The sequence below is a fragment of the Sipha flava genome, unplaced genomic scaffold (genome assembly GCF_003268045.1).
Source record: "Sipha flava isolate LNK unplaced genomic scaffold, YSA_version1 169_pilon_pilon, whole genome shotgun sequence".
Lineage (NCBI taxonomy): Eukaryota > Metazoa > Arthropoda > Insecta > Hemiptera > Aphididae > Sipha > Sipha flava.
The window spans coordinates 161,556-233,644 of NW_020271881.1; the positions used below are offsets into that span (position 1 = coordinate 161,556).

At 28.6% G+C, this 72,089-nt stretch overlaps 3 protein-coding genes and 1 pseudogene across 4 annotated transcripts; all 4 read left to right on the top strand.

Annotated features, from left to right (window-relative positions):
• The first annotated feature begins 2,024 nt into the window (after window positions 1-2,024).
• Window positions 2,025-38,186, top strand: LOC112679828. The gene is made up of 8 exons (XM_025549749.1): window positions 2,025-2,587; window positions 13,703-13,766; window positions 30,033-31,219; window positions 31,284-31,609; window positions 31,672-31,971; window positions 32,916-33,354; window positions 36,216-36,380; window positions 37,589-38,186. The coding sequence occupies exons 2-8, from the start codon at window positions 13,741-13,743 to the stop codon at window positions 37,867-37,869; spliced, it is 2,724 nt and encodes a 907-aa protein (XP_025405534.1). The 5' UTR covers window positions 2,025-2,587; window positions 13,703-13,740; the 3' UTR covers window positions 37,870-38,186.
• Window positions 38,187-41,946: 3,760 nt separating this feature from the next.
• On the top strand, window positions 41,947-42,351 carry LOC112679853 (annotated as a pseudogene).
• An 8,384-nt stretch (window positions 42,352-50,735) lies between these two features.
• Window positions 50,736-56,583, top strand: LOC112679842 (dual specificity protein phosphatase CDC14A). Of its 2 annotated transcripts, XM_025549769.1 has the most exons (12): window positions 50,736-50,995; window positions 51,109-51,412; window positions 51,481-51,689; window positions 52,439-52,522; window positions 52,583-52,662; window positions 52,743-52,875; window positions 52,936-53,023; window positions 53,101-53,439; window positions 53,497-53,635; window positions 55,428-55,662; window positions 55,729-56,087; window positions 56,187-56,583. In XM_025549769.1, the coding sequence occupies exons 2-12, from the start codon at window positions 51,331-51,333 to the stop codon at window positions 56,278-56,280; spliced, it is 1,842 nt and encodes a 613-aa protein (XP_025405554.1). In that variant the 5' UTR covers window positions 50,736-50,995; window positions 51,109-51,330; the 3' UTR covers window positions 56,281-56,583. The 2 variants fall into 2 exon arrangements, with proteins under 2 accessions (XP_025405554.1, XP_025405553.1); XM_025549768.1 differs by having other exon boundaries at window positions 50,736-51,412.
• Window positions 56,584-68,359: 11,776 nt separating this feature from the next.
• LOC112679855 (tigger transposable element-derived protein 6-like) lies at window positions 68,360-69,130 on the top strand (the record flags this gene model as incomplete). The annotated part of the gene is made up of 1 exon (XM_025549786.1): window positions 68,360-69,130. A coding segment is annotated over one exon (771 nt), but the record flags the coding sequence as incomplete, so codon positions are not given.
• Between the last annotated feature and the right edge of the window lie 2,959 nt (window positions 69,131-72,089).

The window sequence follows — 72,089 nt, forward strand, 5'->3', positions numbered from 1 at the left end:
TCGGCAAATAGAATATTACATTAATATTGCAATTTAATTAACAAGATCATCGTAGTAAAATAATAATAAAAATAATTATTTTTTTAAATTCTACAAAAAACTTTAATTATTAAATATTAAATTATATAAAACTAATCATCTATGTTTTACTGTTCTGTACATTTTACATCCACTAAGACTAAACAATAAATAACAATAATTTAATAAGATTTACACATTACATATATTTTTATGTACAATGCTTATTAAATTATGTGCCTAATTATAATTTATGCTATTCAAAATATTACAGAGTTATCACACATAATTATTTTTTTGCACGTTTAAATTATAATTCATCTTGACCTACATTAGAAACAAGAACGAAATGTTTGAATATTTTATGTAAACTCAAAAGTATACACAACATAAGGATTCTTTGGCTATGCTCGTTAGAAATATATAATATTATAAGTTCATATATAATATATGTAAGAGATATATCACGCTTATGATTTTTAATGCCAACCGTATAATATTATTTGCTACTTCATGTACATTATTATAATATAAATAAAACATGGCTATCGATTATAATTTTGCATTCGTATTTGATTTGATAGGTGCCAAATATGGAACGACTGGACGGTATACAAAATGTTATTTGAAGAATATTATAGGTTACTCGGTACTCGTTAATCATTTGATATTATGGTGTTTAGGTTTCGGCATGTATTGAACCTGCTAAAATATAATACATAAAATATATGTATAATATGACGGCTAAAAAGGCAAAAACATTGTGTGGGTATCGATGATCACGGAAGAAAAATTTTCTAGCTGTCATTAAATTTGAAAAGCGAGATTATTCAAAAAAAAAAATAAGTAAAAAAAAAAACTTCTAACACCCTCTTCTCTTGATCTTGCCATGAAATGTTAAATAATATGCTTCATTCTAGTCACGTCCGTTCTTCCGTCGTATACCGTTCGGGTCGCTAAATATTTACGTTCAACTCCGTGAACACATTATGAATACATAAATACTACCGTAGTACCCACCTGTCTATAGATGTTTTATGGAGTAGGTGCAGTATTACAGTACAATGATAAACAAACGGTAGCTCTTGGCTCTTATGAATACAATTTGCCATCATCATCCAAGCAATAATTATGTTCTATACTACGATGTAACATTAACACGACAACACAATATTATTCACAATTCAAATGTACGCGGAAAAAATTAAACGCTACCAACAGTTGTTTACATTAAATTGAGCGATTTTACGAAAAAGATATATGCATATATGACAGTTAACACACCATTTGATAAGTGTATTTTTAAAACTTTTAGTGACGAATTATATAATTGTTAAGATACTTTAAAACACTTGCAGAGGAATCACGTTAAACAATACATACATAACGAGTAGGTAATATAATGGGGCCGGGCTACAGAATTTTCAACAGAATAGAACCGACCCTTTTTTACCCCAGCTGGTACATGTATATAATATATAGAATATATCTATACATTTTATTCTTAAATCGAACAATGGAAAATTAATAACGAGAATATATTATTTTTGATGTTCAGCAACCCCTACAATTTAATAAATCCTGGTCACAGCACTACCATAAAATATTATGGTAAAAAAATTATTTTCTTCAGTCCTCGGTTCAAAAAACATCACGTAACGTCGAAAAAGAAAATATATTAGTTGATTTGTGCGTGACACATAGCGTGTGTGTATTATATACAAAATACTTGCGGCGGCAGGTATGTGTAATTATTTTACACACACACTGACATATATATAATATATATATATATATATATATGTGTGTATGTGTATTTTATCGGGTTGAACTCGCGGGACAAAATCCAAAGTGCATTGACCACCATTATTGTGTGTATGTATGTGTGTTGACTCTATACAACGTTCAGCGACTTCATTCTACAGGGCATACAGATACCTGTCTCCCCGCCAAGAACGAGAATAATACACAATGTAATAATGATACCGGCAGAAGTAGCCGGCAGTTATCGCGGCAGCAGGACGGCGTCAGTAACCGTCTTACCACCAGACCGGCGGCGTCGTTCACCGTACGTTTTGTTCAACGTACCGCGGTTGTAGTTGTCACTGCAAACACATTTCCGTATTGTTTTCTTTTTCTTTTTTTTTTTGTTGCATTTTTTTCTTTCTTTTTTCGCATTTGTTTTTCCGTCGTCGTCGTCATAATCCATTAACCAGTTTTAATTGCCGTCAAACGAAAACACTCGATCGTAGGAGATCGGGAAGAACAAAAAAAAAAAAAACCGAATTGATACATCATTTGTGAAACCGAGGACAGCGTATTTTTTTTTCAACGACAGACCATAATATACAATATGACGCATTGTAGTAGTGAACTGTGATAAGATTTTTTTTCTCATCTTTCGCGATCGACTACATCCACAAGAGAGCCGATATCTGTACACCAATTGTGCATCACACGCGAACTACTTGATACCTACACATACTGAAGTAGTGGCAGTTGGGCGCTGAATTTTGCGGCATTTACCCATGTATTCAAAATGAACAAACCGACGTCTGTCACGTACAACGTAAGTGTTTTACGCGATAGAATGTTTTTTAGGTGTAAGACGCGCGTTTTCGTACATTTTTAACTCGAACAATAGCTAATAACTTTTACAACACCCATTGACAAACATCTACAAGGTATATATTCTATAAGTTATTGATTCGTTGACAATGCTCATCTAATGCACTCCAATATTCTCTACGGATGACAATATAATTTATAACACTGAGTAAACGTGTAATTAATTAACAATATAATAAAGATCATAATAATAATAATAATAATAGCCGGAGGGGCACTTTTTCGCCTCTACAAATGACATTCATGATAAATACTTTATACAATATATATTATAGTATTATTTACACACATAGGTAGGAATTATCTATGTAAGTATATTGTATAATGTTGTATACCGACACAGACAATATGCATTGGGCAGCTGCAGAGTTTCATAATATATAGTGTCAAAGTATCAGTTACGTTTAATCTTACACACACGATCGACATGCCGAATATCTTAACGTTGTATAGATGTATAAATAACAATAATGGTTTCTTGCGAAACGTTCATATTACTTAACAATTTTAATCGGTTTTATTCAGATAAATACACAAACGCTATACGCAGACAGGTACTTATACCTAGGAATTTATTTGGTCCGTTGTCACACTCTTATGCTCTTGCGTTTGTTATAACACTTAAACTCGAAACTCGGGATGACGATGACGATTTTCGGTATATTATACTGGAACTACAAGCATGTAATGTTCTCTATTATTATTATTATATATGAATAAACGAGTCGACAAAAAGCGCATTTAGTATATAGATTATAGATTTATCATATATAATTACACTCTAAGCATACCTATTAAAGTAGGTAACCTAATTTTTTTAGTTTTCAGTTTTTTTTATTAGAAAACTGTTCAATGCAGATATTTTTCTCACATTATAATATCAACCTATTTTTTCGTTTCCCAGATGACAAATAATTTTTATTCTTATATATATATATATATATACTTATGTATGTGTTTTTGTTAGTATTATGAACCTGTGATTTGCGTTAAGAATTATTTTCAATATACAATTATACTGTGGTAATATGAAAAATACTTAATTATTAAAGTTCAATTACTACTCGTATCATCACTATTTATTTTCTTTGTGTATAAATGTTAAAAAAACCAAATTAAAATCATGATTTGTGTATAATAATTATGAAATAAAAAAAAAAAATACAAGGTTATTTTTGGTTAAAATCCTTACAGAAAGGTCAAAATAAACTTAACTCGTAACAATAATAATTAGCCTAGGCCAATAACTCCTGGGAAATTGCACTTCTCATGGTTTCTCCACAACTTATATTTATACTATGTATATTTATTTGAAAATTAAGTTAGATTTGAATAGTTTTTTTTTTTTAATACCACATTTATAATAAACAGAGATTTTTAATCAGCTTAACATCGTTTTCATTGTGGTAATACCAATTAACAATTGTCAATATCATAAATGACAATATTTACTCAATTGAATCGAACGGTTAATAAATTGTTTTTTAAAATAAATATATTCGTACTACATACTCTATATACGGATCTTTATATACCTATGGATTATATTACCCTATGGATAATTTAAATTTAGTTATTACTTCATTTTTAGAAACAAGATAAACGAAATGTTATTACATTGATTTTGGATGTGTATCAAACTTATATAAAATGATAATAAGGTTATTCGCTATACAGAGTGTACGTTTTACATGTTCATTATTATCATCCTATAAGCTATTAACCATCCGACAGAAAAATGTTATGTATATTAAATGATAGTTATCATTTACTATTACGTAATACTATTCTGTCTTCAGGAACAGTAGTTGGATTAACTAGTTTATAAATATACTTGCAAATACTATTTATTAATAAGTATTTATTATCCATTTATTTAATCAGCACATTTGTCATCAGAATATTTAAAAATTATTAATTACCTAAGAGGAAGACTACTATGAAATACGTATATAGGTAATATATGTGTATATACTATTACTGTGCAGTTATAGTTTGTAGGTTTTCAATGTTTAGATGTCGATTTTAATGATTTAAATAATCGTACGTTTAGTAACGAGGCAAACAATGAGTTCGTTTGAATATATTTTGTAGTTGGTTAAATATGATTCAAGCAAAGATATAGGTATATTGATATACTTGTTAATTTATAAAATTAAAAATAAATCTCATATAAAGAACACCCCAATGAGTTGTATAATCACTTACTTAAATATTATTTATAAATGTACATCGAAAACACCACACAGATAAAATACCGATATTTTTTATATATTAGTATTTCTTATGAAGATTATGTATTAAAATACGCAGTGTTAAAAACAGTTTTTATTTTAAAATCCAACTGAACTCATTTTGCGTATATAATGAAAATTGTTTTACGCTTAGTTTAAATTTACGCATTACATTGTGCCACAACTCATGGGCAATGCCATCGTACGGATTTTAGTCTAGTTTATGGCATAAATTAAATATTTTAATCGGAAAAAATTATACGCAAATACATCGTTGAAAAAAATCAATAATTTTATGGGTTAACACGTTTTTATACATTTCTTGGTTAACAGTTATTGTACTCGTACATTTCCAAGTCAATTGATAATTTGAAAATTGTTAATAAAAATAAAAAAAAGGGCGAAATTCCTGGGTGAATTGAGTTGTTGGGTGAGATAAAGGGATTGAATTTTAAATTAATGTACCATTGCTCTCAAAAAAAAAAAAAATTATTCTTAGTGAAAGAGGTCGGGTGGAACAATTATCCAAATTTCTTATAAAGTAAATTGAACTTTTAACGTTTGAATGACATTTTTAACTTTCTAAAAATTGCTCAAAATATGCTATTGAAAATGATATTGTGTACAGCAAATGGTGATATAAGCATTCAGTGAAAATTTTAAATGTCTTCCTATATTACTTTTTGGGTTAATGAAAACAAAAATAATGATTATTACCGGTCGAAAACCGGTATGTCGTAAATCTTGTCACTTTTTTAATATTTTTATCAGTTTTACTAAGAAAAATGTTGAGAAATTCGTAAAACGATTCCGATAAAAACAATTCCTATAAAAGTACCAACTATACAACATTTCCTATCACAAATATTTTATGTTCGTGATGATCGGTGATGATCGTAGTAACCCTTCTATTTCGACTATAGTCGAAATCGTGCACACAGATACACAAAAAAAGTACACATCATGGTAAAACCAATACATTCCTTGTTTTATTCAGAATGTTTACGTCGCTCGTTTCTGTGATGAATATTTTTGTCGCTTATGTCTATGATGAATATTTTATCTGATGAAAGAATTAAACGAACCCCGAGTTTAGAAAACTATACAAGACTCCAAAATGACGATGTATCGTTCTATTGTTCGGGTCAATATACGTTGACGAGATGTATGATCATCTCAGATGATAAAACAAGCGGAGATTTTCCGTATTAATTCCGCGCCGATGAGTACCAAATTAGAAGAAAACAATCGTATTATAATTGTTTTTACCTGAGATTGTTTGTAGCTTGCCAGGAAGTAGGGCGTCGTACCGTCTTAAGGTGTGTTCGTTTCGGCGCCAATGGCAGTATATAATTGATACGGAGCACTGACCAAAATTCTATACATATATATATATATATATATATATATTAACTCATATTGTACATTCATGTACCTAACGCGGCAACAATACATGCTTGAAAAAGTGTAAAAATATCTTAGATAAACAACACGATTAAATATATTGTATGAAAAAAAAAGAATAAAAATAAAAATATAAAAGAACACATACCTTCGAAAATGTTATTTCTAAATGGTTGTAGCCGTGTACCTTATGTTTACTTTCTATAACCAAATTTATCGTAATAATAATCATGACAATATCCATTATAGTTCGATGATAGCTATGTTGGTAGTCATTACGATGTATTCTAATACTTGTCCACATTAAAGAATTATCTCTGTATAAAACGACGTATAGCATAGGTGCATATAATGCACGTTTGTATGAACATTGCGAAAATAAAGAAACTGTACATTTTAAGCATTGGCGAGACACGAAAAACGAGAAAAGCAGAAACTCGCACTAATGCAAATAATATTTTATAGTGTCAACGGATGTAGTTGTTTTTGAGTTATTTAATCAATTAGTTTACTATTCAATCATGTGTATTTTGATAAAACAGTCTTCAAAATATTTAATAAGGTTCAATTTACAATATTTTGCACATTAAAATAAAACATGCAATTTAATCATTTTTTTTTTTTTTTGTTTGTATTACGTAAATTAAACAATTGCTGCTAACCCCGAAAAGAAAATTCTGACAACGCCTTTGAATAAAAATGAATCCTTATTGTAAAGGCTAGTTATTTTCATAAAATGAATCAAATATTGCTTTACACATAAAAATAAAATTTATAAGAAATAGTTTTCTCTTTTCAATTTTACATACATAGGATATTTGCGAATTTCACGTAAAAAAACAAAGTTAACCAATTTAACCATTACATTAGAATTTCTTTTTTTTATCTTACTATATTTTTCAAAGACTTATTTACACAAAATAATTTATTTTGAAAAAATGTTAACCTTTTATAACATAAATTAAATACATTAAACTTATTTTTTTAAGTAAATAGATGATGGCCGATTTTTAAGCATTTGTAATTACTATGTATTTGACTAGAGAATATATTCCTTAGTATTGTTATAGGTTAGACAGTTTGATCCTTCAATGGTTAATTTTTTGTTAAATCACATTGCACAGTCACATAACATCATTGCATTAAAATCATAAATCGCATAGCAAAAATATTTTACGAACATAAAGTATTTATTGTTCCTTGTAATTGCAAAGAATTATAAATTAATCGATTATTGCAGAAACATCATGAGTCAATTCTTGAAAAACTTTTAGATAATTGATAAAAAGTATATAATATAAATAATTTAAAAAAAAAATGAATACTTTATTAAAATATGTCATATACTAAATACAAATTTACAAATTTTACATTTGACGCATAGAAACACATAACTAGTATACTTTTTTTCTAATATCTCAATTTCATAAAATATGTAACTCGTGATGTTTCTGCAATTATCGATTCAAATTTTAAATTGAATTTCACGATATCCACATTTATGATTAGTAACGTTTCTGCAGCGCACCCATTCATAATATGTACGAATCACAATTACAGGTCATTTATTTATTTGAACGTTTTATTTGATGTTAATTAATTTATATAATAGCGTAAATGGCGTATATTCTTCCAATCGACTATAGGAACCCATACTTAATCAATAATCTTCACTGTTAAACTGTTTACATAAATTATTATTACGTTCATTCGAAAATGTAATGTTTATACACGAAGTTCAAGGTATTTTATGTTACAAAATCTGTTTCACTGAATATCAACTATCGTTAATAACATAACGGGTTAAATTATAATACTACGTACCCGGGCTAAACAGTGAAGGGCATTCAAGGTCGACGACTTGGTTCGTTTATGATAGCTTTACTCGTATCGGAGTCAATTTTTCACCAATCATTCACATGCAATACGTTTCTGTTCATCTATATACATAATTATGTTCCATGTTCCTATTATTATTCGCATTTTTATTTGATTAAAAATTTAAACAATAGATTGATTTTTCTACTTATGTTTAAGATACATTTCATATGAATTATATCACTGTTGGAAAATTATAATATTTTCAAGAAAATTTGTATTTATAATGTGATCAAGACATATCATATTCAAATCTATAACAACATTTTATAACCATTTTATTTTCTCGTCCAACTACTATTATTACGTATACGATAACGAACCGAAAAATCAAAAAGTAATTACTTCTCCGTGAACTATTAAAATATTATATCATAAAACTGTTAATAATCATAGCTATCACATCCTATTATCTTATGTAATCTATTAATAGTACGAATATTTTTGATGTTATGTCAATAGATAATACTTAGGACTTCGAAGGAGAAATTCATAACAATCTTTTACCTACCAACGGCAAAGTTAAAAAGCCATATGAGAGGTGTATTTGTTTAAATATAGTTGTAGTAGATTTTTCGATGGTTATAAACGAGCTAGATATTAAAGCTATAATAAAGTAGGTCACTGAGACAATTTAATATTTATAGACGGTCAGAGATGTTTTCATTCCTGCATTTTCGTTTAATATTTTGTGCACGTGTTAAAATGTATGTTTTATTATCTTACACAAATGTCAACAATATTAAAAATATGAATTTTCATCGCTACGTTACATTTGAAGCTCCGTAAAATGTTTTCTATAGATTTAAAGTAATACGGGATTTTTATTTACTGGTAGATAAGAAATTATTATAAGATTAAAATGTAGTAAACAAAAATTTATTCTCTTCCCTAAAACCAACTAAAATTTATAAAATCGATATAATTTTGACCCATCACCCTGAGTATGTATTATGTATAATTTAATAATATATTAAGTTTTAAATTTGGTTAGTCCTCAGAAATTAATATAAGATCCAACTCTAATAACGTTTTACCATAGTGTTTCACAAGTCTTTGTAGGCCACCTTTTTAAAATCTTCCATATTGTGGAGATTGACATAGAATAACTTTAGTATTTAATGATGATTCAACTGATCCGATTTAATAAATGTATAACTCCTTTTCTAATTGCGTTTTCTCATGAAGTATTTATAGATTTACTTCTTAAAGTGTTTATTTTTGGAAACGCCTATTATTTGGTTCTAACGTAATAAACAATAATTATTGTTTATAATTATTATACATGTATATTATATATATTTTCTATTATTAACAATAATTATTTCTATAATTTTATAAAATTTTATATTTTCAAATTAAATGTGTTTGTATTAACATCATTTAACAATATGTTAAACAATATTTAATCAATTAACATTTTCATAATTTTTCTAGACAAATAATTGTTGTGTACATATAAAGTAGAACAAATATGTTAAAACACTTGCAACATGTGTGAAGTATAAAATATAGTGTTGATGGCGTTGCTCGTTAATTGTATTTATAACACTAAACCATGTTTGCAATCACTGTAATTCATTATTTTAGAATGCTACATGTAAACGGAATTCTACTGTGTGTAACTGTTAATTTACACAGCGCGGGTGCAGCAGTTGAACGATGTGGGTCGTTTGCTTGCACGATGATAAAAATAATAGTAATAAGAGTAGGTATATCGCGAGGATCGACTTAAATTACGATTAATATTATAATAATAATTAGTCGTTAAGGTGTACAATCATATATTATATTACTAAGCACCAAACGCCGCTCGAACTAAACGCAGTCCAAGTGATACCGTAAATATCGTAATTAAATATTGTACTGCAATGCGTGAATCGTTGCGGGTTGAGTAATTTTTACATTTTTCTAGTTATATACATATAGTGTGAGATAGATTAACGTATGATTGCTGTCGATTCTATCTTCTCAATGTCTTTGTAAGCCATATCAAAGTGCGTATGTGTGGTTTAGACAAAATAATTATTCAAGTTTAATAAAGAGCTATGCTATCAGGCCTGGATTAAGACCTTCGGGGGTCCGGGGGAACCAAATGCATGGTTGTGAGTCGCCCAACGAACATTAGTTCAAACAAGAAAAAAATATTTATGTAGTTACTAAAAAGAGTACAAATTATCATTAAATGAAATTTGAAGCCAATAAGGCTATGAGCTCTTTACTTACATGGGTTCCGTGGACGTGCTCCCCCCTAGACCCCTTATTCCGGGCTTATACATGATACTTATAATACACACGAGCCGAAAAGACGGAGTCATGCACAAGAAGGAATAGTGTTTAGAAAAACATTATGAAAAACGAGTTCATTTGATGCCATATAATATCACAGCTGGTTGATATTTTATACGCATCGCACAATAATTCTTTATACGCTTATTATTGTTAGAGTATGATTAAATTGGTATGTTCAACGGAATACGTGATCATGATCGATGAATATATTACCAATTGAGTACAATATGTGCTATATGAAGTGATTCGGTGATTCTCGTATGGAAATAATACGATTTTTTGTCTATGCGCGTGCTTAATACCCGTGTTGCATGATGTATATATTACAGATTACGTACAACAAAACTAAAGTAAAAAATAAATAAATAGTAATCAACCAACCGATTTTCATTCTGATTATTTCGTGCACGACCGAGTTCAGTCTGAGATATTATCGAACATTTAAGTAGTGATGATATCATTATACTTTTACATTTTATAATGCGCAAAGTGAATTCGTAATATTTTGAATTTACGAAGAAAATTCGTTTTTAATCTAAATAAATAATAACCTTATTTTAATACCCAGTGGTTTTTCCATTTATTTAAACTATAGAACTAAAAATCCGAGAAGAACTTAGCAAAAATTATAAGACAAAAATAGATGTTACAGTTAAGAAGAAAAATGTATAATACTAATCTAAATATTTAATTTCAGTATTTAAATTTTTATTTTTTATAAAATATCAATATTAAACACATAATAATAATTATTAATATAATTAATTATATCTAATTAATCATGTATCAACACGTATATGTATTGAAAAATTACTATCCAAAACAGTGGCGTATATAGGTTTTCATTTCGGAGGAGGCCGATTATGTATTTGATTTTTGGGTAGAAGGGAAGGAGGAAGCACACTATTACGAAAAAAATTACTTTAACGCTATAAGACTTCTCGACTGTCTTTACATCATCAGAGAAATAAGAAACTCAATTTTTTTAATGATTTATTATTTTTTAAAAGTATAAAAACTACATTTTAATAATCAAATTTTTTATTAGAGTTACTCAAATTCACCACATATTTTCTTAAAAGAATAAACATATTTTATAAGTATAAAATTTTAAATTATCGCATAAGCAACATTCTCAGTGTCGCAACAAATTTTCGGAAACCTTCAGTATTAAGACAAATCCATGTTAAAAATAACAATCTTTAACAATAGTGTTTTTTATTTCGGAGGGGGCTTGCCCCCCCAATAAATACGTACTTGATCCAAAATAATGATAAAAAATGCTACGTTGATGTTGGTAATAATGTAATAATGATACTGGGGACTCTAGATTTTGAAAGAAGTACGGTATTTTAAATGTAAAACATTTTTTTTTTTAAACAATTCTACTATTTTATGAGTCACATGTGTTATTTATTTTTTCAATCTGGTTTAATAATGACCTAAAAAAAATAAATATACGTAAATATATATAAATATATATGTATATATATATATATACACACATATATATATAATTAGAACTATTTTTTTAGATTTCAAATAGAACAATTACTTGTTTATCTTTATGCAAGATGCTACACAAATATATATTCAAAATGGACGGTAAACAACTGTTGATCCGCATTAAATTAGTGTTACATAATTTAAGTAAATAGTCGTAGAAACTTACAGAGCAATATATTTTTAGTTACTACAATGCTGTTATATTTATACAACTTTGAATTATACTTAATAGGTCAAATAGTATAATTTGACCCAGTGGCGGACTAGGACATTAAGAGCCCAGGATGCGCTCTATATGAGGGGCCTGAACTATAACGTATTGGTAGAAACGATTTTATGAGGACCTTATCTTCTTAAAACATGTATTATGCTTCAATTTCTTGTTATTTTTCTGTGCTTATCAATCTTTATAAATGCACAATGCTCTTATTAAAAATAATTAACCAAGGGTATCCTGGAAAGTAATTTGAAGGGTTTTACTGAAGGAATAGAAGAGGGAGAAAAATTTAGTTTAATAGCATACCCATAAAATAGATATTTAAATACTTTAATAACATTTAAATAACTCAATAAAAACAAACTTAAGCGATAAAAGTTAAAAATAAATACGTACTTAACTTAAATTCAAAGTCTTTTTCTCTAAATTAATTCATTAATTACTTCTTCAACAAAGAATTTAATCATTAATAAAATATTAATAACAATTTAAAAAATTTTTTGTCTTAAAATCATAATTTTTATATTAAATTTACTGCAAAAAATATATCAATCAAAATAACAATTTTGTCGAAAATAAATTTGAACTTTTACCAAACTCGTTTATAGTTCTTTCAGAGTTGGAATACGTTAACTATATATAAACTATTTGTTTATTTATTTATGTTAATTGACGAATATTAACATTCAATAGTTTTTAATTTAGTTCTACGCACAAACAAAATCCATTATGATCCAATAGCTATAAAATTATTAAAAAATGTATTAAAATGTCATTGATAAATTTCAATTGGATATTATATATTCGACAATTATTAGATGTACGAGCAAACAGCAACTGATTTAATTATCAACTTTTTATTCAAATAAAAAATGTACAGTTTTCTTTCGTATTTAATTCATCATCAAACTGTCAGTAGTATTTTATTGATTCATATATCATGTATATATTCATAATATAGACGTTTTAAAACAGCGACATAAAATTAATTATAGTTGTTTTTTCTTTGATTGTTCGCGAAACTTATTAAAAGAGTGTAACATAATTACTGTTATTTCAGACTATAAAAATGCATGATTATAAATAAAGCATAATGCGATGTAAACAAAATTAAAAAAATAAAAATAAAATAAGATAGATATATATTTCAATTAAGTATAGATAGATAGATATGATTGACCAGCAAAACGTTTAAGAATCAAATGTATATCACAATCGTTAAAATGTTTCACTATACATATTATATTGCTTTCACAGATGCATGGTTGGAATAATTTTTATCGATAATAAATAAAGTTATACCCAATTTTTATTATTTTATAATAATTTCGTGCTGTATGCATAGCTATATCAAGTAATTAAATAAATAACCTATACAAAAAATTGCAAATAAGTAGGCACAGCTCAAAACAAACATTATACTTTGGGAATAAATATTTTTTATTTTCGATTTAAATGTACTAGGAACATTTGTTTTACATTATATAACTCAGAAATTAACATCGATTTATTTTTTTGTTTTCAGATATTCATTAATTAATTCAGGATTACCTTTAAATCAAAATGCACAAAAAACATATCGAAAATCTGTAAGTATAACGTCACTGTTATTACTCAACGTACCTAACAATGAATTTCATAATTAATTATCATATAAAGGTAGTATATATTTAGGTAGTATTTAAATTCGTGTCATCGTAGAAAATAAATATACTATCGACTCCAATGCAATAACTAAAACGCCAAGTTGGTTCGTTAAATTATTAATAACAATAATAATGGTTCCTACGTAAGACAATTTGTTGTACAGATACGTAATTTTGACTTAATTCATGACTTGAAAAAATGACCATTCTAAAATTATGAAAAAAAAACATGGTAGTAGTTCAAATTTAATTGAAAAAAAAAGCAATACAAAACCGCTTATTATCAACAAACATTTATAGAGGGTACCTATCTATTGTTTATAAGTTGTACCAATGCGGTTATGTATCACCAAAGATCGTATCACTACGTATCATAATAATGTAAATTTAACTGCAGTAAATCGTGTGTTGCAACCAGGGCCGTCCCGAAGGGGGAGTCTTGGGAAGTGTCTCTCACCTGAGTAACTTATTTATTTGCCGTGCGAAATTTTCATAGGATCGGATGCACTTCATGCGCGTGGATTTCAATTAAATACTAATGCACTTTTTGAACGTGTATAAGTGTTCTGAAAATTGTTCAGTGTTACTACGCGCGATTATTATTTATTATTTTTTTTTTCAGAGAGTTTTGTCGGTAACGAACTCGAATCGTATTAACTTTGTACGTATGTATAAATATGTGTATGTCGTAAGAAACACGGAACGTTCTAAAAATCTACATTCCCTGAAGTCGATACCGATTTTTCAAACCAATAACGATACGAATACCCGTTCTAACGTTTTTCTTGTAAATTACCATACACGGCCGTTTCACATTAACATAACAATTTCGTCGAACCGAACGCGTACGGTTAATAATAACAACACTTATTGCGTGTTTCACTCAACAGCCAGCGCTTTTCCCCGTCCGCGCGTATCGCATAATTGCTCACGGTGATGCACGTTGTGCGGTGCACATATTATACTTCATCATTACCAATAACACCACATTACAATAACAATATGTTGGTAAAAAATAATAAAATAAAATAAAAGCGTTCGACAACGACCAGTTGGACGTGTGTGTGCCAGCTGCGTTGTCGACAAACGCTTTACCGGCTGATTGGCCCGGTGAAAACCGATAAATTGGCGGAACCCAAGGCGTATTGATTCTATGCCGCATTTCATTTCCGTGTATCGTTCGGTGACGAATCGACGACGGCGTGACAAAAATTCCGCGCGGGTGGTCTCTCCTCCGCGTGTATTGTTCGCGTAGGAGGTATACGGCTACACATGTAGTACTGTTATCACACGACGTGCGTCGACGCGTATTGTTTTCGGGACCTACGGCCCATAGGGGTACGCTGCTATTACGGGGGCGACCAACGGCCTACGGAGGAATTCGACGTTTACCAGATTGCAATATTTCAGACGCGATATTCATTATTAGAGCTCGAATTTTTATGGCTTGGCATATTGTTTTCGTGCGACCAGAATATATACCCTAATATGATATAAATTCGATTCATGAAATCTCGATTGCAAACATGCAAACTTTTTATTTTAGAACTTTCAGTATATTACTATTACAGTTCAACAATTGCAATATACAATTTAATTAGAATTTAATTGAGCATATTCGTATATAAACACAATATGGTTAATAGAATGTAGATTATGATAAACATAATCCAATTAAAAATAAAATAACAAATAATACCGAACAGATACAATATTAATAGGTTAGGTAAACATAGTACAATAATACTCGTATATAATTTTTTTAGAGATAAAGGTATAATTTTGTCCCCCTCCCAGATAATCCAACAGTACAAATAGCACCTTTCATTAATGAACTCTTATGGATATTATTTAAAAATATTGATACCTAGTACATGCTACCTACAATTTATGTTTATCTAAACCATGAAATGAGTTAAAAGACTTATGTAAAATCAAACAATTAGATATAGTGTATAAAATACATACAATAAAAATATGTTTTAACTGGTGAGGGGGAGGGGTGTCAGGGTTTTGGTAATAATAAATATATTATATTGCCCCCCCTAGGTTTTTTCCCTGTGACGCCACTGTCTGCGCCCATGCAGAGAGCACATTTGGCTGGATTGTCTTTGTCCTTGGTGCAAGTGTCTGTGGAGTGGTCACCCCCACACTTGACGCAGTGTGGAAGATGGTGGCAATAGTTTGCTATGTGACCGTAGTTCTGGCAGTTTATACACTGGGGTGGACCACTGTTGGTCCTATAGGGTAGTTCGAATTTGATTTTGGTATGCGAAATTGTGAACAAATTTAGAATAACTTTGTTGTTGGTGTTGGGTTTTAGTTCCACGAGAAACAGCGAGCACGGGTTGCCGTTTTTGATAACATTTGTGATTCGTCTGGTGGAGTGACCAAGTTTTGAGAATGCGTCAGAAATATCCGAGATGAGTGTTGTATGGTGCAGATTTCTTATTATGACCTTATATGAACGATATGTTGAGGACATGAAGTTGTGAAAACGGGAATCAGTTTCCATTAGATGCTTTGCTATTACAATAAACATAAGACGACCATGAGGGTGAATAATTAAAAATGAAGACGTAGACTTAAAGGTAAACCCATCTGGGCCGGTGATTTGTACCAACACATTTTTGAAAGCGGAGTAGTTGATTATGTTTTTAACATATATTAGCGGAGCCCTGGAGTTGTTCTGTTGAATGTTAGTAGTAATGGAATCATCGATTATGTTTGAAGTAACACAAGAGGTGTCGAGATTGATTTCGTTATCCTCTTCATTCGCCAGAGCAGCGAATTTATTTGACGAGACGGGGTTATAACCCCCCCGAAAATGTTTGATGTATGTATATTGTCTATTGATTATAATAAAAACACAAAATTCAAAAAAAATTTAATGTTACATTTTTTTATAACCCCCCCAAAAAAAAAAAAAAAAATTCTGGATATGCCACTGGTTCATATTATTATAAATTATTAATCATTACTGTAAATTGTGTCAATTTCAATTCACACAAACTTCTTGTCGGATCATCGAAGGTCCTTCAAGTTTGAAAATATCAGCAAAATTATTGTTGTACAGTGTAATCCTGATTCTTAAAGTGCTTAACTTATGTAAAATTTAACTTTAATAAATCGAAAACTAATTTATATATTTTTTTCATATATATTAGCTGTGTTTTCTGATATAAAGTAATTTTAAATAGACATTCAAAGGAGTATACTATATACGTTGAAACGTTATTAACTATTTTTTTTGCATATATTTGTTGAAAAAATAGGTATATTGAATACATTTTATGGCATATAATTGTACCTATATTTTGAAATTTTATATTGCATATTTTTATGAAATTTTGGTCATTAACATCCGAGCTCTATTCATTATCGTTATTACAATGAATTCCGTTGTTTGGGTACACTGTTGCAGCCGGAGGAATACGCGGCCGGAATCCGTTACGGCTTCGTAATACTATTATCGGGCAACCGAATATTCGCGTCTGTCAGCTGCGCACGTATTGTTATTGTACGCAACGCTTCGCTCACACGCTATGTCGACCGATGAATTTGTATTTACGTCTTGCGGACAAACGCGGAATCGGCGGCACATTATAACGCGTTACCGCGTACAGTAAAAGCGAATAATATAAAACTCCCGCGTCGCGCCAAGAAGTTTCGGCCGCACGCGCGTCAGACCTACTTTCGGCCGATTCTTCCGAAATATATATAAATGTATATTATTTTATTCGGTCGTGCCGTGGCTATCACGCGCGTACGTACACATTTACATTTTCGTTTCGCACATAATTCATTGTGACTTATCCGCCAGCGCGGGTGAACACGACCGTTGTTTTGTCATAGACATGCCTGATGCTTTCGGTATAAACGTGTAAATGTGATGTATTATTATTATGGACCGTAATGTCGTGTCTATCACGGAAGACCACGGCGGTAATTCAACGTGCAGTTTCCGCGGTGACCGAAACTGATATAATTTTTTGTTTGCGCAAACAATCTCTGAAATCGGAAACAACTGTATTAAGCTATATAATATTATTATTATATAGCCTTCCGTGCTGCAACTTTCTCGGTTTTCACTCGTCTGTGGATGACGTGCGGCGTGGTGTTTACGGTTGTCCAGCACGCACACATATTCTCATCATCAATAAACGCGTAGCTGGTCTCCTTTGACCGAAATCGAATATAAACGTATAATCTATATATATTGCGCATTACACACACTCACATGTATGTGCTTGAAAGGTACCCATATTCTTTATTGTGTTATGTTCCCATGGGGGATACTTAGCTTTCCGTCGCCTCAGTGACCGCAGTGAAATTCGCTCACATCGTATGCGTTGTATATGCGCAACACTTCCAATTTGAGAATTCGAGGTTCGAATTCGTATTATTTGATTTGGTCAAACCGCAGTCTTACGAGTATTTCGAATACATTGCGCTGCAATGAGCAATTTGCACTGCGACCTTCGATTTCATTTTTTTTTTTTACCGCGTTTTCCAATATATTCTACATACTGTCGAATTATTGATCTTTCCTCTCATCGCACATGACATGTGTGTAAACAAAACTAATTTTATATTTTTCGAACGGACCTTTTATTAGACAAATTTTATTGTAAATACATTTCAATATCCATGTTTAATCTGGTTAAAAATCAATTTTTTTCATATTTAATATTTTAATAACTTGTCTCCGTGATCTCGGATTCACTATTCGATTATATTCAAATCAATATTGTTATTAGAGTATGCATTTCACGTAAACAATGAAAGTTCGTTTTTTTGCATATTGTTTACGCTGAGTCACCGAATGCGAGAAGAATATAATAAACAATAATTGATATGCGAAAATCATTACCAGAATAGGTCAAGCGTAAACCTAGTTAAAGTGTTTATATCGTCACGTACCAATATTGTAATCCAAAAATTCTTCTGGAAAACCCACTACGAATAATTTAATACTGTACAATAATCTATTGTACATTAGTGTACCTACTTAGATGAAATATTTCTTCTCATAAGTCTCACGTTGTGTACTTATGTGTATTACACGTATTGAATTCGCTTTAACCAGTAAAATATTAATTATAATATGATTAGAAATTATTTACAGAAAAGATGGGTTTGATAAAGATTTCAAGTAAGTATAATAATTATTTAAAAGTAAAAACATTTTTACAATTCACAAGTTTATTTTATACAGATACCGTATTTATTCGTTGACTAAGTACAACGATAGTATTTTAAATAACTGCTTTTAATTTAATTTTTAATAGAAGATATTGAAATAAAACTGTTCGGTAGTATGCATACAATATTTAAATATTTTTAGCACTACCAACATTTATTCAAATTAAGTTAGACTGCCATTAAACATTGTATTATTATTTATTAATATTTATTTAATTTATATATTATTTAATTATTAGTTTTTATATTGTACATATACATATACTTGTCTGGTAACAAATAGATTCAAATTGGTGAATGGCATATTATGTTTGTGTACTATTTTTCCTAAAAATTACTAATTATCGTTTGGATAACTAGTAAAATCAGAGCAAATTATATGCATTTTATACAGTATTCATTCATTCACAAGTATTATTAATGATTAAGAGTAAGCTTGAGCGTGTTTGGATTTGTTACTTTTTAAATACTTTAACCAATTACGTAACTCGTACCTAATATTAAATGTACAATTAAACACAATTTATAAAGTTATATACCAATATGTACATTTCTCAAAATTAACCACTTACTATCTGCTGATACACATAAATAACTGTACGTAAATATTATATATTTTTTTACTTTATTATAATTATAAGAATAATGCGTACACATTTATTGTTATAACGTTATAAGTTTAATTCTTACTATACTATAGATAATGATATAGTGAGATAGTATACACATATACAAAATTTAAAATTTAAATATCGTATATATATTTTTCTTATATACTATTGAATTTGTTTGTGATTTAAAATCAAAATAAATAAATTTTTGAGTTCCTATTATGAAATGTCGAGAAATCGTAAATATTATTAATAAAAAAAGAAAGAGCATAATATAAGCGCACCTTCCTGTATTATGCTTTAACCATTGGTATTTACTACCTTACAGTGACTTATATATTATGATCGTATTTATATTTTTACCAAATACCTTCAATTGATTAAAATAATAATATATATACCGTTCCTTGTTTCTTTCTTTTCTTCATTACTTACTATTGTGTTTAAGTAAAAAAAATGATTTTAAAATGATTTTTTTAGCTGATATAGGTTGCAATTATCGGACGTTATTTTTAGAAAAAAATAACTTTCGGGAGTGATTTTCAAAGATTTACTTTTATTAATACTTTTTTTATGCTTTTATCTGGCAATGAGTTGACAAATGACCGTCATTGTAATTAGTCCTACACTTGGTATCAGTTTCATACCAAAATCCCCTTCCAATAAAAAAAGAAAAAACTTCTGTTTTAATAAATTCAAACAATTTTCTATAAAATGGTAGTGTATCTATTATCTGGAGAAGTAAAACATTATCAATATAGCTACATCTCTTGCAACTCGTCTTTCATGATATTTCTTTAAATCTCTACATTTTTTTACGTAATTGTATGTTGTATATGAAAACAACAAGTACGATATAACTAAGATATACTCCTTTTTGTCAATTAGTTAAACAATAACCACTTTAAATTGGAATTAACACTCTGTATATAGACTTGTTCATTTATTTTTATTGCCTTAAAAAATATCAATTTTACATAACTCAAGTAATCAAAAATAGTGACACAGTTCTCATTTATTATAGCATGTAAGAAAATTATAATCAGTAATAAGAGTAGATTCAAATTTACAATATCTTGATTATACTAAATTACTCACTTGAATTTATATTTAAAAGTGTCGAATCATAGATAAAATAAAATTTTTTTTACAATCCATTCACATAATATAAGTATGTACATAACTAATCAGTTCACAAAGTATTATATCACTAAAATTATAAATAGAATTTTTTGAAATTAAATAAGTTGAATTTTAAAATAAAGACTAATACGTTGTTTAATATTCAACACAGCTATAAAAATATTATTTTTACTATTTATTATATTTTTATCATACAAACCAAACAAATTATTTAAGTCCTTAGTATTGATCTTTAAAAGGTATTTTATCATTGGGTCTCTTACCTTAAAAAAAAATAATGAAATACACATGGGTAAATTATTAGTATGAAAAAAAAATGGTAGGGTATTAGAATGTTTCATTGCTCGTGAGCACTAGGTAAGTAAGTACCGTTATAACTTCGTCATTCCTCGGAGTTTAGGTCATTGACTCGCCCAGCTATTTGTCCATATCATATGTTAAGATATACACGGTACATTTTTATATTCATACATGTGTATAAGTTATATTATCACTTGCATCTTAATTTAATTCGATTAATTTATGAACCAGTAGTGTTAAGATAATAACGTTATTCACTTATTAATCACCGTAACCAGAATTTTACTTGGGAACACATAAATTATATCGTTTTATAACTATACAAAATAATACATAAATAAATGTATTATAATTATTATGTAGATTTTATTAATCAAATAGTTTATATTGAAAATATTTATTCATTATTATATATTTTATAAGAAGATATTTTGAAATTTGATAGACATGTACCCCAGAAAGCTCTTCGGAAATAACATTACAATATTTTGATGAGAACGGTCAAGTGAATAATAACCAATTTTTCATAAACGTTTTTCAGATTAGATTATTTTAAATTTGAATAAAACGAATATACCATCCACAGTTCACTGATTCAAAATTCGGTTTTAATTTATATAGGTAATCGTTTCAAACAATTTCAACTAAGTGTTTCACGATGGTGTTAAATTAATTTTAAGAGGAAACTTGAGAAAATATTTCACTAGGACTAGGTTCTCTAGCATTTAAATAATAGTGACACATTATGAAATAATAGGTGTATAATTTTGTAAAATGGTTTTTAATCCAAGACATATTTAATGAGCAAAATATTATTTATGTAGTATTTTTTCATTCTTCAGGCGGCTGTAGTAGAACACAGGAATTATTTTGCAACCACGGAAATGTAGAACTATTTTAGACCATGTGACAAATTCGACTTGTAAGAATGTAAATTGTTAAATAATACGTGTCTGACAAATAAATTATTATGATTTGTGAGAGGTAACCGAACCATATGATCAAATTATTTGCAAAAGCTCCAATGACATTTTCGAGATCAATATACATAAGCACCGAATTTAATAACTAGATTACGTACTAATATTGCCAATACCTTGTCGACTCAATAGGCATAAGAAATATTTTTTTCTGATTGCCTCAACATTTTTATACTTATGGTATTTTTGTTGGTTAAGTTTTCTTAATATTTAAAAAAAAGATGCTTTTGAATGTATAAGTTTATAATTTTTAAAATATATATTCTTATAGAGAAGAGTGCAAAATATTTAATAGTTAAAAAATTATCACAGTTTACTAGCAAATTAATTTGACCAATCCTTTGTTTTCATTCTTCTAGGTTAGACTTATTGAGGACTATATAAATTATCACGATTATCAATCACTCCATAATTTTAGTACGCAATATAATATGTTATAAGTATAGTACTATCTATTTAGATTAATAAATTTAAATATTAATAAATTGAAAATGAATGTAATCTTTGAAAATTTGTAAGTACCTAAGGTTTAAGGGTGGGGGCTTAAGTCTCCATAGGCCCCCTTGTTTCCACATCTATTCATAATTCACTTTTGTACTTGTATATTGTATAATGAACATCCAAAAATAATCTTATTATTACTCAGGTCTGAGCATAAATATATAAATACAAGCGAAGCAAATGAATCTGGTGAATACGACGGATAAAATCAGTTGGTCGGTTAATTTGTATATATATCTATAGCGAATACTTGGTATACGACTTGCAGCCCAATTTAATAATGAGGTGTGGGAGTCATTCTTATAGGTTATCTTCGTTAGTCGATTTAATTGTATCTGAATTTATTATAATAGTATATTTTATTTTTTAATGTGTGATTCTCGCATTCTTGTCACAATTTACAAAAGTATTTCCGTTTGATACACATACTCCAAACACACCGTTAATTTGTTTTGTTTACATTTTTTTCTGAAATCCAATTATTTGTGCTTATTATAATTAATGTTTCTTTTATATTTTTGTAAGATTATTAAACATATTATTAAATATTATTAAACAACCACAGTAAAAATAAATTGTAATCACAGATTTATAAAGCTTTATCGATCGATTCATATCTGTTAGAAAAAATTGTACATTTTTACGAAAATCAGCTACGTAAATCATTGTGGCATACTTTTTATCATTTGAAATAGAAACTTGGTTGTTATTTATACACAACAAAAGCAGTTAGTATAGTTTCTTAACGTAAACGTGGCTAAGAAGCCACATATTAATAATTTAATAATAAATAATAATACAATTAAATAATAATAAATAATACAATGATAGTATAATTATTAATCATTTAATTTATAATTTAGTTTTAATACTATACAACGACTTAACGCAACGAAAATTAATTTGAAAGTTATTTTGAAAATCAACCGGTTTTTTCTTCTACATATTATCGCCAGAAAAATAATTTTACCCTTTCTCAAACATGGCATCAAACCGAGTTTTTGGAATCTTATATCGAATAGTTGGAAATGCTGAAATATCTTTCCTTTCTTCCGTTGGGAGTGTTTAATTGGAGAACTGAACTGTTTATTAGTTCCTTATCCAGTATATATAATAGGCGTAAAATGTTATTACCTACCGTTAAATATTCGACTGGCATGCGCATAGGCATCATTACGGGGTAGCGAGGGGTAGCTATTGCCACTCCACCATTTTTATTGGGGTAGCCAATTAATAGCTATGACACCCCACGAAAAATGTATGTAACATTTTATTGTTTTTTCAGAAATTAATCAAATATAATCTTAATCTATCTAATATATATATATATATAATCAAAATACTATTTAGTCACTGATCGTTGATTGTTGTATTTTTATCAACTCTTATGAACAATTCACTTGGACTGTTCACTTTGGATGTGTTCTAGAGGTCAACTATGTAAATTATGCTCAATATTTCATAATTTGTTATTGTGTATTATGTATTTAACGTTCAAAGTGTTAAATGTTGACTAGTTTTATTTTTTTTAGAATTTACACAGTCAATGTGGGAGGGGGTGGGTGTGGGCTAAAGCTCATTAGCCTTCCTCCCTCTGGGTTGCCAATTTTGCTACCCTATGGTTTTATTCCAAATGACGCCCCTGGTTAACTAGAGAGAACTTATAGACCTATCTTGGATTGTAATTTATAGTTTTCTATAAAATAATAGTTTGTGATATGTCGCAGGTAATCGTGAGTTTTATGTCTGACAACATTTCGTTCTACACTTTTCGTTTACACGTTAACACATATGTGTGTGTACACAATTCAAGTAGTAATATACTGTTTCGTGCCCATGCACTGTTCCGACTTTTTATCGGTGAACAATAAAATGGACCATATTAATAAACCACCCTAACAACGTTTGCAGTCGTAGCGGTACATACACAATGTATTTTTTCAGTCCCATGAAAATAAATAAATAAACAAACGACCTGAGAACAAAACCTCTCTAATACCGCTCGTGTTTACTTGTTTACTGTTGGCGCATAACTGTATGCCGCATGGTCTGCGGATACCGTTTTTCGGGTCATCCGGTTTACTAGTTTTGGCGGCCGTAATCCAAAATATAGGTAATTAAAACAATCATAAAATTTTTATGCCACGGGTGTGCGAGCCGAGTGGTCACTCCGAATCCCATAATACTTTCGCGTAATAGGTCTTCGCGCCGCTGTCCGTCTCTTGACCGGAACACATTTTCTCCGTTATGACGTGTTCACCGGTAATGTATGCATGTTAATGGTTATTAAACATAAACTCTACGTATGCGTGCCGGGCAACTATAACACAACGGTCACCTAAATACACCCACAGTAGGTGGGTAAAATACGCCGTACACACTTTGTACACGTCGGTACGGTGTATAATATTTATTACAACGGGCCGTAGGAATCTGTACAATGGACGTATTTACGTATTTAATTATACATTTTGTGTGGATGTATTTTTAAAAAATAATTTACAGACTGCTTTTCGTTTCGGAATCGCATCGGACGTTCATACGGTGAAAAATATTGTTCCCTTATAGTGTACGATTTCGCGTACAATTTACGTTTCCTGTTGTATGTAAACAGTTATGAATTTGTGTTATAATATCGTTTAGTCGCTACCATAATTGTGACGTCTATTTGAATAATATTATTATTATTGTAAAATGTGGTTACAGTTATAGCTTTCCAATTTTTTTTTTTTTGTCACGATTATTATCCATTAATTTGTATAATAAGTTCTGTAACAATAATTTTTTTGAATGCAAAACTCGTCTCTGTTTTGTTTAAATTACATTGTCCATCATTGCGGAAGTTGAAAATCGTTTTTGAATATTTTTATGAAATCGATTCAACCCTGAAACGCGATATCGAAGGTAATACTAGAACATAGTATGCATCTATGCATAATCATTTTGTGGGAGAATTGCTATTAGGTACAATTTTGCTATAGATAGATAGTATCGTCTCGGTGGTTCGTACAAAATATGTTTATTCATTGATAATACTATGACTTGCATAAACATATAACGTAGACCATCTCTATCCAATGCATTGGATCGTATTTTATGAAAAAAATAAAATTGTTTTCTGGCGGTTAATAGTTTCAAAACAATAGTAAAATATAATTAAACACATAAATAATTTATAACAAATTATTTTATACTACAAATAATATCAATAAAATAAAATACAATGTATAAAAATAAAAGTTCTTGGTTTGAGTGTTATTGATGTGTAAATAAATATTTATGACTTCTTTCGCACCGAGGATAAAAGTAAAACGAAATAATACGATTGAAAATTATTTTCGTATTTATTTGTAATAATTAATAATTTTCTAATAAATTATTCATACATTTAATAGTACTTCATTGTTTTCTTGAAATGTTATTTTCATAATTGTATGAGCATATTGTACAATAGATATTTTAGGTACATAAATATATCTATAACTAATATTTATATAGGTGTATAGTACTACAAAAAGAGTTCATGTAACATTTTTGAAACTAATGCGTTTCGTGTAATAATGCGTGTTCTCTTGGTAGCCGATAGGAAATCGATAGTTTACAAATACGCGATATACAACGGTCAGAGACCTAACGGTCTTAATTATCAGAATCATCGTTTATCCACTTGATGGTAACTGTCCAGAGCATGTTTAAAACCCGTTCGCGAATGAAAATGATCTTAGCTTTATTTCTCGTTTATAGACGGACATGTTCAGAACTGAAAAAACACCAATATTCATGCTTGTAAAAAATATTAATGATTATCACGCTTAATTCACCATGTAATTTATTTTAAAAAAAACACACATAACCTAATATATTAAATCTCATTTATTTTAATATATTAAAACACTTAATTTTCGTTTACATAAAAAATAATATTTTATTCATATCCAATTTTTCTCCGATCGGAAATATAACATAATATTATATATATTTGTTTAATAAACCTAAATAAGGTAACTTATAAAGTAGATATATTCAAAACAACCATCAAGTAATTATTAATCAAACTCATTTTATTATTAAATCATGAAAGTAAAATATTCAAGTAATATAATAATACTTCATTTTCACAAAATATAAAATCTAATTGAATTTGAGTTCTCGGTACAGATAAATTCTGAAATAATTACATAATTATTGGAACTATTAAATTGATTTCAATCTTCTTTTCTGAAAATGGAATCTTCTCTCGATTTCATTATAAGAATATTTTTCCTTTCACTATCTACATAAAAATTACAATGTTTATGGTACTTAGGTATAATGTTCAGCTCTGTTGTGATTGTCTATAAATACAATGAATTTTATGGCCTTCTGCAGTTGTCCAACAATAACACAATTCATTCAAAATAGTTTAAATCAATTATTTTCAAATGATTATTTTATAATTTTAACACAGACCAATTCATATTGAATATAAATATCTACTTCCTATAAATTTAAAAATAAAATAATTCGTTTATTAAAAACTGCAGTGAAACCAGATAAATTATTATTATTGTATATACAACCAAATAAAATCAACATAAATAATATAAATATTAAAAAAATTAAAAAAAAAAAAAAACATTACTATTTAACTTTTTTTTTTCAAAAGAATCTCTAAAATGTATGATAACTGATCACTATACTAGATTTGGTTTACTTAAACTTGCTTTTTGATGTATTCTAAATATTATCTTTTCATTGATACTTCTTTTTATATGACAATTTTCATTAACAAATGTAAAATTTTTTTGTCACACACGAATTGCCTCCCATAAATTTTTTTTAAAAAAGGTTACTCGAATTACCTCCCGATTTAAAAAATATTATTCATTCAATAGTCTCCTATTTTAGGTAGTGACCTTTTTGCATAGGAATCAATTTCTATTTCGATTTTTTTAAAACTAAAGATAATTATACATAGGTTTTAGGTACACGACTGCAGTTATAATCTTAAATAAATTAGGTAATAAGTTAATAGATTTAATGTCAATTAAAGTTAATAAATAGTTGTCATAAATTAAAATTGTTAAAAATCAATTTATAAAAAAATAAATTATATAAAATAGCATTATGTTTTACAGCAAAAATACAGCAGTCATAAATAATAATAAAAAACAGTAAATAAATATCAATACGTTTAAAGTCAAAAATTTAAATTAGGCTTTTTGTATTTTTCCGAAGTTTACATTTATTTGCCAATAATTCTAAGAATTGAAATTCGGAAAAATTTTTTTTTTTTGTACATGTCCATCGTTTGATGTCGTTAACCAAGTTCTTTTGGAACCCAAACTTAAATCCATCCACAATCAGTGCTCGACTTTAGGGGGGACGCAGGGGGACGGAGTAATCCTTCTAATTTTTAGAAATTTTAGTGTCCTCCTACAGGTTGTATACGAAAAAAAAAATTGACTACTATTTATGAGATATATATACTTTTTAAATACGCAATACTTTATCATATGCCTAAACATTCGTTTTCGTGAACGTGTTTATACGTTATAATTAGAATGCTTAACAAGTTTTGGGGATGCAATTTTTTTTTAAGCAAACAGAGTCCCCCTTCTTTAATTTTGCCAAATCAAGCACTGTCCACAACTAAAATTGTTTTTCTTTTCTCACTATTCACATTCATTTTTTTATAAAATGTTCAATATTGTGTATGTCCGTATAAAATAAAATAAAAGTGTTTTAACGTTATTATACACATAACGGTTGCGCAAACGAAACTGACAATATTGAACTAGTGGTATTGAATACCATAGTCAACTAATCTTTAACTGATAATTAATTACGATAAGATTATTGCAATCAACAAATTAATCTGTCTGAGAAATACTGTATGTCATAAAAATAATATTTTTAAACATTACGGAAAACGATCAAATAATCGGTAGTACCTATCTACACGTCAGCTATCGATATATTAATTAATAATCAAGGTATTCTATGGAGGCAATTCGAGTGAATGGTTTGGGTATACTCGAATTGCCTCCTGAGTAAATTCGAGTGAAAAAAGGTCACTTACCTGACTTTGGGAGGTAATTCGAAAGTCACCAATGTTTTTGATGAATTTTGGTCGTTATATTTCGTTATATCTATCAGTATATAATATTGTATATATTAACTACCTATTATAGTACATATATAAATTAAAATTTACATTAATGTATGCATTAAATTTGTTCGATAATATTTTGTATACTTTACAAATAAATGGCGTATGATTTATAAAATGAAAATAATTGTATTTAATAAACAAAACACGAAGTAGCCAAATGTTAAATATATTTTGAATAAGCTTACCTTTTCCGATAAAACAAGATCATGAGAATTCGGTTTTTTATTTTATTTGTTTTTTTTTCTACTAAAAACCTATTTATACATAACTTGAGTGCATATAATACAGTTACGTATATCTACCGTGTATTTTAAAACTACTTGAGTTTAACTTATGGCATTTAGATTAGTGTAGATTAAATGTGTTAAAAGGCAATTCATTGTGTATAGAAGATAATCCCCACAAAATTAAGAATTTTTCAGTTCTGATATCATTCATTTTCGAATGATAATCTAAAAATCAAAGTAAAAAATTAAGGTTAAAACAAGGTTGCATAAAACTAATGAATTGTTTCAATAATTTTTTATTATGTTACCAATTACAACTATTTTTCATAATATAATGTTTCATGAGTCATCAACTGTGGGCGTTTGATGTGGGCGTCATCAACATAATCTTAATTATGTTTATTCAGATATATAATTAAATTTTTTCTTCGAGTTATCGAAACGCACAAAGATTAAAATATCTCTTTTTTCCTAATTCGAAAACTAGCTATACTGGCTACTCCTAATTAGTATTAATATGATTCTTAAATGAAAAGATCTTTTACTTTTGTTCGAAAATAGACAAACAGGTATTATTTAATACAAGATTTATTACATATATTTTACAAATTATAATAAATATTTAGGTTTGAAAATTATTGCTTGTGTAATTAATTAAATTATGATTAAGTACAATAAATGGTAATAAATTATCCTTTCACCTTGTTTAACGACTAAAATATAAATTATTATAAATTTTATACATAAATAATATAATAGAAACTGTAAAATATTTCATTAAGCTGTAGATACATACAGTGAAATCTTTTCAGTTGAATAATTTTCTTAGATTCTATAGATAACACCCCGATATCTATTCTCTGTCATACAAAACTAAAAATTTAAATTCAAATATAAATGTAAAATTAAATACTTGTTAAAGTATTTTCAATGAAAAATATTATTGTTGTACTCGTATATATATATACTATCAACTGAATACAATATATATATCATATACTTGCTACATTTATATTATCACGTCTATGGACTATAAATGCATGTTAATATATTAATCTAACGGTTTTCGTTTTTTATTTTTGTTTCAGGGGTTATTTTAGGTTACTATGCCTTTTGGTATGTCTTTGCATAAGCAAATCACAGGCTCAATGTCCGTGGCAAGCCGATCAATCAGCCACAGAATTACATTCATCTTGTATATGTTCAGTAAATATGGCTCAAGAATTATCAGTGCAGTGTGATCTTGTAAATTACGAATCATTATTACAAACGCTTGAAAAATATTCACAAGAAACCTTAGATTTACTTTATATAAATAATAGCTCAATAAAAACTATTAATGATTCTAATTTTGCCAATCTTAAAATACACAATTTGCAATTATCTGGATGTCAAATACAATCTATTTCACAGCGAGCGTTTAAAGGACTAGAACCGTATTTAAGACATTTAAGTTTACAAGACAATAAAATTGACCAAGTGCCAATAAGTAGTTTAGAAGGGCTGATCAACTTGACATTGTTGGATCTTTCTAGAAATCGAATTTCTAGAGTTTCAGATGATGCGTTCGCCTCTTTAAAAAATTTACAAACGATTAAATTGGCAGATAATAATCTCACGTTATCTAAAAATGCATTTAGAGGTCTCGAAAATAGTTTGAAGAACTTAAATCTAAAAGGAACAAATCAGAAATCATTACCGGAGTGTATACGAAATTTAAAAAATTTAGCATTTTTAGATTTAGCTCAAAATATTTTAAGTGAGTTACCGGGATCTGCTGGACATGTATTTCAAGGATTAGGAGCATTGACAGCTCTAAACTTGGAAAGAAACGTCATTCAGTCACTCGGAGAATCAACATTTGATGGTGTCAAAGATACTCTTAGTTCACTTAGTTTGCTTAATAATTTACTCACCGATTATCCAACTACAGCCATTAGCAAATTACCAGAACTTAGAGTGTTAGATCTTGGTTTTAACCTTATCACCGAAATACCCAATGACGCGTTCCTAGAAAATCCTTCTTTAACCTTATTAGCGTTAGATGGAAACCCTATCGAAACTATTCCCAAAAAGGCATTTTCACACCTAAATACTACATTACGCGGACTTAGTTTGGGAGGGCGCTACTTACAATGCGATTGTCGGATTCGATGGGTCATAGAATGGATAAAAAATGGAGATTTACAAGTGACCAGTAGAGAAAGAAATCCACAGTTTTGTGCTACTCCGGCGTATCTTAAAAATAAACATTTCTACAAAATTGATCCTTCGGGTAAAATAATAATTTATTTTTTATCATAGTTTTTTATCATTGTTTTAATATATTTATGTTGCAGAAATGGTGTGTGATAATGATCAAAGTCCATCAGATGCGTCGACAATATTAGAAACTAATCCAGACGAAGAAAACGTTGAATCTCAACGTCCACTTGGGACAGGCGTAGGATATGTTAGTCCGACAAATATTTCACCTGAAATCCCTGTTTCGAAAAATAAGTTAAAGAAAAATCCTCCAATCTCAGAAGTTGAAGTGGTAAAATCTACAAATCCCTCAGAATTGTTAGCGAGTATGGATACTACTAGAACTATTTCTTCGACTACAGAGAGTACAACAATTGCGATCGACATGACTACTAAGTATTCTATACAAAATTCTACAAATGTAAGATGTTATTTTTTTACCGATTTACAATATCAACATGAAATGTATAATTATGATTTTAGGCGAAACCGACGAATTCAAGCCGTAAAACAAACATGGTAATAACGCGACCGCAAGCGGCGCAGACGTCACAGAAACCACCGTTGATAATGGGCAGTTACCCGAAAAAACAAGCCCAAGAAGTCATTATTAGAAGTGTCCATCGACAAGATAACTCCGTGATAATTCAATGGGATTCCGAAACGGCCAACATCCTAGGGTTCCGAGTGGTGTATCGGCTTTTTGGCGATCGCACGTTCAAGCAAGGCCCACCATTGGAGACCAGCGAACGCGAGTTCAAAATCAAAAACGTACCGTACCAGGTGAGTGTTACCCGTCCAACGGTGGCGCGTAAAGAATTAATTTCGAATGTGAAAGGAAGACGGGTTTATAAAGCAAGGATAGATCCGATTAATATGATCGATCAACGTGCGTAATACTAATCGTACATTTTGGGTTAATCCGCACCCAAAAAACTGTCCACCGTATAAGCCAAAGGCCTGATTTAAGAATTCAGACGAAGTGAAAAACGTTGTGTTTTTCACTTTTTTTTTTTTTTAAATATTACGCTCTGCTTGTATATTTTTTGTACGATGAAATTAGTTGTATTCTAGGAAAAAAAAGTTCACGAAAACTCGAGGGCTCCTCGTAACGGCGTCCATAAGCATGTCGCGTCTAAATACACGACCCCGTCCACTACGTGCCGCGCACTGTCGACAACACCAGAACATATTTTAAGTAATTTTCACTGGGTGGCACTTTAATAAAAATGTCTATCAGAAAAACATACAAGAAAAATCAATTCCTGTCATTACGCTCGTTATGAAAAAGTGTTGGTTAGTGACACGACGATCACCCACCACTGGGTAGCATTCAATTACCATTGGGGACATGGGCGCAATTAGAGTAAAAAAATATATTTTTCAATCACTGGCTCTCAGAAACTTTTTTTCCACCCTTCACCCTCAATGAAAAATGTGCTTATCGGAAAGGAAGTAAAACTTAAAAATAAAAATTTAATTTAATTTTTTTAGTAGTAATCATATCATTTTTTTTTTATTTATCAATATAATAATATAAAGTTCTGTGTGGTTTTGGGGAGACTTTGGTTGTTTTTAAGGGAGCTTAGCCCCTACAGCCCCTCCCTAATTGCGTCTATTCCTGGGAGAGGGAGTACTAGTGCTACGTACATTATACATTAAAATATGCTCCTTGAGCAACACTGTTGGATGAATTACTCGATGTAAAACGTGACGGTCGTTCGCAGGAATGCATCATCGTGTGCGTAATATCCCTGGAGGAGATTAATGTGACGCCGGATACGGTGCCTTACAGCCAGTGTCGCGAAATCCGCACGGCAGTAACGGCGACCAGCAACATGGACCGGATCACGATCGCGGCCAGCGCGGCCATATGCGGCACGGTGCTAATTGCCGTCGTCGTGTTCATAGCGGCCAGCAAGCGCCGCGCCAAAAAGCTCCAGGCGCTGCACAACTCGGTCGCGCCTTGTCACCCGACCAAGTCCGGCGTACCCGTCGGCACGTTACCGATGAACTGCTATGCCACCGGACCGAACACTAGCCAGATGCCCTCGCTGGCGGCCCTGAACGCGTTTAACGGCCACAAGGACTGGGACCAAGGGTCAGTGTACAGCAACCGGAGTCTGAACCCGGCCCGGATGTACCGTGTGGCCGACACCAGACAGGGTAAGATGATCGTTGAGCCGTGTGCCAAAATGACATAATTTTTGTTTAGGGGGCATACCCATGTTCGATGTAAAAATATCCGCATAGGGCCCCCTCAACTTGACGCATTTGCCACACGGTTTTTTTTTTTTTTTATAACTCTGATATTCAATTCGATTTTATTTTATATATTTTGAATTTTCCTGATTTTTCAACGTAAATTTGCATATTTTTTTTTTCTTTCGTATTCATAGTCCGTTCTATATATCTTTAATTGTACACAGAAAACATTGGCGTTAATGCGATGCAAACATAAAATATATTAAAAATATTTGATGTACGTCTTGCCTTCTTGGCATTATCGTAGTCTGCCATGATTTCTATAATTTTCTAATCGCAAACCCGTTATTTAAGTTTTATGTTTGGAATTATCTGTGGTTTACGAGTACATGCGTTTTTGTTTAGATTTTAAGTTCTAAGTTAGCCGAAGATCCATATATATTTTTTTTTTTTTACTTTTTAAAATACCTAAAGTCAAGTTAAAACTTAGAAAACTATTGAATGTACCATACATATTAAATATATAAACAATTTTCTAAAAGTTGACAATTTCGAAGAATAAACAAAATGTGTAATAATTGTTCGGGTACGACTTCTCAGTACGAGAAAGTATTTAAAATAAATATAAATATTAAATTACCATTTATCTTGAGTTTTCATGACATGAGATAAATAATAATAAAGCGATACACAATTAACTTAAGCTAGAGGTAGATCTAGAAATATGAAATAGGAGGGCTAATTTGTACTTACAGAAAAACAAAATATATAATTTTAGTAAATACATATTTATATTACTTATAATATATTTTAAAATTATAAAATATTAAAAATGTATATATTTATTAGTATTTTAACCAATCTTCAATTAAAGACATAACTGATAAGTATTTATTACATACTACATTATATATAACACTCCAAAGAAGAGAGGGCTAAAGTTTTTTGGCCCTCTCTCTTAGATCTTTGCCCAAATTTAACTTTGATAAATGGAAATCAGTGACGTGTTAAAATATAATTTTCAAGGAATTTGTTCACGTCTGATGGTTGGTAAAGTCACAGTGAAAGTTCAAGCTATAATTACTCAATACATATAGACATCTATATTTTCTTATGATTAATGAAATCCTTATAACAGTTAACTGGATCTTGAAATATTAGTTTTTTCTTGCATCAAAAAAAAATCCAGGGTACCACTGTACTAGCTGATGCGAATTATTAATAAATAAATACATTTATTGTTTAGAAATGAATATCTGTTACTTTCAAAATAATAATCGTGTCCAGTGAACCATACGTTATATGACACAATTATATAATATGATGAGTTAAATACTTAAATAGGTGAAACACATTTCCATCAAAATTTACTTTTTCGTATTTTCACCAATTCCATTAGATGCAATTAAATTATTTTTTTTTTTTTTCATCTTATGGCAGTATGATCTTTTTGTTTTTCTATCAATTATATGTTATATTTATTTTGTTTTATTGCGAAAAACAATTTTCACCCGTATATATAAAATAAGAATTCTTAGCTTATATATTCGTAGAATAAAAGAAATAATTCAACAACCCCTATTTTGATGACCTAGTCATTATTGGTTAATTTAATAGTTATACTATTCTTACATCAAGCGTTATGATTAGGCTTAAATGTACTCAAGTTTTTGTAGCACAAAACACAATTCTTCTATCTTGTATTTTACAAGTTTCAACATAGACTAAATGCCTGAACACTAAATTTACAATGTCCTTAAATGAGAATGAGATACTAGTTTTGTAAAACATTTTCAATTTAAATATACCTACTCCGTAAACACATTTTTTGTACTTTATAATTATTATAAATTATAATGGTAAATTTCATAAACTAGTACCTATTAAATATCGTTAGTTATTTCAAAACGTTTGTTATCCACCGTTATTATGCTATCGGACCAACAGCCATTTAACAGCCAATAGACCAAAGTGATAATACGATGAGAATTTTTTATGAACGGTGTTTTATTTTGAATTATAGTAGATATATAAGTCACGCACAATTTTTTCAAAGTCGTAGGTACCATACAAATGTATGTGAAAATATAACTAATTCGGGTATTACAATTACATACGGCGTTATCTGGAAGATGAGAAATGATATGTGTGAGTGATTGTGAATTATGAAAGAGATATATTTATAAATAATTAAAATACAATTAATACTTTTGATCATTTTTCTGAAATACTAAAAAAATTTATTTGCAAATTATAATGATCATTTGTTGTTCAAAATTTTATCTCAAATGTAATATCCAAGAGATTATATTACTAATAGTTCATTTTTAATCATTATGCAACACACACACATATATATATATCAATATATAAGGAGATATGATTTAATTATATATCAATATATTATTCACGATAATTTGAATACTTTAATAGATTAAAAAAAAAAAAAATGATCCACACACCACTGGTACACATTGTATTATAACCAGGGTTGGATCGAAGAGATGGGAGCTAAGGGTTGCTATAACTCAGGGCCACAAGTTGAAAGAGGCCACACTGTGTTTTATAATCGTCGGTTAACAAATAAAAAGTATTATTTTACCAAATAATTGGGACTATACAACAATATACTATTCTTATTTTAATTAATATTTATTAGAAATTACTAAATCTAAATAAGTTAATAAAATTTTTTTGGGTGAAAGGGCTTGGCCAAAAGTAATAGCCCCTCTCCTGTTATATTATGACCATAATCTAGCCTTGATCGTTACTCGTATTTTGTACGGAGAATCTCCAAGCTCAACATGTTTTCTTTTTTCTAGGTTGCAATGAAGATTTACACTCCAACATTTCAAACTTTAGTTCAAAACCACCGAAAATGCGGTCGGTCGCCGACGGTCAGTCACAGAACAGTTTTTCGAACAACTCCATGAGATACTTGGGCGGTAATAATGCGTACGCGTCGGATCTCGTCAACTCAAGACCGGGTAAGTTCTTGGCGTTTGCACAACGATCAATGGTCGATGATGATTAATACGCGGCTGTTAAATCAGTTATTGTTCTCGTCAATGTGATTTACCTAACCCATAGGCGCAATTAGATTAAAAAATTTGGGAGCCTTCAGCTCCAAAATTTTTATTTTATCTGTTCTCTAATTATAATTATAGTTTAACTCAATACCAACAAATTACTGTTAATATATTATAGTATGGTTTATACATTATAGGTATATTATATAGGCGGCGTCGCGAAAGCATTGCGCATGCAGTTCTCGCGGCGTCGTTGGTTAAAACAGGAAAAAAAAATGTTATATTATACAATCTATAAACTTTGTATATTGAAGATAATGGGAAATTAAAATACATTATATACTATTATTATACTATTTACTATTAAATCGTTGAGTATGTAGAAATTTTAATTGGAGGGTTCGGACCCGAACCCCTCCTTTGGATACGCCCTTGCTCTCAATATTAAGTATTTTGAAAACCGTTCCTGTGACATATTAAACCTGAGATAATTATTAATTCTTCTCATTGCAGAAAATTACTTTTCACAAGTAGCCGGACTGATTGGAATAGTGATAGCCAATTTAATAATTTTATAAAGATTTGGGAACGTATCTTTAGATATATTTTCTTTAATGGTTAAAGAGTTAAAAACTCTTTTTACCATATTTTTCAAAACAGTCATCTCACACATTAATTCATTAGAGATGACTTCAAACAAATTCTGTAAAGTAAAATACAAATATACAATTGTTTAATGAAAAACAGTAATTAAATAAAAAAAAACCTTATACTGATTTATAAATAATGATGATCTTTTAAAGTTTAATTTTAATAAGTTATCTACACAAGTCGCAATTTGAATGCTCTCTTCAGAAAATCTTTCTTTCATTAAACATATTATTATATCTAATACTGGATAAAAAGCGACGTAACTAAAACCGTGATTATAATATTGTTACTAAAAATAAATAAAAATAAATGTATTTTATTCATTTTTTCAGTAGCAATCACATAAATTTTTTTAATTTATCAATATAATTATATAAGGTTCTGTATAGTTTTTTTTTGGGGGGGCTTTGTATGTTTTCGAGGGGGCTTAGCCCCTCCAGCCATCCCTAATTGCACCTACGATCTAACCTAACCACACCGGCGTAATATAATAACACGACACATGTTTGATACAGAGTTAAGGCAATCGCGGCAGTCGTTAGCAGTGTCCGAGCGAATGTCGCACATCAGTTATCCGGGCAGTGCCCGCACGAACACTTCGCGAAACAAGCCTAGGCAACGATCGAGGACTCGGGAGGGCACGCAAAATAGACCACCCAGCCGATACAGCCACAGTGGATCCCATCACAACCTCAACAATTACTGCGGCGACACGTCGGACAATTGGACCGATCACGACATGGACATATACATGACTAGGAACCCGACTGCTAGAAACGGTCTTGTGCCACTGTAATAAGTATTATAATATTATGACGTATGATAATAAGTGAAAAAAAAAACGAATAAAAAAACAACACTGAGCTCAATTGAAATTTATTTATTTTTAACGTGATAATTGTTTATATAACAATAATTATCATGATTACACTTTCATTTGTTTAATTAGAAGTAAAAGCGTCTATTGTAATCATTGACCATGGTTAATGTTTCGATTTGGAGTCGTCCATACTTTATACGTACGTTAATGTTTGTTCCACGAGTTTGATTTTTCATTACACGTTAATTATAATATTTAATTTTTAAGTACAAATAATATAATCTAATTTTTAATCGAATAGTAAAATTATTATGTTAAATGCAATTAATGTTCAAAATGTTTAGCTTTAATTTATTATATTTAGTTATTATTTTTGTACAGACTGGACAAAAATTGTTTCGTTTATAAAAAATTAAACTTATATCTGATAACATAAAGATACATGTATCTATATATCGTATATTTTTTTGTAGAATATAAAAATGTATATGTTTTAAGAGATTTCAAATAAAATGAACAATATTATTTTCACTATAAAGCAATAATACGATCGAGGTACTACCATTACTTGTTTGTATCGAATAATGTTCAACTTCACTCCTCAGAATTCATTTAGTTCAATAGTATACTCTAATATTATTAATCAAATGTATAATTAACTGTTGTTCGTATATTTATCATACGAATAATAGAAATTGACTATCAACTCATAATAATGTATACATTATACATTAATATGAATTGATAACTAATTTAAATAATAGCCAATTTCTCGAGTAAATAATATATTATGTAATTCAATAAATAAATTTATGTATAGTATTTTGTTATTATTATATAAATTCAATGACTTGATTTATGTAAATTCCAGACACCAACATTATAAATGTAATATGTTAAGATAATATAATAAATTATAAAAATTATAGTAACAATACTACTATAGTCAATGACATGATCATCGTATAACATTTTTAAATGAAAATAAATACACAATTTTCAATCATTAAATTATGATATAAATCGTCGAAGTAAAATGTGGCCTACGTCAAGGGGACACATTGTCGCCAATGTTGTTCAATATTGCTCTTGAATGGGTAGTAAGAACAGCCAACGAAATTCAAAAAAAGGGAAATAGTTGAAAACCATCCCTTGTCTATGTAGATGATGTAGTCATCCTGGGAAGCTGCAGAAATAAGGTAAAGCAAACCACAAAAAATCTCTTAGAAGCAGACAAGGTCATGGTCTAGAAATTTACCAGGAGTAAACAAAATATATGTTTATCTCACAAAACGATAGTAATACCTAAATTTACAATTAGACTCATATATTTTTGAAAAGGTAGAAGGGTTTCAATATTTAGGATTAAATATAAACGACAAAAAAAACGAACACAAACACGGAAAAAAAAATTATTAAGTCCAACTATAATTATAGTTAGTCTATCTGTAAAATTTGACTCAATATGGCACAGCCATATTTTTGGTTCCTTATACTAATTATCTAATTAAATTATATATTAAACTAATATTTATCTAAACTCATATAGGTAAAAGTTTTTAGTTAACACAACTACTTATTATTTAATTAAATTTCAACCATTTATTTTGGTTTAAAGAATAATTTAAAGATGTGCAATTCTAACTAAATAATTTAATTCATGTTACCAAATTTAGAAGTCATTTTAACTACATATTCAGCTGATTTAACTTATTTTTATCTGGTAAAATCATTAAAAAAAAAAAAAAAAAAAAAAAAAATGGTGAAATGCTAATGCAACTAAATCAGTTCTGCTTACTACATAATTTCAGTAAACATACCATATTATTGTAGTCTTATAAAATAATAAAGTGGTAAAAATTAAATAAACAAGAAAACAAATTATAAATAAAACTTATTTATTATATAATTACATAATGAAATTAATATGTACACACATTACACATGAAATACATTACAAGAAAAAATGACATACCTAATTAATTTAAATTAAATTTATTGTTTAGCTATTAAAACAATTAATGAACAAAACAAATAATATTTATCATTTTGGTATAAAATATAATTTATTAGGCTTAATACAATTTAAAGTAGGTTCGTTTTACAATCTAAGCTATTTAGTGAGCAAGATATTAATTTTGAAGTTAAACTCACATTATAGGATTGCAAATGTTCATCAAAATTATTGCATATTACAAACGGATTCTCTGAAATGTCATTTGCAATACATAATGATAATACTAAACCAAAGATCGGTAAAATATTTGGATCATCACTTAATTGTATAAGTACGGTCATATTGTTGAAGTTATATATTGTACCTTTAAAATTAACCCAAGAAAAGAATGATAATTATCAATTAAAAAATTAAAACTGTTCGTTAACAATTCGGAATTATTATAGATTTTTAGTTTTGGTGGTGTTATTAATATATGACGTCCTAATTTTGTGCTATGAAAAATTTTATTTTTGACAAAATTCTGTTTTAAGGCTAATGTATAACATACATTTTTTCTATAAGTTAAATATTTAGCTGTATCATTGAGTTGTTTATGTTTTAACTCAAACCTCATCGACCAAATTAATGATAGTGGACCAAATTTCTTTATTATCATGGGGTAATGTACCATGTGATGAAATTTTGGTTTCAAATTTGTATTAATAAATTTCATATACATTTCATGATGTTCGGTAATAAGAGTTGAGCAAAGATTTATGTCATCATATTTAATGCTTTTTTCTAAAAGAAACTAATAATTTGTCGAAGATTTATATACAAATTCCAGATTTCTAAATTTAATGGAATTAAATCTCCTATAATTAAAGCTTAATACTTTGTAAAAAATAGCATTTCATTTGCAAACACCTTAATTATACTATTTTTTAATAGAGCAGGGAATAAAAGAAGAATTCTGTTACAAATATCAATTGTTTCATAGTTAAATGATTTCTGACAATTCTATTATTTAATGCTTCAATTGTAAAATAATTAAAATCAAAATCATTTTTTTTAGCATTACATCAATATCATATTTACATATACCTTCTAATATATCATGTATAATATCAACCAAAAAATTCAAGGTTAAATGAAAAGAATTTATTTGATTGAAAACACAAAATTCTTTTATTCCAATATCAGTTAAATTATTAATTACAATATCCTAGTTATAATAAATTTAATTTCTCATAAATCTATTAATTTGTTTTACTTGATTGCATTCAAATTTTGATGATTTGCAAAAACGACAAAGACATTTTGCAATGAAACTTTCACTGAATCCTTGTATTAAATGTAATCCCAAGTTATCCCAAAAATTAAACCTAAATAAAAATTAATTTTATAAATTTTGAGTTTATACAAAATGTCAATTCCAACATCTTCTAAACATTTTAATTCCAATATAATTTCTGCAAATATCACTTAATTTTCGAATTTTCGTCTATCACTAGATTTAAATAATTGCACTAAAAATATATTTTCCAATGAAGATGAAATTTCAGTAATACATTTTTTTATTGTGCCCTGAATGTTAGTCTAATGGATAATAATACTACCAATAATAGTAGTAAAATTTTATCAGGAATTCTTAATAATTTACTATGCCACAATTATGATTGAACAAAGTTACTAATACTATTTTTTTCTGAACTCGATTCTAAACGATTCATAAATTCAAATATTACAAGAAAAAAATCACAATCCTAATTGACTTCGTACTCGAGTACTTTGAGAATACTTGAATAATATTTTACTCGAGTACTTTGTATAGCCGTCAAGTTATGTAGTGGCGTTATTGGAGGGGACTCGTGTATTTGCTACAGTCTAGAGTTCAGCTATTCCAAATTTAGCATATCATCAAAATATAAGTGCGTATTTTACAAAGCCATTGACATGTTATGTTAAAGATCAGAAAAATGAGACGTGTACTACACGGGTACTTATGTACCAAGTAAAATTCGTTATATTTATGAAATGGTTCGACGTACCCCTACACGTTAATCGGCACTTTGGTAATATGAGTCACCGAGTGACTTATATTGTGTGTTATACATTCAAATTATGGGTTTTTACCATCAACCATAACTAAATTAGAATCACAAGGTGTATCACTAACTGATTCAGTAACAACAGTAATGTTCACAAAAAATAAATTGGACGAAGTAGCGGGTGACGTTGGAATGAAAGTAAATACAACATTTAACCAAGTTTTAGAAAAAAAACTCTGGGTTTGCAATAATATTAAAAATTTTAAAAATTTTGAATGGAGAAAGTTCATCGATGGATGGTTTACCAGAAGACCTAACGGGAAATGATTTAACATTTCATAAATATGCACCAGTAACATCAACAGACGTCGAAAGAAGTTTTTCTCGGTATAAAACCATACTGGCCGACAATCGGCGATCATTCGACGTGGAAAATATTAAAAAAACATTAGTTGTGCAATGCAATAATTTATCAGGTGAGAGAAAAATGTTTTTAAAACTATTTTTGCATTAATATATTTAATATTTATTTTAAGGATAAATCCAAAATTCGAGATTGAAGAAAACCATACTAACAATCGGCGATCATTCGACGTAGAAAATATTTAAAACAAAATTAATTGTGCAATACAATGGTTTTTATATTTCTTTTATATCTAATTTTTTTATTTTACTATAATATAATTCAATTTTTTTTTGTGCATATTATCTTGCATATTTAATGAATTTGAATGCATATTTTCAATTTTTTATGTGCATATTTTTCCAATTTTACCTCCTATAACTTCTCTGCCTTAATAATTACAAATTTTGTACTGTTTTAAGAAACCACATTATCACAAATTGTCACCAAATTGTTAAATTGATAGCGCGGTCGTGTTATAGAACATATTCTATGGTCTTGCTCCAATCCAACTTGATAGGTAACCGTGATACTGGTAACTAATGACGTATAAACCGCTAAATTATAATCAATAAAATCAATAATCAATTATTATTAAACTATTGGAATAATTTTAAAAAAATACGGCAAATGGGGTGGGGGGGGTTAATAAACTCCATGAACCCTCCTCGTGAGTACGCCACTGAATAGCACACAAATTATCCTACTCTAGAAAAAATTGAAATGACGCCACCGAAGAAAAGTGTTGCTGACGTTTGTCTTTTTAATATTCGTTTCACGTCTACTACGGCCATGTGATAAGAATAATATATGTGTTTGATTGTTCTATTGTGCTGGGCAAGCACACGTGCACGTTTCTGGTGGCGCAAGCAGTAAAATGTCACGCCAGAAATCAACTCGCGTGTGTAAACGCGTAGGTGCTAGTGCGTGCAAGTGAAATTATAGCGCGCATGGAAAAATTAAGTAGGATGATGAGTTTTCGCGTGCCATAAACTAATTTCGTTGCAGTTTCTTAACAAATACGCGTACCGTTCGCCATGTTTGAAATGGAAAAGTGCAAAAAAAAATAAAAATTAAAAAAATACGGAACGGAAATTTGACCGTAAAATTCTTGGAGCTATACGAAAATTACCAATGCTTATCAGCCGAAATGTCGATCATTTTAAAATAAAACAACCTAACGGACCGGACACGGAGCCACAACAGTATTACAGAACACAACCGAGGTGCGATTTAACAACGAACGCAATGTAAGGTACCGATGGGTTTTTTCATTGCGTAAACAGTCGCCGGCAATACGCGTACACTATTGACGCCACGAGAGACGCGCATGTACGTTTAGTTTTCACGAGCACGTTTCTTATGGTTCCATCGTGTACGCTAGTAAACATGATTTGCTAGTAACTGTTTACACAATTTCGAATAAAACTATCGCCATTTCTTTGCGTTTATCGTTAGTCATTTTTTTATACTTTCGTAGATCTGTATGTTTGGTATTTGTACATGCTTTAGTCAGTGCGGCGAGCACACCAGCATACTATCGTACACATTACAGTTCCTTTACGGATGGAAAAAGGTCTTTATTGGAATGATTCGAAATTTTGCGTAGTATACAGGTTCAAAAAAAAAAAAAAAAAGAGAAAGAGATAGCAAGAAAGAACAAATTATTGATACAATTTAGAAAAAAAAAGAAAAGGCAGATCCGGGTAGGCAATGGATTGTTAGAAGACAACATTTAGGAGCATTCGATACTCGTTTAAGGGGCCTCTCACCAATTCATTTTTCATTGAAAATAACACATTCCAAATTTAATTGTACTCTTACTTTGTTAACTATATTGTTTGATTTTGTTAGATTATATAATATTAAAAGTAGCACATCAAAATTATTAAGTCCGTGACTTGCATGGGTATGCATAGGGGAACTGATACGGATCGCAGATAGGGTTGTCAATCGTCCAGTTTTCGCTTGGACAGTTTAGATTTTCTGGGTTTTGTCCAGTGTATAGCCTTTCAAGTGGACGTCATTAACTTTTAAATATCCAGGTTTTTCCTAAGTCCCTCGATGTATTTATGCGATAGTGACTAGTAGGTATTAACTTTTAGATAATATAAGTGTACAAGTATATACCTTCTATACATATCGACACCCCTTACGAAGAAGGACGTAACTCAATTTTTTCATTTTTCAGGACAATGTTTATTTGTTTTCGGAGTTAAATTCTTATTCCCATGGTGATTGATTTTAAAAATTTTTTTCTAGTTGCTGGAAATATATTGTTTTTGTTTAATTACCTTTTGTTGTCCTAAGTCTTTGAGTTACGTCTTTTTTTTTGACACTATGAAGACGTAAATTAAGTTATATCTTTTTTCGTGGGAAATGTTTCGTTTTAACGAGAACGTAACTCAAGTTAAGTTTTTCTTCGTGGAAATATATAATTTTCATGAAGACGTAATACAATTTAATAATAAATCGATGATTTTTAGGAAAGAACTATTTTGATGAAGACAAAAAGCCAACTATATCATTATTTAAGGATAAAATTGAATAATATGCAAATATAACTGAGTGTAATAATATAATATAAGCTTTCATTAAGAAATTTAAGTTTTCCTTCTTTATTTATATACCAAGTAATCAATAATTACAAAAACCAATGCCACAATAATATTACCAGTCTCTTCGCTGTAAATATTAACAACAAAAATATTTAAATTATAACACTGCTGTATACCAATATTAATAATAATAATTTTTGTTAGTAATATAATCATATCAATCATTATCATTCTATAATTGTATTATATTTATTGTTGTAGTATTTCTAATTTTAGAATGATCATAATAACAATATTATATTTCATAATTATTACAATTATTTCATAATTATTCATGATATCACATCTTTATAATTCTGAAAATGACCACTTTTTTTTGACTTAGCAATTTTTACACGGAGTTCGACGAAGTATTTTTGTTGGGATATCAGTAGTTTTTTATAACATATTATTATTATTATGTACCGACATGTAATATGATTTTCAGGTTTTTATATTTTTATTTATTTATTTATTATATTATTATATTTGTTTAATTAATGTTATATTCAATTTTTTTTTCCATTTTTATAATATAAGCATTTTTAAATTAATCTTAAAATTAATTTTTCGTTCATTTATTGTTATGTCAGATTGATTGATATTGTTTATTCGAATTTTCTCTAATATGTTTGCATACGAGTATATAGGATCATTTTTTTTGTCTCATATTCTCTGTTAATTCATCATATGTAAACAATTTATCCCACAAATGTATAGTTCCTAACACATTTATATCTATATTTATCACATTTTTTGGCCTGCATAGGAAGAAATGGAGACAACGCATTTACAGGTGGTAATTGGAGTAGACTGTAAACTGTGACTGTGTAAAATGGTTCTGTATACTCGGAATGATAAGACTGCTCTAAGATAAATTTAAGAAAATTATAGTTTAGTTCATTAGTAGCTAGAATACTAGCTGTATATTTAATATTCTTATTTATTATTTATATTACAATTTTTAATGCCTTTTGATAAATAACTACATTTTGTTTTCTGTATGTAAGAACCCACTTCAAAATTCTATCTATATTAGTTTTAGATTTATAAAGTGGCATATTTAATTTACCTATAAGTTTATATTATTAAATTATTTTATCCTAAGTTTAATTTATTTGTCCATTTTTCTATGCTTCCATAAAATGGAAATAGTTTTTTTTTGATTTTTTTACACATTTTTTTTTTTTTTTTTTGTTATGGTGATAGAATTATTTTTTGGACTTTAAACATACATGATAATATCGGTGCTTCGAGTTCAAGACTGCAATAACTCAAATTATGAAACTACTAGTTTTAGAATGAAATAAACGACCTCTAGAGGTGAATAATGCAACTAAAAGTTATTGCGTTATAGAATCGAAATCGTCGTAACTTTGCAAATAATATCACGTATATAACTTAATTCTGAATATTTTTAAGTAATTGCTGTCTTGAACTGAAGCGTCGATATCTCAATAATAGTTTTTTTGAGTTATTGCAGTCTTGAACTTAGGCGACAAAATTTCTTAGGCTGGGATTTAAAAGATTTTTGAATATTAATTAAGTATTTGGAGTAATCAATTTTACTTAAGGTTTTACATTGAGCACGCGTGAAAGAAAATTTTTGGTAATCATCGTGTGAGTGAGATAACTTAATATTGAATGTTGGTATTTTTTGAATTTAATTAAATTTATTAAGTCTTTAGAAAACCGACAGGGAAATTTAGATTTGAAGTATCTTTTTTTAGGAATAAAAATGTTAATAACATATAATAGGAGCGAATAAAATTCATCAATAATGGTTTTAACATCATTACTAATTTTGAAAATTTCAGTCCAGTTTATTGAACCAAGGAAAGATAATATATTATTATATTCACCCTTATATCAGTTATAGGTTTCTCTGAAAAAAGATAGCGGAGAGGGTGAGTATAACTGAGAGTAATTGACATTAATAGGAGGGTGATAATTATCTTCAGGAACTTTAGCATCCTTATTAAACGATCTAAAATGAAAATTAGAATTGGATATTATAAGATCCAGTATTTAACCATAACTATTGAAGATTGTATTAATTTGAAAAAGATTAAGAAATGCTACGTTTTCCAAAAAAATAGCTTCAGGAGAGGATAGGTTTAAGTTAGCATTTAATGATGTTTTATTTAAATTTGGTAAATTAAAATCACCGAAAAATAGAAGATCATCATTTGGGCGAGAAGAAATGAGATTATCTAAGATAGAAAAATATTCAATATACAAAGAAGATGGAGAAGTTGGCGGAAAGTAGATACAACCCACTATTACACTTTTAGTGTTATTAATTTTTACAGAGACAAAGCATGATTCTAATGATTTTACATCAATATCAATTAGTGAGGAAATATATTTTTTATCAACTGCTATTAAGACACCTCCTCCTCTGGTCGACGAGCTAGATAAAAAAAAATCTATCACATCTATAAATTTCATAATTTATGAGACCGAGTTCAAGTGAACTAACATTATTATGCAACCAGGTTTCGGTAAAAGCTAAAATATTAAAAATTAAAAATATGTTTTAAGTTTTATACAATTATAGGATTACATTTCAAAAATATATTAAAAAAACATTTATTTTCTTTATATTTTAATAATTTATTTGTGTGAAATAGTGAATGTAAATTTAGTATACCATTAACAATAAATAATTAATTATTGATTTGATTGAGGGGGCTTTGACAGTTTTACATTAAATTTAAGGGGCCTTATATCAAAAAAGGTTGAGAACCACTGCCCTAAAGAACCAATAAATATGGTGTTAAAATATGCATTTAAAAAAATTATATTTATAATAACTAATTAAATAAAAAATTAAATTAGTAATAAATAATAATATTTTTAGATATAATAGATATATCATATCTACGATGATCTGAGATAGTTATTTTCTTTTTTCAGATTTGTTTTCAAATTATATTGAGTTTTTGTCTAAAACAAAAAATTTAAAATTATTTTAAAAATAAATTAAATTAATACATTTTTTCTATTTTAATATAGAACTAATTATCTTGAGTATTAAATTGGACTAAAAGATATTTTCTTAAATTGGGACATTTGAATGACTGCATGTTATCAGCGAAAATATTTTTATAATTGGAAAAGGAACATACCACGTCTACGGAAATTATTGGTGCGAAATTAAAAAATTGTAGGTTACTACTACTATCATTTTGTCCATTTAAAATGTTCGATATTTTTATAATTGATCAAATACAACATTTTTCTCCGAAACTTTTCTAATTTTGTCATCAATTGCTTTAGCTTGTGCAGATCCTTCAATTTTTGCAGAATGTATATGTTCTTTTGTAATTTAAATTTTTTTTTTTGAATTTAGTTAGTGATAGATGAAAAAATAAATTCATATTTTTTTTTTAAATTAAAAAACTTACTCCTTCATATAAATAATTGTCAAATATGCACTTATAAATGAATAATGGTCAAATATGCAAATATGCAATTATAAATTTTAAATATAAACTTGTATTGTTATGATACAAATTTCTATATTACATAGCTATGTTTTTGATATTTATTTAAAAACATGCTAACTCCTAGAATTCCCGAGCCCTACTAACAACAGAAGTTATTTAGAAATAACTTGTCATTATATAAATTAAACTAATTATAACTGATATTCATACGTATAAGCTTGTAAACGGATAAAAAGGAACTATACATACTGCAAATATTTCAAAGGTAATAATTCAAACAATGCATGAGTATAAAATAAATTGTGAAAAGGTTTTATATGTTGTAATAGACGACACTTCAAATTTTGGTAAAGTATTTCCCATATTTTCTAGCCAATATATTGATTCCATTGATAATTCTAATAATACTAAAAATGTTAATGACTGATCTAAATTATTTAATTATTATAAGTGACTCCGATAATGAAAACAAAATTATAAATAATTCAGGCACAGCAAACGATTTTAACATTCCCTGTTTAAAAATAATTGATTTTTCTTCATTGAATTTTGACCCTAATTCTATTTATTTGCCAAGGTATATTACATGTGCTGCTCACTCTTTAAATTTAACACTTCAACTGACATATTAAATATAGAACAAGATACCTACAATAAAATATCAAAAGCAGTATTTAAAAAATTATTTTCTTTTTGAAACTTCAGAAGCACTATTGTATCGGATAAAGTAACAGACTTGTGTAACTATACATTTCCTGTGCCATTTATTACCAGATGGAGTTCTATGTACAATGCTATTTAAAAGGTAGTCTCTTACAAAGATAGTTTGGTTTTAATTTTTGAAGATTTAAAATTAAGCAAAATAAAACAAAATGAATGGATATTCTTAAATGAGTACTATAAAGTAATGGGTCTACTATATATTAGGCAATATTATTAGACAAGTTTATGAGTGAAAAGTTATGTTTTTTTGTGGCTATGTGGCTCTTTCTATATTGGCATTAAGACTTCTTATGATAAAAATGAATAACATAATATATTATAAGACTTTAAGTATGAAAATAATTAATAGTATTGAAAAAATATTTGATTACATAATTGATTTGAAAAATATGAAAGGTAAGAAATACATTTTATCTGCAAGTAGTAATTTTCAATTCAAACTGATATAGATACTTAAAAGATATAAATCTTACTGTAAATAAATATTTATAGGAGAATATATTTCAATAAGTTTTTCTTTAGTCGATATTCTCAATACAGATGTAAATTTGGACAGTTATAGCAGCTATGAAGATTTTTTTTCAAATTTTATCTGAAGATCCTAGTATTCTCAGTAGTCCAAGTTACTCATATTCCAATTTAGAACTAAGTGTAAATAACTAAAGAAACAAAAGTTTTGTTAATTAATTAAGTCAAGTTTCATCATATTTAAATATTAATAATAAAGATTTAACTGTTTTTGATTCATATTCAATAATAAAACAAATTTTTATCAAACATAACACGACTTTACCATCTTCTACATCCGTTGAGCGCTTATTTAATAGTGGGTCTCAAATAATAACACCAACAGGAAATCGTCTATGAGATAAAAATTTTAAAATGCTTCTTTGTTGTAGGTGTATTCAGCTTAACCAATAAAATTATCATAAATATTGCTTTGATTAGTGTTCTTATTTTAAAGTTAAGAAGTGACTAAGTGTAAAGTATAATGTACTTATTAATTATTTAAATACTATTAATTTATATTATGCATGTAAAATTTTTAATTATAATAATATATTTTAATACAGTAAGGTGAAAAAGGAACTGTGAAAAAATGTGAAATCGCCAATGAATTCAATATTCTACCAAATACATTAATTATAATCAATTATTAAACAGAAAGATAACATTTTGAAACTCAACTGTGGAAATATGAATAAAATGAGGATGACTTCTTAGTTGGACATCAATAAATGTTCATTAAAAGGGTTGAATCGGTGCTGAGATAAAAAATATACCATGTATATACATAGATTTTTTTAAAAAAATGTAAATATTTAATATTATAGTTTTTTGATATGTATCTAGTCTTAGTATTTTAAGTATTCAAATTATGGATTTTTAGTATTCAAAAGATTCATTAATTTTTTCAATTTTTTAAAAATGTTTAATAAAATTCCATATTTCAAACTTTTTCCTGTTCCCTTTGAGATTTAACGTAATGATAATTTGCTGAACTTACTCAAGCCTTATTGGCTTGTCTCTCCGTTTTCGTATATTTAAAAATTATAATAACAATAATATTAATATTACATATTATAAACGCATTATCTGATACACTCAGATAACGCATACCTAATCATCGGTTGTTATCAAACATTCTTTTCAGCTGATACAGTACTCTATGAGCTGATATTACAATATTATTTGTATATAAAAACCTCGCTACCTGCCAATGAATACCGACAACGACAATAATAATATCGTATAAATGTATTATAACCTAACCAAACGTTTTTTTTATAAAATTGTCAGACAACATCAAAATCAATTTTATAACGTTCGTTTTCTACTGTTTACGGATCGTTCATTGAATATCGATTTTTCCGATGTACAGAACATGATATTATTTTATTCGTTATTTATTTTTTATTACCATACGCCTACAATAGGTACTTTGTAGTATTTATTACTTTAAAAACGTAAATGTATACATGTACTTGTATACGCTTCATGTTGTCCGTTAATTACTTTATTCTAATACATTCCGTTTTTTTCCCCTCAGAAAAAGCAAATTAAATTAATCCGGTAGCTGCACCTACTTTACCATATGAGTAGGTGGACATATGAACTGTGCGTTGTATTGGTGTAGGTGTTTATAGAAATTCATCACCTATGCGTGGGATTTTAAAGTATTTGTAGTAGGAAGGACATTAAACATCACACATCTTCAATTTTTTTGTTAGTCGCGTGATATTATAGTTTTTCGTAAAACAAAAAGAAAAACATGTCTGCAGAATTTAACAAATTTATGGCTAGCAACCATGCCAACAAATTGGTAGTCACTGAATTGTCCGAGTTCATCAAAGGTAAGTTTATAAAATCTGTCTATATGTATTCAAGCACTTATAATAGTTTACTATTAATTGATTTGCAGATCAGCTATATTTCATGGTATTGTCTAATAATAAGGATTCACAAATGCTTCAGTCGTTCAAGGAATGGAAAACATCTTTGAGCGATAAAAATGTATACTATTTAAACGTGGACGACAGTCTAGTATATGATAGTTTTTTCAACGATTTTGGTCCAATGAATTTAGCTATGATATATCGCTATATTTCTATGCTACGAGAAATATTTAAAGTAAGTAAAACTTTTGTGAACCTTTTTACTTTGGTTTGTTTTTTAATAATTATCAATAAATGTTGATATTGTATCTATATCAAATATCTGTTGGAAATCAGTATATTTTTTAGTTTTTTTTTATATTTTTTTACTTAATGTCCTCATTATTCATTTGATCAGTTTTATTTCTGTAGATTTTTATATATTTCTTTATTTATATTAAGAAAATGTTTACTTAAACGTAAAAATCATAAATATTTTTTTAATTTAGAAATAGGTATATTGTATTATAATAGATTTAAATCAAAAACTTTATAATTGAAATATCAGAAATTGCAATATTAATTAATATGATATAATAAATAAACTTAGTAAACAGTTTTATTTTTTATCAGCATTTTTATGTTATATTAATTTATTATTTCACTTAATTTATTCCTTGAAATGTTTTAATCAAATATAATTATCAACCAAAATTTTAAAACCAATTTTAAATACTATTAAAAAATATGTATATATGATATGTATAAACATACCAATACAATATTGTTTTAAACTTATTTTTTTCAACATCTTGTAGGTTGTGTATAGTATATGTATTTTAAATAAAAAATTACTATTTTTTGTAAAATACTGTTATTATAGATATACATTAAATTGTTTAATTTACATAAAAATTAAATATTAGAAATATTGTATAACATTATTGTATTTAGTTTTGTCCTATATGTATAATTAAATCTCAAATGTATTTGATTATTTTTTAGATGCATAAAAAAGTGGTTCACTGCACTCATAAAGGTGATCAAAAGAAATTGTCTAATTCTGCATTTATTATTTGTTCATATATGGTTAGTTAATAAAAAAATACTTACAAAGTTTAGATATTTTAATTAATATTTATTTCTTAGATTATTGAAAAAAATTGGACAGCGCATCAAACATATAAAATTTTATCACAGGAATATAAGCATCAGTATTTACCATTCAGGTAAATATTAATGAATTAAATAATATTTACACATAACATTTAATATTATAATTATAAATATTATTAATATCTAACAATAGGGATGCATCTTGCTTGCCACAGTCAGAATATTCAGTTACTGTTGAAGAGTGTGTTAATGCTTTATATAAAGCTAAATGGTATAGATTTTTTGACTTTGATGATTTTGATGTAGAAGAATATGAAAAATATGAGGTATCTAAGTTTTATAAAACAACAATTTTTTTCTGATTAATATTTTTCAACTTTTTATAGACTGTAAAATATGGTGATATCAATTGGATTGTACCTAATACCTTGTTGGCATTTTCATCACCGCATACTCGAGATTATATTGATAAATGTAATGATATTTTATATTTGTATTAAATTTAACCTTGTACCAATAACACTTAATAATTTTTATTATTTGATTATTAGCCGGCTATCAGATACATTCTCCAGCTTACTATTATCAATACTTTAAAGAAAACAATGTCAAGCACGTAGTAAGATTAAACAGTAAAAAAACGTATGATGCTAAACGCACTTTTGTAGCAATTGCCAATATACAGCACACAGATATGGTTTTTACTGATGGTACTCCACCAACAGATTCTATACTTGATTGTTTTTTGTGTCTATGTGAGCAATACATAAATGAAAATTCCAATGTTGTATCCATGAACAATGAAATTAAAGATTCAAATACAATCACAACAAATACAAATATTAATAGTAAAGTAAATGTTGCTGGAGCTGTGGCAGTTCATTGTAAAGGTTAAATTAATTCATAATTTATAACACTGTAAATTTTAATTTTTTTTTATCTTTTAGCGGGTTTGGGTAGAACTGGTTGTTTAATTGCTTCATACATTGTAAAGCATTGGTCATTTACTGCTATTGAAGCTATAGCATGGATCCGTATATGTCGACCTGGATCAGTGATTGGTGTACAACAGCAGTGGCTTACTGAGTAAACATTTTATTTAGTAATTTAAATTTGGTTTAAATTTAATGGAAACCTATTTTTAATCTATTTGTATTTATTTTTTATGCATGGATGATACTTTAAGTGTATTATATCTGTGTTATATGCCTCAAGTGAAATCATTTTTTACAATATACAGTATCAAAACTCAGAAAAATAGTATTTAAGCAGCAATTTAAGAAGGAATTTTAAACCATTGTGATAATCTATATGATGTAGTATTTTATTTTTATAGGAAATATTTTAAATTATATTCTTTTTGGATTTTTAATTGATATATTATTATACTGTGTTCATCAATTTAGAGAACATTGAATTTCTTGGTCGGGTTGTATTGGAATAAATCAAATTTTTTACAAGCTAGCGTTATATATATACACATTTATAGAAACATTTCAAAACTGTTATCCTTCCGGTATGCGCATGAACAATAAAATATGTGTTTTTGTAAATAGCAACACCTATTTTAACATTATACTCGGAAAGGCCTATATTTTTAATGTTATTTTGATGTAGGTATCAACTAAAAAAAAAAAAAAAAGTTTTTAAAAATATTCAAAAAGAAACCCATAATAAATAATTATTAGTAGTTTCATGCATTTTAATGAATCACAAAAATATCTTATTTTTTTAAATTGAAATGGCTCTTATTCAATCAATTTTGAATTTAGAACCACGGTTAATGCATCAAAATAGTTGCTATTTTAGAAAAACATATTGTACTCCTCATCTGCATACCAAAATGATAAAAGTGTTGAAAAGTGTCTATAAATGTATATTTACATATCACTAGCTTGTAAAAAAAATATTATTCATCCTAATGCAATCCGACCGAAAATTTTAGTGTTCCCTAAATAAGTGAACACATAGTATATGTTATTATGTAATTGTATAGTTATTAAGTGTTAAATTAGCTTTACATTAAAGTAAAATTTGGTCTCAAATATTAGATTTATTTATAAATATTTTGGCTTTATGATATTTGGCTTTAACATATACAAATTTACACAGATACATTAATAAACAAACATAGAGTAGGAGCAGCAATCATATGTGGTGACACCGTAATTCAGTTTAAACTTTCTGATAAACATTCCATATATACAGCAGAAACCCTATACTAGAAGCAATCAACTATATTATCAAATGCACTGAAGATAACAGTTTTGTTAAATTTAGCGTCTCATTAAGCATACTGACAAATTTTAAAAACATAGTTAACCTATCCGACTAGCAAGAAAAAAACAAAACTTCAGTGGCACTGCTAGGTCTGTAGGCAAGCATATATAATTTATGTGGATACCCGATCATAGTAACATAGCCTGTAACATTAAAACAGATATGGTCACAACATTTTCACACAGCTCTCCCAAAGCCCTAATCTTACCAGGATTATCTTATTCCAACATAAAAATGTATAAATAAAATCATACAACCTTTTTTGTGGTAATAAGATTAGTCATTGTCAAGATGGACTACAAATTTAAATTAAATTAAAATGTCAATACTGCCTTGGCCACCCCTGACAGGTAGTTCTAGAAAATAAGAAAGAATTATAAAACGTCTCAGTCAAATCTCAATCACCCATTATCTTATTTTATCTAATGTAAAGATAGGAACCACCTAAATGTTCCATATATGTAATAATTTAAGTCACTGTTAGACACACAATAGCCACAAATTATGTCACGGTTTTTATTTGTATTATAAAAAAAAATAATAATACTTTTTGTTAAATATGTAATTTAATAAATACATTTTTTTTTTTTTTTTAAAGAAAGGAAGAATATTTAAAAATGGCTGGTAAGCAATGGAGAGAACTCAGAAATATTGAAGTTGACAAGTGTAAACAATTTACGAATGGAGTATACAGTATTCAGCGACATACTTGTAATGTTAATATGTATAATTATATTGAACCTCCTCCCCATTCATCTCTAAGTAATAAAGTACTACAACTGGGTTGTAGTAAAAGTGGAAATAGTGATGTAGAACATGTTCAATCTGAAAAGGTATACCGTTAACTGTTATAAATTAGCTATTATAATATTTTATTAACTATATTGATTTGCTAATAGAAATTGCAAAACCGACTTTCATCTGTTCTCAAAAAGAAATTAAAAACAAAAAATCATACACAGAGTGATTTTCAAGTACCAAATCTTAGATCAAAAAGATCTACCGTAAAAAATGAGGATTCCAAATTAAAAAGTACTTTTTCAACCATAAGAAATATCCGTCGGGCTGCAAACTTATCTGTTGAAATAAATAAGAACAGTTTGGTGAAAAAAAATAATGCAATCCCTTCTTCAATAACAATTACAAGGAGTAACTCAAAAGCAACGGCAAATGGAAAGAAAAATACTAAAGTTGTAACCCTTAATAAAACTAGTATTAGATCAACAAGATCATCAACACCAACAAAAATAATAGCTAAGTGAGTGTTCCTATAGTTTTAGTATACATTTATTTCTAAAAGACATTATGCTTTAGGATTATTTTTATTGTACATTTATAATATTTTTTATTTTGATAGAATAAAGGATGAATCAAAACCTTCATATGCATTAGCTACAGTAGCATCAACAGCACGTGTAACACGACGTCTATGCAATCAGAATGCAATATAATAAAATATTCAAAATATTTATCAAAATGACACCACAAATGCAGATGAAATATAATCTTTATGGTTAGAAACTTCTCAAATAGAAAAACAATTGTTAGTATAACCAAATGACCCATTTGGTTTTTAGAGATTTTAGTTTAAATTATGTTTATTAGTTTTGTTATTGTAGAATGTTGTGCTATGGTTATTGCTTCTATGGAAGCATGTATAAATATATTTTGTAAATTATAATTGTATCCCAGCACAGTCTTAATAAAGATTTAACCTAACCTAAATTTTAAAGTATAGAATACCTAAATTATTTTGAAATCTATTTTTTTTTTTTTTATGTATATAAAACTATTGTTAAAAATTTTATTACATACATATTAATTTAAAGAATCATTATTTTAAAATAATTGTATTATGTACGGACAACAATAGTTATTAATTATTAAACTTTTATAGAGATATAACTGTTATTTTTTTATGGTTACATGACATTTAGGAAAATCATAGTACCTATGTAACATTATTTTTATTTAATTATTTATACAAACGTAGAATTGCGGTACCAAATGGAAATCTTACATGTGTGAAAGTAGGATTTATAAAATATTCTGTTGCATGCAGAGTTACAATATTTCTGCATTTATATTTATTAGATAAAGTTAAATTAAGTATAGTTATTATAATTATGAATAATGTACAGTTTTTAAATATTTAATTTTATTAAAATGACATAGACTTAGTTGATTTTTTTATTTTATTGGATATTGTTCATGAAAATGTTTATATTTTTTTACTTTAATAAATACTTTTCTTGTATAGTGAAATTGCTTTTTAAATAGGTAAGTTAATTTGAAGTTATGTAAGTGTTAAGAAAATCAAATATTTTTTACATAGCATCTTAGCCTTAAATTAGTTTTAAAAGTAGTGAATAGTTACTGTATGATCAGAAACACTTTATGAATTAGTTATTAATTTAAACTAACTATTAAATTAGACTTAATAGTATAATAAGGTATCTATTTTACTATTACTTATATTGAATATAGATTATATACTATATACTATAATTGTCATTTAAATAAGTTATTTTATTTTACTGGGTATATTTAGGAAATAAGGTTTGGTTTAGTATTGTTATATTTAATTCTGAGTGTCATGATAAATATAAATCTAATAGTTATTTACTCTGTAGATTCTATAGTATCTCATATCATTATAATACAAGTATTGTAATTGCTATATTATCAAATATTGATATTTAAATATAATATACTCGTTGTGTTATTTAGAATACTATTATTTATTGTATAGTATTCCTTAAAAAGCTAAGAACTGTCCAAATTAATTTTAACATACTTATTGAAATTATCATTTTGTTAACAATCAATGTATATAATTTTTATATTTATGTATGCACTGGGTTTGACGGAGACATTAGATTGCGATTAATTAATAAATAATTATATTATTCTACTTATTGAATATCAATATACCTACTTATAATATTAATCATAAGTTTATTAATATATTTTTGAATTAAACTGATAACATTATATTTCTTGGTTTTGAAAAAACATTAATCATTTTACTTTAAATAAATAATAATTTATTTTATTTACTAACCATTATTCAGAAATTCGCTTTCATTTTTAACAATAATTAATAATTTTTCCATTTACAGACAATAAACAATATAATTAACGGTATGCTTTAATGTATTGATATAATTACTTTATTTTTATTTTGTATATTTTTTTGTGAGGCTTGTAAATTCCAGTCTTAATTTATACTAATTAACTATGTATTATAATATAAAGGTTTTCAGAACGTAATTTGTCATTAAAATGTATATTCAGGCACAATATAATGAAATGATCAATCTGTTGATGGCTGGTCAGCTTTGATTAAACCATTCCAGTCATGAGTTCTCAAATTAATGATTTAATAAAGAATTTTGTAGCATTGCATGACTCTTCATGTAAAAAGCAATTTAAATTTCTAATAAATGACTGAACAAAAAAATAAATTATAAATTTAATTATAACAATACTTTGATATTATTTAAATCTATTATTGAAAAAGTTACTATGATCGGTTACAGAAATAAACTTGTTTATTATAAAAAAAGTTATGATAGATATTCCTTAAATTATTGTGTCATTTATCTAATCATTAATTGTTTTCTATAAAAACTAATTTAAACTAATTTAATATAATGGACTAAATATAATAGACATAAATGTACGGAGTATAAAAAATATCATAGATTTTACCTACTGTAAATTTATACTTAAGTGTGTAAATATTACTTATATTTTTATTTTATATTAATATATTGTATTCCAAATTAAAATTTAGTCCAAGTTTGTTTAAAAAATATTATTGATTAAAATATATAAATGTAGTAAACAATAATTGTACTTATATAAAACTGCATTTAGAAATTAAAATTTAATTTAAGGTTTACATACCTATTAAAATTAAGTTTGTTCTAATCTTTAAAAATAAAAACAATAAAATAAAATTTCCTCACAGGTTATGTTAAATATGTTTATAAAAAATTGACCTTTAAAAACAGAAATATTTGAAGTAACCCAAGTATAAATTGAGATATTTTATTTTTTAGAATTATTTTAGATTTTAAATATTTTTATTATTTAAAACATAATATATTATTTTTTATTGTCAATTGTCATCATATTAAATCAATGTAATCAAATAATTCAGTATAGCCAGCTTGCTTTATTTCTTAAACCAATAATTTCCAAGCATAATAAAATGAATATAAAATAACCAAATTATAGTTAAGTATTTTATACATTTTACCAAGTATCTGGTTTTTGATTTTAAAAAATGTTCATTAGGTACCAAATCTATTATAAAAAATACATTTATTGATTCTTATAGTATTTAGTTGAATTAAAAATTATAATGTATCTATTATATATTTTAGCAAGTCTTAAATGGATTTTCAGAAAAAACTTAACCATTGTCTTCTACTTTAAATGGTAGTTGATGTTTTATACTAATAAAAATATTTCTTCAAATGGTACAAAAGTAAGCACAACCTGGTTTTTTACAATGAAAGTAATATTAAATTATGTAAGTTTGATAAACGTACAATGAAAGTAACATTTTGTACTGCTTATATTCATAATTATTTTGTCACATAATAGATATGCTGATATTGAAAGGCTCATTAGATCAACTGATCTCTCAAATAAAGCAAACATATTTTTCTAATCAATATTAAATATTAATTTATGTTTGTATGCAAGTAAATGGCATAGTTGATAGTCCCCAAAACAGCAGATCGTCCAAAAAATGAAAAAAATAACATTAAATTCTTTAATCCTGGACGACCCAGATCATAGATTTCATTCATAAACACTCAAAGTAATTATTTCATACAAACAATGCAACGAGCCAACGGTGAATAGATACCAGCAATTCCAGACAAATGATTGTAGAAAAAGATTTTGGAAACTGAAGCAAAAAAATAAAAACGAGAGTAATAAATTATCAAATAGTTCGTCGTCCGTTGGAATCAGAGTACACTTTTATACAAAATAACAGTGAGAACGAGCGCGTATTTAAGGCGCAACGACGGCAGATTGAAGTCCACATAATCGTTTCGTATCCGTCGTTTTGGTTTGTGTACTTGTTATAAAACGAGCATATTTACACACGTCCGTTCCGTGTCCGCACCGTATTTTTAAATTTATCGAAGACGTTTCGGAGATTTCACTGATACGGACACGAAACGCACGGAACAATGTGAACAGCCGTCCGATCTGTGACAGCTCGAATTGAGGCGAACTTCAACCGCACTTGTTCCAGTATTCGATAAAGTTCTTTTACGTCAACAAAAAAAAATAAATCATATCATTCGTAAAAATGGTCCGCACTCATATGGAGTTCTCAAACGATTTCTCGAATGCCAAGTATACGGCGCAGTGTTGGCGACGTCACGCAAATCAGCACAAACATGCATTTCACACTGACGTGTAGTACTACACACCGACGTTAGGTGAATTGCGTCCCTGTTGTAATTTAATACTAGGTGAATTGCGTCCCTGTTATATTTTAATACTCGGTATGTAACAAATACATAAAATATACTAAGTTAATACATTAGTTGAAATATAATTTATTATGCTTTTTAGATTGTTCTATTATATTACAATTATTTTCACATTTAAAAAAACATTTACAAGATTTTATACAGCAGCACCAACGTTGTATGTCATTTCTTAATAGTTTTTGGAATCGAAATTTAAAACCTTCAATTACAACTATTTTTTTATTTTTTTCACTTATTGAAAACTCCATTTAAAATTAATAATAAATAAAAAATTACACTGCAGTATACTGACGATTGACGACTGCGGACAGACGGACGACTGCTTGTCAACTGCATAATATGTTGGGAAATTTGAAATCACAAATATTATATAGTAATTATATGTTATCGCAATTGTTGTCGTGAACGGTCGAATATAAATGTAAAAATATACTCAGTCCGATTCTAAACGCGCGTATTGCATTGATACTGAAACGGTCATGTGAGATAAAATATTATTTAATTCTTGGATATTCCGATAATAGATATCAATACAAATAAAATAAAATAAAGGTTCTGCTGTTCTGCAGTTATATCGCTTAGAATGAAATATTTTGTGTGTAACATTTCAAAAAGTATCGGGGACGCAATTCACCTATTCGGAAAAAATATCGGGGACGCAATTCACCTATCTGTGTATTAACATTTTTTTTTGGGACGCAATTCACCGAACCCGTACACACCGATGTCGGTACGAAAAAAAACCATTTTCACTGATGTCTCTGATACCGAGCGGATATCAGTAAAACAAATTCGGTCATGCATAAATGCATTTGCACTGGTACGAAACGGACGGTACGACCGCGGAACGGTTATGTGTTGTGTGCGCTTTTGATTACCGCACAATTTTATTATTACCTATTTTGTTTTCTAGTAGAATGGTATGTGTCCGTAAGAACAAATATCTATTATTCTTAATAAAAGTTAGATTTATTGTATTTGAAAAAAGAGGTTCTGCTTATAGACGTACACTACTCACTACATACTACTCTGCCGTCCCGACGAGGGCCGAGCCAGTCACCAAGGATTGAATCAGCACGTTCCTTAAGCCGCGTACATACGAGCGCGCCGAACCTGTAATGCAACGTTGCACGCGCGGCGCGAAGTAATTTTCAATTCACAACAAACACGCGCTGCGCAAACGATCCACTGTCAACGAGCGCAGTTTGCCGCGAACATTTTCATGCATAGTTCAGACGTTCGGAGTCGTACCGTGACTGACCATAATCGTTTTAATTAAGTAATTTTAAATTTAATTATTTGAATATAAAAAATGGAGGCTGAAGAAGCTTTACTAGTTTGTAGTGCAGCAATAGTTGTTTTGGGAAATGCTGTACCTTTTCCTGTGCCTGCTGTCTTCTTTGATTTAGATTTTTCCCTTCTATATAACGATAGTAAACTTACGATCTTGTCACGACATTCATTTTCAGGGACACCCATCTCCGATGAAATGTCGGCCCATGCATCCGATTTCATATTTTTTTTATAATAGTTCAGGTCACTAGGGTTCCATAGTACTGGAAATGCCTTATATACCTCAATCAACCTTAGACACTTTTCTTGCGACCACTCCATTATTTATTCAAAAATGCAAATATACAAAACTTACAAGTACACAAATACGAGTACTAGTAATAAATAGGTTACGACAGTGTACTAGTGTCAAATCACGTTGTCAAAGCGGTATGCGCGTTTCAACGATGATAAAAATAATATAAACACGTCCACACTGCGCCGAACATTTCCTTTGTGTTCGTCGGAAAAACCGACAAAAATTGGTTCTCTCCGCGCGGTTGCAGTAACATCGCGCGCGTGTTTCAAATACTGTCCACACGAACGAGCGTGCCGCGCGTGCAACATTGCATTACAGGTTCGGCGCACTCGTGTGTACGCGGCTTTAGCTCGGTCCCCACTGGGCGATCAATTCGTGGAAGTGTTATATCTATTATTACAATGTACAACACATTGTTTTATACACTATACTAAGACTACACTTAATATTACAGTAACCCATAGGGGTTCCCAACAGTGTAAACGGTGGAAAATGGTATTTTCCAAATATACAATACTGAGTATTCCGCGACGGTGAACTATAGAGGAAATGTGCTGATAAGATATTGTTGTCGTCAGATTGGTCGCGATTGCTCACAATTTACGGAACAACACGGAAACGACGAAACAATAAAATACGATAATAATCAAACAGGTCTGTCGATAATCAATAATCAAACCTGTAAGCCAAGCTAAAAAAAAAAAAAGAACGCACCCCGCCGACAATGGAACAACGGTCGGTCGTACAATGCTTATTGTTAGGGCTCAGAAGTTGATGACCGAAAAAAGATGCATATATGATATAAAAATGACCTAAAAAAGTTACAAATATTTGTTTGGATTTTAACATATTTATATTGCAATTTTGATAAATTTTCATTGCAATTTTGGCATATTTTTTGATAATTTGAAATTACGTCAAAGTTTATAAATATGTAAAAATTAAATAATTCAAATAAAATTAATTATTACATAAAAAATATAATCATTGTTCTATTGAGAATAAATTATAACAGCTTAAAAGTGATTTAGTTCAATAACAAAAAAATTTGTTTTTAAAGTTTCGTTTACGCAACGTTAGGGACTAATGGGTTAACGTGTACACTTCAAAATAATGTAAAAAATAAACAGAGATTGGCTTATATGGAGTAAAATTAAAAAAATCACTGTATTGCTTTTCATGTTTCCTCATTAATTCTAGTTAAGGGAAATAAACTTTTATTTATATGTTATAATTAAAGAGCAGATTTAGTTGATATTGCAACTTTTTATTGATACCCAGTAAATCAAATCTGATCTGTATACGAATCAGATTAATTTTAGTCTTCCTATTTAATTTAATAATTCAATTTTTTGCAATTTTCAACGATTTTGTAATTTTTTGCAATTTTTGTATTCATCACGTGATAAAATATACAAATTATTATTTCTTAAGTGATTTTACAAAAAAAATATAACTACGACGTAAATTTTTACGTGTACTTAAATGTAGTTTAGGATTTTTAAATTATATTTATCTGGGTTATCCACAAAACTTAAAAATTAATTGATGGCATTACCGAGAGCGGTAACGGATATAAATAAAAGATATATTACACAAATTATACTTTCTACTACAAACAAAATTTATTCCAAAGATCATTAATTCGTGAATCTTACAAAAAATACGCGCCGAGCCGACAACATTCCGTCTTGAGGTACGGTTCCCCTTCAGCGATTTGTCGCGGCGTCAACACACAGCGTCGACTAGTTCATAGGTTTAATACTAAACTAGAGATAGGACTTATCGTTCATTAAAGTGAACTAGTTCAGTCGTTCATCGTTCATTAAATTGAACTAGTTCACTGAACTATATTTGTTACATATTTGACGATTAGTTCGTATGAATACGTACTTCGTATCAAAGAATTGTTCATGAAGGAACTAGTTCAATAATTATTACTCCATATCAACGAATCGTTCATGAACGATTAAGGTACTAGTATAAAAAGTACAAAGTGAACGATGAACGAGTCGTTCATCAAAAGTGAACTAGTATGAAACCGGTCACTTGGGTGAATAGTTTAATTGAACTCGTTCGTTCATGAATGACACATCTTTATACTAGACTGGTTTCCTACTCACGATTTGACGCGCTACAATAAAAATTGATCGCATTGGTCGGCGACAGTACTAGTCCGGGACTAGTGGTGCGCGTAGTCACTCTGCGATTTATTATATTATTGAATGTTTTGCAAAAATGAGTCTCTTGGCAAGTTTTCGTACACCTAAGACGAACTACTAACTGAATATGTGCAAGAAAACAAAGTAATTTATGACAACTCTGAACAAAAACATAAAGATGTATTTTGTAAAGAAGAGATTTGGAATAGAATTTTCGAAAAAATGAATCGATCTGGTTTGAATATACCATTTCATATAGTAATTACATGAAAAAAAAATATATTTATAATTTAAATTTTAGCTGATGACTGTAAACGAAGATGGAAAAACCCCGGCGACAAAATTGTAATTATCATTTTTGGATTAGGTCAAGTACGAAAGAAAGTAAGTATTTATCTATAAAAATGAAATTGTAAATGTATTTAATTAATTGTTTAAATTAATATTTATAATATTAACTTTTTTAGATCTATATCAAATATTGAAGAAGTTGTAAAAGATACTGACAATGATAACTCAGTAGAACAAGAAGAACTTCCGACCACACAAAACTTGCCCTTAACATCATATAGAGGAAAACGAATATGGTCAAACAAAGATAAATTATCAGTTATTCTTGCTGAAAGAGCAAAAGATCGGAATGAGATACTGTCACAAATTCAAACACAAAACGAAGTCTTTACTAAGAACTTGCAAAGTGAAGATGATGTCGATTTATTTTTCAAAAGTATTGCTATTACCATAAAAAAATTATCACCACAAACTATTAGTGACGCAAAAATTAAGATTTTGACGTATGTAAGTCAATTAGAAAACCAAAACCTTGCAATTCAAAGACCACTTGATAATTATCATTCTCAACTAGAGCTGAACATATCATATGCTCAAGCCAGAATTGAACAAATTGCTCCAAATTCATTTACAATTTTCAACTACAATCAAGATAATAATGATATATAAATAATAATAATTTAATAATTATAATATTAAATTTATAATAAATCCTAAAATTAACCAAAGACTGATTTTATTTAAAAACATACTATTATTTTATTGTCATGTTTTATTTTATTTTATATGTTTCATTATTATGTTATGTTATTTAGTAATAAAGTGTCTTATCTGACTTTACATCATTGTGTATTAAACCATTCTTCACTATATAAATATAGGAAACATTTTTGTTTGCTTTGTGGAAAAACCAACGGTATCGATACGTAAATATAAATTTTGTAATGTATTTTGAAATATTAACACAGACAATTTGAGATTTTTGTTTTTTTTTTATAAAAATGAGTAGGCACTAGAATTGACATTATTATATCGAAAATTGGAAATACCATGTTTGTTCATATTTTATAAAATAAATAGGTAAACATTTATCAATATGAATCAATCCATATATACATACCAAACTAAAACTAAATTGAAATCACGAACAAAAAATTATTATATAATATGAAATATTAATATTAATATATTACATCATGTATGCCATGATACAGCTCCTTCATTTGCAAAGTAGTCTTTAAAAATATCCCTTACTGCTATTCTATCTGAACTCACAAATGCAAAATGTACGTACCAAATCGTTATTAAAAGTTGGCTGTTCCTGGTCAAATTGATAAAATACTTTTTAATTTTTTTCTAAATATGCTTTACGTAACATGTTATGTAAACAGCATGCTACTATAATTAAATCATCACAAGTGTTTGGTTCAATACTAAACGGTTGGAGGAAAACTCGAAATACTTGGCTCAGTAACCCAAAAGCATTTTCGGTCACATGTCGAGCACGACTGAGTCGATAGTTAAAAATGGCTCTCTTGCTGTCTCCTCTGGCTGATTTTTGTGAATACGTTCTTAATATATGCTTGTCAGTGGCGGCTCGCGTATATGTGCACAAGTGCACGTGCACTACCTACCCGAACTCAAAAAATATTGAAAACATAAACCATAATAATACAATTAAATACCTGTAGTGTTATTAAGATTATTTTTCAAAATATAAAAATATAAATTCAGAATATTATGAAAATTATTTAGATGTAAAAGTATTTAGATGGGGTTTCCGAAGGCCAAACGGGCAGGCGGTTGTTCGCGACGGAACGGTATCAGTGTGTGTGTTATAATGGTACAGTAGTGCACACTATTAGTGTGCACATTTGTACAATGTAAAAATTAAAACAAGTCGAAACACGCAACGCGCGTTTAAATGGAATTTATGTGCACATTCGTTTCTGTGCACATAACCAATTAAATTGTTTTCGGTGAATTATTTTCTATGTCGCCGCGCCGTTACGCATTGGCATCGGCATTAAGATTTATTTTTACTCACATTTGTTTATTATACTCCGATTATCAGCTGATAATGTTAGTCATTATCTTAAATTCAAAACAACAATCGTTTTTCTGTTAACTATCGACCACCGACGTTTACGTATATTATTATTCGTGTAACTAACAAACAGCAATTAATTTATATATATATATATATATATATATATATATAGATAATTATGTTATATGTACCTATACCTATGATAAAATTAATATTTTTTTTACCCACCTACATATCTTGCAAATTATTTGTGCACCACCTTATGTGAACCTCACGAGCCGCCACTGATGCTTGTGCAATCTAAATGTCTGATCACCGAGGATAACATGAGGTACTACACAATCAGAGCCAGGTAGCTTACAATTTTCAGGAAATTTAAATGTACCGTTTAAAGTTTGTTTGCCTAACCTAACCACTGTCTCTTTCTTTTCTAAATAAACCGACATCTATAGCGATGAATTTATAATTTGCGTCTTCCACTGCTAGTAAAACCATGGAAAAATAGTCCTTGCAATTAAAAAATAATGATCCTGAATTTCTAGGACAGCAAATTCGTACATGTTTTTTCGTCGATTGCAAGTATGCAATTCGGAAAGTTCAATTTGGTATAATACTTTTCAGCTTCAGTTTTAAAGTCGATCGTACTGGTATTTGGAAAAAATATTGGTATTAACTTTTTTTATATAACTGACTATGCTTCTTTCACTATTACACTAATGTAGCTGTGAAAAATGCGAAAACCAAAAGACATTTAGCGAAATAATTCTTCTGATGCCAAGTATCTAAATATCTGCCGCTGTTGATTTGGACATCAATATATAAGGGTATCTGTTCTAGAACATTCAATGGAAACACCAGATCGTTATCTAATCGGTATTCCCGAAGAACCGACTAATGTCTCGCGAACATTCTAAAACAGACGCCAACAGCTCGGCCTTCCTGACATTGTTCATCTCGAACACGCATAACATTATAATAATGATAATACAGTGAAACCTCTTTTAATGGACACCTCTCAATAGTGGACCCTTCCCAATAGTGGACACTTCTAAGTTCCCCGGCAAAAATGTATGCACATAATAAGATTTATAACCTCTTAATAGCGGACACTCCTAACAGTGGATCTGGACACAATAAGCTGGTACCAAATTGAAAATTACCTCTCATAAATGGACACAATACATGTACATATCGAAAACGTTTAAGAAATAAAAATACCATATTTATCTCTTATACATTCGTCCATATTTCATCTTATCTTAATAGTTTTCCTATTCGAAAAATGACTAAAGGTTCGGTTATGTGTTCGGTCATTAGTTGTGTACATTGTGTGAACACGTACCTGCGTTAAAATGAATAATAATAAAAGAAAAAGATTGAACTAAGAAGAAAAAATAAATATTATTAAAACTAAAGAAACGGAAAGTCTAAGTCTTCGTGTACTAGTAGAAAGATTTTGCATAAGCAAGTCACAGGTAAATTTAAATATTTTATTTTAATTTATCAAAAAAACATCTCATTTAATGAAAAATACAGGTGAATAACATTTTATAAGATGCGTGTAATTTGAAAAATATGACACTGAAAATGGCAATGAAGATATAAGGAGAAAATTTTCGAAAACATCGGATGGAGCACTTGTAGATAAAGTTACATTTGAATGGTTCTGTAGAGCCCGTTCATATAATTTACCTGTTTCTGGACCATTGCTCCAAGAAAAAGCACGAGAAGTTTCAAATGAGGTAGGTCTAGAAAGTTTTAAAGCTTCAAACGGTTGGCTTCAAAAATTCCGAGAACGTCTTAACATTTTTTTAAAAATATATGTGGTGAAGGTAACTCTGTTGGTTCAAGTGTTGTAAAAAACTGGTTAAAAAATTGAAAACATTAATTTCAGATTATGAACCAAAAAATATATTCAATTGTGATGAAACGGGTTTATTTTTTCGAGCACTTCCTGATAAAACATTATGTTTAAAAAACGAAATTTGTCGTGGAGGTAAAAAAGCTAAAGATCGTTTAACTATTTTATTATGTGTAAATATGATCGGGGAATTTGAAACTCCATTAATAATTAAAAAATCACTAAAACCACGTTGTTTCATAAGTATAAATGTATCAACGTTATGTGTTAATTGGAATGCTAACCGTAAAGCATGGATGAATCGAGATTTAATGACAGACTGGCTAATGTGTTTTAACAGAAAAATGGAGATGGAAAATAGAAAAATTATTTTATTTTTAGATAACGCTAGCATACATCCTGATACATTAAACTTAAAAAATATAAAACTAATATTCCTACCTCCAAATACAACTTCGATTTGGCAACCACTACATCAAGGAATAATTCAAAATTTTAAAGTTCATTATCGCCAACGATTACTTCGTCATATTTTATCTAAAATTGATCAGAATGTAGAAAACAAATCTATAAACGTTTTAGATGCATTTTTTTGGATAAAGTCCGCATTAAAGAATATAAAACCAAAGATAGTCAAAAATTGTTTTAAAAAGTCGGGATTTTTTTCGTCCGATACAGCAAAGTATGTAATGGAACATGACAATGTTACAAATTTGAACATATTCTCAGAACTTGTACCGAGTAGGGGAGAATGGAGGAATGGCAGTCACCTAAGCAAGAATATCGATTTCCGGCAAACGGTTAATTCAAAACACTATTAAATATAGATAAAATAAGTATTAACTTGTTAGGTATAACATACTTACATTTCAGATTTTTAAAACAAATGTAAATATATTTTTTTAATTCTTTTTAAAAAAGTGGAAATGACCACCATTCCTCCTATGTAGGGGTAATGATAATCACTCAAAAACCCATGCAAATTAATAGGGAAAATCATAATTTTTTTATTCTAATCATAATTTCATAAAAAAAAAAACATAAAAATACTTTTATTAATATTTGCCTTTATTATTAATAACATGGGTAACATAACTTAATAAACCTGGGATAACTTTGTAACAGTAACTTAATATTTAAAAATAGTTAACTACATATGTTTCAGCCACACCAAAAATATTTCATTATTAGTCCACCCATTTTTTGAACATTCGTACAGAGCACCTGGTGGACCATTCCTTGTCAGTTTGCTGTCCATCCTCTTCCTAGGGAAAATAAAGACTGGAGGTATATATGATCCAAATGTGCTAATGGTACAAATAACAGTAACATTTTTGCCTCGCTCCCAACTTGTTATAGATCCAACTCGTTTCTGTCCTTTTGGGGCCAATATATTTCCAGGGTCTTGGACTGTTGAGATGCCAGTTTCATTCATATTAAAAATTTTTGTGGCAGTAAACTTGTATTTTTCCATTAGACTTTCTAGATTATCAAAAAATAAAGTTATTATAAGTTAGTATTATTATAAAAATAATAATTTTTCTTTTAACGTATTAAACGTGTATTGTTCATCATCACCAAAATAAAAATCAATGTTCTTTTGTAACAACGTATGTAATAGTTTAGCGATTAACGAGAAAATTGGCGATAAATCGTCGAAAATAACTGGCAAGTCCAATGAACTGTCGGACTTATTTTTGATTTTTCGGTGTCGGATAATCCATAACTGATTCAATATTTATAGGGCTAAGGCGCACACCAAATTCATTAAATTCATTAATAATATAGCCAAGATATTCAACACTTCTATATAAGAACTTACATTTATCTAAACGAAATTTCAAATCAAATTTCGAGGCCAAATTAAATACCTTTTTTAGAACAAAAAAATGTTCGGAAGCAGTTACTGTTACTATCAACATATCATCGAGATAAAGTATTATTTCACCTGCTTTAATTAAATCGGAAAAAATGTTTAACATGAATCTTACGAAAACTTTCGGAGCACTCGTTAAACCAAACGGCATTTTAAGATATTCGTATTGTCTCAACGGAGTCACGAAAGAGGTGTACGGTATTGAAGAGGGATTCATTCGAACATGATGAAATCCGTTTTTTAAATTGATGAGAACATAATATTTTTTATTTTTTTAACTATCAATTTGATCGTCGATTAGTGCCGTGGGAAAATTGTCTTTAACCGTTATTTTATTTAATTCACGATAATCTATACATAATCTAGTGTCTCCAGTTTTATTTTTAAGAAGTACTATCTGACTACTGTTAGGACTCCTACTATCTCTAATTATACCTTCTTTTAATAATTCATTCAAAATATTACGTAATTTTTCTTTGTCATCATACGTCTCACTCTATATGCAATAGGTTAATCGTGTTTCAATACGATTTTTATCTCTAAATTCGGGTTTATTTCCTGTATAATTTCCTCTTTATTTTTATTACCATACTCCTTTTGATATAACTCAAACAATTATTTTTTCACATTCTTATTTAACTCAGGATTTACGTTCAGCATTACTTTCACATAATCAAACTCATGTTCATAGTTTACGTACAAAATTTGACTAAAACTATTGGTTTTATCTAATGCACTTTCATAACAATCAAAGTGGACAATACCGTTCTTAAATGATAAATTAACACCTGGCTTAGTGAAAAAATCCCTACCTAAAATTGCACTCATAGTCATAGTATTCTCCGGTACAACATAAAAACACAGAAAATTTATTATCATTAACAGAAATATCGATTTCAAACATTCCTAACAAATCTAATTTAGTACTATTAATACCAGAAAAAATACAATTTTATCTAATGATTTTATTACATTTACATTATTTGGTATTAACTCACGCTTTACCAAACTGATAGGATTGTCGTTGTCGATGATCACCACAAACGTAATTCCACACTGTATGTCTGCGTCTACTGGAACATTACATGAAAATATCACTTCACACGGTCCTGGATGGTTGTAAGAGACCTTAGATCGGTCTGACGTTACGTTCATTATTCTGGACTCGTTCTTGTTCACCTCATTATCCCTTGGAACCTCCGCTGTCTTCGCCGTCGTAGTACGGTTTAACGCTGGACATTTTGACCACTGGTGAATCGTAGATCTACATTGATAACATGCACCCTTTGCTATGCGTGGTTTCGAACACGCGGGCGCGATATGAAATTTCGAACCACAATCAAAACAGTTTTTTGTTGGTCCACTTACGGAGATTGTACTCGGATTTATCTTTCGCCAACACTAACAAACTGGATGGTTCGAGAGCTCGCCACGTGCGTGCGAAAAACATGATTTGTTTCAATCTAAGCCACAGACAGACATCGTTTGACCTTGAGACTTATTGATAGTCATTGCAAATGCCAATCTAATTGGAAATTGAAGGCATTTAAATTATATTGGCGCATCATGTCATCAAGTCTTCCGATAACAAATATTGTATCTTGACATTCAATTCATTGACGTGCACATTTTTTGCTGCTAAAATTTCTCTTTCTGCCAGCCACTCATGATTTGTGTATTTTCTGTATACATTGGGAAATATCTGGTCAATGAGAGTAACTTGTGAATCAATGATTGTGCAGAAATCGGTCGGTAATTTTATGCATCCCGTTTCATTTGTAGTAACTTTCCCATCACCGATATCTAACAATTGTTTTGAGAATCTTCTGCACGTAGCTTTTATTGATTGAATCGCAGATATCGAAATCGTCCGTTCTCTATCTTTACGTACATGTCAACCATGA

What these genes read in the sequence shown, in the direction of transcription:
- LOC112679842 (XM_025549768.1), top strand. Translation starts at nt 51,331, where the DNA reads ATGTCTGCAGAATTTAACAAATTTATGGCTAGCAACCATGCCAACAAA. An exon ending in TGTGGCAGTTCATTGTAAAG is followed by an intron (nt 53,440 to 53,496) that starts GTTAAATTAATT and finishes TTTATCTTTTAG; the next exon opens with CGGGTTTGGGTAGAACTGGT. An exon ending in AACATGTTCAATCTGAAAAG is followed by an intron (nt 55,663 to 55,728) that starts GTATACCGTTAA and finishes ATTTGCTAATAG; the next exon opens with AAATTGCAAAACCGACTTTC.
- LOC112679828 (XM_025549749.1), top strand. Translation starts at nt 13,741, where the DNA reads ATGCACAAAAAACATATCGAAAATCT. An exon ending in CTACAAAATTGATCCTTCGG is followed by an intron (nt 31,220 to 31,283) that starts GTAAAATAATAA and finishes TTTATGTTGCAG; the next exon opens with AAATGGTGTGTGATAATGAT. An exon ending in CTATACAAAATTCTACAAAT is followed by an intron (nt 31,610 to 31,671) that starts GTAAGATGTTAT and finishes TTATGATTTTAG; the next exon opens with GCGAAACCGACGAATTCAAG.